The sequence below is a fragment of the Lactuca sativa genome, chromosome 4 (genome assembly GCF_002870075.4).
Source record: "Lactuca sativa cultivar Salinas chromosome 4, Lsat_Salinas_v11, whole genome shotgun sequence".
In the NCBI taxonomy this organism is placed as follows: domain Eukaryota; kingdom Viridiplantae; phylum Streptophyta; class Magnoliopsida; order Asterales; family Asteraceae; genus Lactuca; species Lactuca sativa.
The window spans coordinates 47233453-47305541 of NC_056626.2; the positions used below are offsets into that span (position 1 = coordinate 47233453).

The following is a 72089-nucleotide window of genomic DNA, read 5'->3' on the forward strand; positions in this document are numbered from 1 at the left end:
ATATAATACAAATTAATTTATGTTTTAGATAAGCTCTCTTTTACTTATTTACGTTGAAAATTGACAAATAGTTTTTTTTCCACAAAAACGGACAAACTATCTACAATGAGTTTCTTGCCCTTTTCCACTATTTAATCACCTTACCTTAGTTTTACACCCAAAAGCCAATAATGAAATAATGCATTGAACATTACATGTTTGCAAATAAGATACACATTAGCAAAAAATGGTCTTAGCACTAACTTTCACCCACCCACCCACCCGATAACAAAAGAAAATATAATATGCCCACTCAGTTTCACTTTATTTGCAAGTAAGTATAAACAATAATATTGCAGGGTTTTTTTTTCAGTATGAATGAGTATTCAGTCACTATTCATCCATACCTCTTTAAGTAGTTGATACCAAATGCTACCATTATTCAATCTCCATCTAGGGGTAGGGCTAGGTGTTGGTGTTGTTGGAGCAGAAGAAGCATCAATGATATTGATAACAATGAAAGGGGAACTCAAATCATCAAGTTCATCATCACTTGTGTTTGACTTTCTCAACACTGATGATCCAGTGCGACCCAAGTGTTTTATACATACAGCCACTCCCTCTCCTCCAACCAAAATGGTTTTTATTATTGATGATGCTGATGGCGGATCATAAACAACCGAACCAGCTACACATGGGACACTGCTCACACAGTCTTCGCCACCCTCTGTAGAATATAAAGCCAAAAGAAACCTGTGTTTGTTTACTACTCAAAATGAAGACATAAAAGAAGAAAGGAATATGCATTGTATTGGAAAAATGAAGACTAAAAACCTCTTATATTATCCATATCAATAAAGCTATATTTATAGCTTCTTAGACACCCACGATGAAGTATGAAAACAATCCATGCTCTTGACTCCACCTAATTAGCTTAAGAATTAACTATTATATAAAACATAAAACACAAAACAATAATAATTATCAAATCTAAAGTTTCAGCCATGCACGTGAGCTATGACTAACAAACCGATTAACCCAACACCTTCCACCCCCAAATCCTTAGCATATATAAACAAACACCCTCTAAATGCATGTTATTAGACATACCAAAATATCTTTAATTGGTTGGCTTGTGTGTCCTTCACATCAACATAATTACTTAATTAATTAATTATACTGAACTCACCTCTGAGTCTAAGGCTTCAAGCACAACTTCAGGAATAGCATCTGGACAAAACTCATCTGGAACAAAACTATCTAGTATCCCTTTTATTAATGCTACACCAAAACTCAAACATACCTTCAAAAAATTTTAAATAACTTTAGCTTTGTGGATAACTACACTACTATAAAAGAAAAAGAGCCCAATTTTAGAGACCTCTTTTCTGATTGTGCTATCTAACAACATATCCTTAGGAAGCATCATCAGGTCACTTAATGCATTCAGGAGATGAAAAGATTTGAATGATGAATCATCAGCATCTATATCAAATAAATCAGTCAGCCACCTCGACCAATTTTCAATTTGCACATTGCCAAATGAACATCATTTTAGAGTTTTGGTTGACAATATATATATATATATATATATATATATATATATATATATATATATATATATATAAAGGATCACTTGCCATGGGAATTGGTCGCCTATGATTCAGATCAGAGGCCTGGAATCGTCAAGGTAGAAAACACAAGTCAAGAAAAAAAATAAAATAAGAGACTTTTAGGCATAAATGGTATATACCCTGTAATAGGGATAACAAACTCCTTGAGTGCTTTTTCACTTGTTACTCCAATTAATTCGCCAAGACCTTGAGCATCCTGTTCTCTCAATTCTGCAGACCTGCTTATTAGGCCCTGAAGATATATGGGAAGCAATGGTTGAAGAGCCTTTGGGAGACATAACCTGGGTATAACAATTGGTCCACCCTATATGTCCATCAACAAATATTTAAATAAGATAAACCTTAATCACTACTAAATGCTGATTAAAATACACATAGTTGCCCCTCGAGTTCCAAAACATTAAAACAACTCTATTTTGTGCTTAGATTCCAAAATAGGACCAAAACAAAATTCATACGCAAGTGCTCAATGGATGAAAAAACTCATATGTACAAATTCTAAGCCAAAATACAAGAATACATTAGTTCTACATAAACCCTATCAACTCGAAAATAAAATTTTCTCGTATAATAATTACATAACCAAATTATGTAGTGAAATCACACATTAAAGCAAATGTCTTTGTTATTGTGAATTTTGATACATCATATATTATTATATTTTTACCTTTATTATAGATTGGTTACCCAACTTTACATGCATTTGTTGAGTTTATTTCTGGATTTGACATGCCTTCTGACATTCACTCAAAGAAGAAAGACAACATTCTTCTAGAAACTGGGAAACCTTTTCGATGGCTCTCTTCCATGATGAGTTATCGTTGCCACTAGCTCATATCTTCGACCGTATTTATTATAATTTTTTTTATAAATTAATAAAAAGATGAAAATGATATATATATATATATATATATATATATATATATATATTATATAAATACATACCTCTGGTGATGATAAAAAAAGGAAATCACGATTCAGAGTAAGGTGAAGAGGAATGTGGATTGGTTTGAGTAATTTTGTGCTTCCTTGACTTACATAGCTAAACCTCATTAAGTGTAGTATTATTATCTCTGGAAGCTCTAATATTTCACTGATTTACTTGCACATACTAATTCACATAATAATAAAAAGAAGTATACATTTCCTGCTGATGAAGCACGATACCCTTCAAGTGTCTCTGGAGCTGAAAAAAGATGAAGTGCATCTTCTATTGTATGCATAGGATCTGGACATATATTCAAATGGAGCAAAAGAAATGGCTGAATAGTTGCAGATGCTTTGTTACCTATTTTTGTTTTACATTAAAAATATATAAATGATGAATTAATGATATCATGTTATTGAGATGAGTGAAAAATGTTAAAAGATTAAAAAAAAATACCTCTTGCTTTCATTACACTTTTTATTTGGCCTTCGAAGATCTGACTTAATTTTGAAGGAATAAAACTTTGTGTTCTTGTGATTGTAGTTTTGTTCTTTGGTCCAACTGTTTCCCAAATATCATCATCATCTTCATCACTTAAAGATGAAACCAGTGAAACTTTTCCACCATTAAAATTACAAACTTCTCCTTCAAGTTTAAGAAGTTCATCATGCATTTGGTGCATTACAAAGCTTAAAAACACCTGAGCATCTTCTTGCCTTTTTAAAAAACAAACTTCAACTCAGCATCCGAAATTCCAAACATAACATATATAAAATTTGTTGATTAATTTTATAACATTAACACAAACCTTGGTCTTCCAGAGAAGCTATTTGGCATATCTGGAGAGAAATTGTTGAGAACAGATTCAAACATGATAGGTCGAAAAGGTTTCCCAGTTTCTAGAAGAATGTTGTATTTCTTCTTTGAGTGAATGTCAGAAGGCATGTCAAATCCAGAAATAAACTCAACAAATGCATGTAAAGTTGGGTAACCAATTTGTAATATAGGTAAAAATATAATAATGTATGATGTATCACAATTCACGATAACAAAGACAATTGAGTCCAACTCCATCGGCGTTTGCTTTTGAATGAATTCCTTGGGATAAACCTTCCATATACGCTCTGCTCCCTTTCCTTTTGGAACAAAACACCATAGCAAGACTCCAAATATGTAATAATAATCGATCGATAAAGTTTCTACATAAGTTGCAGGTGATCAAAAATGGCGGAAATCAGGAAATGTAAATTGTACCTTTAGCGAGATTAGGGTAAAGCCATCACAAGTTAGAGCCATCATCACCTGTGGGAGACCTAGGGGAAGTTGATCGCCTCTATCCACCTGCCAAAAAAGTGAATCGTCTTCCCATAAGTTTTCGTCACTTTCTCTCGATCTTGCCGCTCAACCGGACCAAGGACGCCGGGAAGGAAAAGGACGTCCCTCTTCACCTCATACTCGTGGATGTGCCACATTGGCTTTTCTGAATCCGGCAAGGTGAAGAACAATTTTTATGTTACGATGTTTTCAACTCCGATTAAAAAAGCCCTAGAAATTATCCCAGTGATTTTGTGATATATGAGTTGTTGAGGTATACAGCAGAGGTGGTATCGTGATTAGGGTTTGCAGAGAAAAGGGGGAAGAAGAGAATGAAGGGGATCAAGCGGGGTATTAAAAAATTTAAGATTTTTGAGAGGATTTCATTTCCCCCTTTCAAGAAGGCGCGTTTTAGTAAAAATTATAAAGCGACAATCACAGAGGACGCATATTTTAGATAAAGTGCCCTCCGTGTTTTTATTTTTTTTACATTCGACACTAATTTAAGGGCATGCAATAATGCGTGACCTAAATCCTCAAATTTTTTGAAGAGACGACACTTTTTTATTGTCACTCTCGTTTGCGTAACATAAATCAATAAGTGTCGTGATTTGCACATCGTAAAAGGGTCTTTTTCTTGTAGTGAGGAGTTGTATGATTAGATGATTGTCTTTGTGATATCATCTAGGTTGCTGCTACCTGATATGTTATATGCTGGTATGATATGTTATTTGTGATAGTAGTAGAGTTCGGTTGTTTGGACCGAAGGGTAGGTCAGACACCCCAGATATGTCTGACAGTATGTGATGATATGTTTATATGCTGGCATGATACGTTATATGGGATAGTGGTAGTAGGAGGGGAACAATCTCCAAGTTCGGTTGTTAGAGCCGAAGGGTAGTTCGGACACCCTAGATATGTCTGATAGTATGTTTATGTTATGATATATGTGATAGTAGTGGTAGGGGTGGAATAGTCCAAGAGGGTCGGTTTTTAGGACTGACGGGTAGGTCAGCACCCCAGAAAGGCTTGACACGGGTAGGACGATACCCCAGAATGGCCGCATGGGTAGGTCGGCACCCTAGAATGGCCGCACGGGTACCTAGAATGGCCGCACGGGTAGGTCGGCACCCCAGAATGGCCGTACCGGGTAGGTCAGGCACCCCAGAATTGCCTGGCAGTATGTATGCTATGTGATTGTATGTTATGTGGCACGATGGGGGAACTCACTAAGCTTCGTGCTTGCAGTTTACAGTTTTTGTTTCAGGTACCTCTTCAGCAAAGGGGATGGAGCTGGCGCGGTAGTGGCACATCATGAATGGTTTTCCGCACTAGTGTTTCTTGGTATTGTACTATGACATTATTCTTATTTTTGTGAATGGTTTTCAGACATGAGATGTGGTTTTATGAAAAGTTATGATTAGATGGTGTTTTCTTATAAATGTTTTTACAAGTCAATTTTAAAAATGAAATTTTTGGACTTGTAAATTGGGTCGTTACATTCCTTCCATGGTAAGACTTTAAGCAAAACCAAATCTCCAACTTCGAATGCCATCAGTCGTCTTTTCTTGTCAGCATAGCTCTTTTTACAATCCTGAGCTGCTAACATCCTTTCCCTAATCACTCTTAACTTTTCAACAGTCTGATGGACTATCTCGGGGCCCATAAACTGCCTTTGTTCAACTTCAAGCCAACATGACGGCGTACGACACTTTTTTCCGTACAAAGCTTAATAAGGTGCCATCTTGATGCTTAAGTGGAAACTATTATTGTAGGAAAACTCTACCAGAGGTAAGTGTTCATCCCAGTTACCTTGGAATTCTAGGGTACACACTCTTAGCATTACTATAGTGTTTGAATCGTCCTTTTTCTCTAACCATCGGTCTGTAGATGGTAGGCTATACTTAAACACAGCTTCGTACCCAATTCTTCTTGTAGACTCCTCCAAAACCTTGACGTGAAACGGCTATCATGGTGTAACGCCCATGTTTCTAGGCTAGGCATTAATGATAATGTAATAGTCTAGGTTAACCTTTGTAACCCGTCTTGAAATAATAAAAATGTATTATTTGAGTATTATGTGTTTTGTGCTTAATTGTGTGACTTAAATGAATTAAGGATAAAAATAAGCATCAAAATGAAATGTTAGATAAACTCGATATCTATGAAGGATGTGGTAGTGGTCGTGGCAAGGTTTCCAAATATATAAAGAATGCCAAAATCTGAGTTATAACGAAAAAGTTATGATCTGTCGAAGTTTCGTTACAGAACCGGCACGGCACTGCGTGACGTAAATAGTGAATTTACGATAGAGCGATATTTAGTCTTAGTGATCTAAACAGAAGTTGTAGAATAAGTTTAACCGAGAGCGTGCATAAGAAGAACGTCTAAATTTGACTTCGTATGAGGAAGTTATGATTTTTCGAAGTTTCGATTTAGCAGTATGCAACCCAAATCTCGAATTACAGATCGAGTGATACTTGGCCGAAACAATCTAAACGGGAATCGAAGATCTCGTCGATAGTAGTCCAAAAGTGAAAAGACATACGAAAACGGACGTCGGATGAAGAAGTTATGAATTTCTAACGGAGTTTTCCTGTCCGACCTGCTAAAAATAATATAATAAAAATAAGTTCAAAATTAGCCGACGCAGTCTAAACGAAAGTTGTAGAGCATAGTCTCACCTATGTGTGGATATAAAGAACATAAAAAATGGAGCTCGTATGAGGAAGATATGATATTATGAAGTTTTTAAATAATTAAAATATATAAATTTTATTATATATTCGGATAATATCCGAATCCATGACTCAGCCGATCTGATCCGAAGATTACGCCCAACGTACTGCTTGTAGAGGCATTACGCCCAGCATAATCAGGATTTACGCCCAACGTAAATCGAGGTTTCATCCCCTATAAATAGAAGTCGTGGGCAGCCGAGTTTTGTTGCTCATTTCTTCCTCTCTCTCCCGTTTTACCTCGTTTTACGTGCAAGCTTTACCCCCGAAGCCGCGGTATCATTCCCGAGACCCGAAGCCCCGGGGATCCCGAGAAGTAAAGTTTCTGAGCCGAAACTCTGCCCGTGTAAAGCCCGGTTTTGGAGAAAACGTCCTGGTTTTATCGGAAAATATTATTTTAATATATGAGGTGATGTCCGATCATCTTCTTATCAAGTGAGTGTATATTCCCTTTCTTCTAACACATAGATATGAAGTATCTACTTTAGAATATGTGTTACATGTGTATAAATATACGTGTATATATATGTTATCTGTTTATTTGGAATGAGTATCTTATTAGTTTTTAAGTTACATATGAATGCATATGTATGTTGTTATCTACAAAATGTTGGGTAGAACTTGTGTAGATAGTTGATGTGTGATAAACTGATGAGATGCCTCGATGTGATTGTGATCTAGTCATTCAACAGAATATGGGTGACGACCACGGACTCTTTCTAGACTGTCCCGTGGAATGCTGGCAGGCTCATAACCTGTAGGTGTTGGTGAACTTGGGTGTTCATTTGTTGTATTCTATCCCCCTCATGGTTGCCTTAGGACATTCATTGTTGAGAAAACCCCTCTGCAGTAGTGTCCGTCCTGATGAAAATCCTAGATTAGGTCCCTTGTAATAGTTATTGTCATAGTGACGTAAAGTGAGGATAACAGGAATGGGTAATCAGGTTATTGTTGGTTGGTGAAATTAAATATAATTAGTTATTGTGGGTTGAAAACCCTATATGCTCACCAGGCTCCCAAGCTTGACCCACTCAGTTTTTTTGTATTACAGGTAGTGGTGCGAGGGCATAAGTTGGAGAACTTATGAAGATGTTTTTGTTTATAGACCAGTAGTTGTATATAACAGTGTAAGGTCTATGTTTTACTGTTTATGCTTTTGTGTCTGTATCGGAACATGACATCCTGAGTTTTGATATATAATGAAAATACATTTCTTTAAGAAATGTTTTGATAAACTTTATTTTATCATGTTTTGTTTTAGGGACAAATTCTGCAACTCTTTTAAATCAATGGATTTACTCTGAAATTATTTTAAAAACATAAATGAAACCGGCCTTTTCTGGCCGTGATTTTGGGGATTTCACACATGGTCTGATACTATCTTTAAAGGAACACCATGAAGTCTTACTACCTCCTTCACGTAAGCATTTGCAAGCTTATCTGTAGACCATCTTGTTGGATTAGTGTCTAAGTCCATAACTATTTTGGTATGTACTTGACCCGATGGTGCATGGTCCTTTTGGGTTGCCTTCACCAAAGCAACTTGATTGGAGAAATAAATAGAGAGAGAGAGGTTATTATGATTTATTAATATGTTATAAGAATAATATATTAAAGGAGAAATCATATTTGTTTAATTAATATTGGTCAATAATTAATTAAGAATTAATTTGTGATCAAGTGTAATTAATTAAATTAGAGGGGTTGAATTGTAATTATGTGATAGTTACAAAATAAGGTAAGGATTATCTTAAATATAGGGTGAACGAATTTAAGGAGATAATGCCTTAGAATTCGACTAGGATAAGGGTTTCTAAGACTTATCTTATGGTTGCTTGGTGGGCAAGCAACTAGATAAGGATAAGGACTAAAACCCTAATCTTTACACCTATATAAACCCCCTAAGGCTCATGAATTCGTCTAAGCCTTACCAAGAAGTCCTAAGGACGAATTCCTACCTCTATCCTCTCTCTTTATACCTTCTCCATTTGCTCTTGGTGTTTGTGAGCCATTAGAGGAGTGACACTTGTGACTCTAAGCCTTCCAAAGTCAATTCATGGAGAATTGGGATTGTTATTACTACATAACAATCAAGGTAACATCTTAAACCTAATTATATGTTAATATCGATTTCCATATGCTAGAATTAGGGTTTATAGTCTTGGATTCAAAGCATGTACAATAGAGAAACCTAGATCCAAGCATTAGGGTTTGTATGAGCACATAGGATGTCTTATGACCAAAACCCATCAGTGGTATCAGAGCCTTGATTGGTTTCTATTGTATTGATGCTTGAGATGTTTGAAAAAATTCGATTTTTGGTGTTCTGCTTGATGGACTCGGCGAGTCCCACTGTGGACTCGGCGAGTTGTCCCTACTCGGCGAGTTCCAGAGGGTGACTCAGCGAGTCGATGCGTCAGACAGAGGTATATTCGGGATTTCTTGCTGTTTTTGATTATGGATGGTTACCTTATCATGTTAGATCAATATTAATCCGATTATATGATATATTTGACTATATTTTTGATATAATTGAAGATATTTATCAATTAATAAGATAATTGTTTCCTTATGTGATAATTGTTTAAATTATTTTGATTAAATTGATAAATTGTTTTGCAAGAAATCATTAAATAAATCAAATATGGATAATTATGTGATTAAATGTTAATTTGAATTATTTTTTATTTGATCCTTGTTGTTATGAAAGGTTTCATATTTTGCCCTTAAGGTTTTATAGTTTAAATTTGAACCCAAAAGTTTTGTTATTTTGAAATTTAAATAGTTAAAACCCTAATGTTTTGAAAAAGGTTCCAAAACTTGCCCTCAAGTTTTGGAATTTAAATTTTGATTAAATGGTTTAATTTTGATGTATATTTAAATTCTAAACCCTAATGTGTTGAAATGTTTCAAAACTTGCCCTCAAGTTTTGGAATCTAAAAGTTGATTAAAAGTTTAATTAGGAATGTTAAATTCTAAAACTCTAGTATAGTTTTGAAAAAGTTTAAATCACATCCTTATGGTTTTATTAATTAATTAAGGTGTATAATTAAAGGAGGTTTAATAAATCCATAAAAGATTAGGTTTACAATTGAATTAAAAGTATAATTGTTAAATTAGATCACCTAGTATTTTGAAAGTATAAAATACACCCTATACTATATATAACATTAAAAGTCTAACATTATATATATGTATGAGTAAAAGTCAGTCTTACCGTTAGTAGGCCTCATTCACGAAGCTGGTCTATAAGGGGTGTTTAAGGAAATTGCCTATAAAATGGCGATTGAATGGGTATCCACTCTTACCCACCGCACTCTTGACTAGTGGAGAGTCGTTAGCCGAACGGGTAGGATAGGACGAAACCTTTCATTATAAGTATAATGAATTATTAAAGTAACTAAATGTTTTATAAAATTCCCAATCTTAGTTACTTAGGCAAAAGTGAATTGATGCAATTCCATGAAATTACACTTTGTGCCCTTGTGAAGACGTTAGTGGAGCGTGTGTGGTTTACCGGCACACTAAATGGTTCTAAGCAAAGGTAGCAAAGGGTGACTCAATGTTTGTCATAGTTCGGTGGAGCGTGTGTGGTTTACCGGCACATCGAATAGGTGACTGTAACATGTGAGGGCACCATGTAAGTTTGCATGGTTATTCACACCCGCTTTGTGATCCTCGGCATCCCAGTCACAAACAAGAGGGGCATATCGAGATTTAAACATGCCATTGAAAGTTCAATGAATCTCAAAGGATCTAGGAGTTTTCATAGATTTAAAACTTAAATTTCTTTTTTGTTTTTCGTGGTGGAAATTAGTGAATCGTCATTCACTTACCTTCAAATATTCTGCAATTAGGGTTACGACATCCCTCTCCCGAGTTGTAGAATATTGTGTTGGGTCCTAGCCTTAGTATCTCATTTGGGTGATTTGCTAAGGACTCAATCAATCAACTAACTTGAATTCATTTTCTCCCGTATTGTAGATGTCAAAGTTCGACAACTATGGTCTTCCCAAATCCCGTGGAACAAGCATTCCACATGAAGATGATATTCTACGATTCGATCAAGGAACAAGAAATCATGCTTCACTCCCTCCTCCTCCTCCAATTATTCTCCCTAACCCACAAGTTCAAAGGCTTGAAAAGTTCAATATCACTCAAGCCCTTTTGGCAAGTAAACATAAAGAAGGAAAGCCGGTGTGTGCACACGTCCTAGGGATGAAGTCACACATTGATAGGTTAAGAATGCCGGGATCCATTGTCTGTGAGGAAATGGCTGTTGATTGGGTTCTTCAGTCACTTCCTAACTCATATAGCGAGTTCGTAAGAGAGTACTATATGATGAACTGCGACGTGACCCTTAGAGATCTCACATATATGCTTATTGCTGCTGAATCAGCAATGGTTTGGCGCAATAGAAAAGCAATGTTGATTGGTGAATCTGCCTTCGAGAGCTCTATGGATGTAGATAATGGCGACGAAAGACATGCAATGATCGAAAAGTTTGATCATAAGAGAAAGGCGATGTCTGAAGTAGTTCCATGTGTTGTTCCAAAAGAGTCAATTTGCTTTTATTGCCAAGAGAGGGGGCATTGGAGATGAAACTGCCCTATTTACCTAAGAGATCTAAGAGATGGGAGAGTCAAAACGTATGGCTCTGCTTTAGGTAATATCCATTAATTGACTCTTTTAAGTTTCTATTCTAGATTCTTAAAACATAATGTGATAAGATTACAATTGATGTTTTGTAGGACCGAAGAAAAGAAAGGAAGCTTAAGGGAAGAAGTGAGCAAAATCTAACCGTGAAGGAATGGATTTCGATCGCATTTCTCGAAGATTAGATTCTTGAGCTACTACTTAGAGTTAGAATTAGATTGCTAAGAAAGATGTATTAGCATAGTTTTTCAATGAATTGCATTGTAAGGACAAATTTTTTTCCGCAATAAAATAAATTTTGATTTTAAATTTTATTTATTTATCCTTGCAATGGCGTATATGAAAAATTGATGTTTGAATTATTAGCAATAATTGATTTGGTTCTTATTATGTTATTTATGGAAAGTCGAGAGTTTACCAAATAGGGAGAGTTTCTCATCGCCCAAGTTTTAATTGGACAGAAACTTGGAATCATGCAACTTGGTTGCACGATGAATAAGAAATTTTATATTTGGAAATTAGACTAATTCATTGACAAGGTGTCAAGTGAAAGGACTAGGAGATCGAGCACACAAAGTTGCGTGTTGATCGAGTCCACCATAAGAGTAACAATGATATTCGTCATGATTTACTAAAGGTTTAGTAAATATGATTATACTCACAAGATTAAGTGTAATTATGAATTGATTGAAAAAAGTTTAAATCAATAGTAGAACGAATAAGAAGAATCAAGTAGGCAGAAAGATAAAAGTTTCTCCATTCTAAGAAGAAGCGAGAGTAGCTTTTATGCTTTATGATAGGTCTTAATGATTAAGAACCATATCTCAATTGATCCTCTAAGTAAATCTTAGCACAATTGTATGTTTAAAAAGAGGAATCAAGGATTGAAGAAATGGTTAAATCAACAAGTCTATCATACTTCGTTCCAATGACAAGTCTTAAAGTTAAGAATGTGACAATGAGTTAAAAGTATTAAAGGTTTATAACATTCATCAAATGAGGAAAGTTGTGATGTCTTGGATAAGACAAAGACCAACTAGGATCAATTTATGAAGTGTTTGATAAAAGCTACACTAACTCTTGAATATTTGTTTGTCAAAAAATGTTTATTGACAAGAGAATCTTATACGACAAGGAGTAAGTGGGAGTCTTAATGGTCTTGAAAGGTTTCAAGAACAAATCGAATAAACCTTATTGATCATCACTAGCACACGAGTTGAGGTTTACAATCTATCGTGTTGACATTATTTTGTTTCTGTGCTGTTCCAATTGAGTTAATTATGCATGTGAGTTCTATGAGTTCTCATTTTGAACGCATAAAAGGCAAAGCACCTTAATCAATGAAAGGTACATTGATAGGAAAGGGTGAGCTGCTTAACTGCTTGGAAGACATGGTGGGAAGCTGTGCTACCATAAAGGCAAGAAATCGAGATCAAGAAAGTTCGATCCATATGAGTTTGAATTTGTCGTAAACTTTGGTTTTGACAAATTCACATGGAAAGGAACAAATACACCGTTAAATCTAAGTGTCATAAGATTTCCTCCTTCATGAAAATGATTGTGAGGAAATGCTTTCACTAAGAAAGATTTTAAGAGGATAATGATTGTAAAATTGCATTCTCGAATTCGATTATGGTTACGGTATCCCTTTCCATAATTTGAATTGTGAGGTTTGGCAATTAGTCTTAATTGTTTAGACACACATATGAACTATCAAAGGCAAAGGTGTATAAGTTCAAGAGGCCTTGATAAAGGATTATCAAAGCACTAAGTATTAGAAACATGAACTTAAGAAATTCAATAAGAATTGTTTTCTGAAAGTTAAGATGTTTTGAATACATGTCGAAGCTAGTGGGAGCATAAGTGTTATGTTTTATAATAATCATCATGATAGTGGGAGCATAAATGTTATGATTGTATGATTATTAAGGAAAGTGTTGCAAGTTGGCAATATTAATTATAGAAAACAAGAGTTATACCTTGCAAAGTCGTAAGGGTTGTAAAGTTGTTTTGTTATAATTAAGGGAGAGAATATTATGCTTCATTTCAAATCTAAAGGATTAGGTTGAGAAATGTTAATAAATTTAGCCAAAGGTACAAAGTGTGTTCTTAAAATTTCAATTATGATTACGGCATTCCTCTTCATAATTCGAATTTTGAGAACATAGCAAATAAAACATTATACGTCGTGTCCTATACGCTTCGGGTATAGGATCGATTGCAAATGCTTTAATGTTTGACCATTCTAAAATTTTCCAAATGTCTAGCGCATTTAGAGGGAAAAAAAGGACAAGAATTGGTTTTGGCTAAAATAATTAAACAACTATCAAAGGACAATCCAAAGTTCGACGAGGATTGGTTGCTTGTGAGTAGTTGGAAGCATGGTATTGGATGGACAATATCGACATTATTATGAATAGAAAAGATTCTATTAAGAATGAGTTGTCATATGGAAAATATGGAAACGTGTCCATATGGGGAATTGAATATTGAAAATCTATGTCTAGATTAGAAACTTTTATGCAAAAGGATGTTCGAAGGAATGTACTTTGAGTGAGAAACATCATATCTAAGGAATTGTCTTGCAACAATCTCCGATAGAAGACTTTGTAATATCATTGGCAATAGTCTTTGTGACTTTGGTGTAGTGACATTACGAAAGGATAAGTTGCATAGAACGTTAGAATCTAGCATATTCTATAAGTAGCAAGAATTTGATATTCTTTCACTTATGGAAAAAGGATTTGGAGTTGTGAAATGAGAATGATTGGAAATGTGTTCAATGTGATCTATTTCACAAAGTAAGAACCATAGGTAAACATTGTGTGCATGCTAACAGCATGGGACAAGTGTAATAATTCAAGTAAGAAGTTGATTACCCGAAACGACAAATAATGAGTAATCGATATGGTGATAAATAAAATGAGTTTTATTTATACTCAAAGGTTTGAGGCCATATGGGATTAGTATTATTCTTGTGTTTCACATTTGCATGTTTTGACTTCCAGAATAATTGAGTTTATTAAGAATAATCGAATTATTCAAACGGGCCACAGTCGTTCATATGTTCGAAGTAGATATGAATGAAGATTGTCGTGAATTGGTGTGTGGATTGTCTAAAAGAGTATTAGACATAAGCAAATGTTTGCTGCAACGTTCATGAGTGCTTATGAATATGATTTGAGCATAGGATTAAACCCACGCTCACTTGGATCACTCCATGGATTGTATCACGAGTGATTGGTGAGACGATAACATCTTATATTCTTGAAACCGAGATGTGTGAGTTGCATCTTGCAAATCGGTTGCACGTTGATAATATGTAAACGCACTAGTAACTTGGTGTTATAAAACATATTGTTGTGTGTGATTTGGTTAGTAAGTGCAAGCAAGCATTGTATCAAAGTTTATCCGTTCCTTTTATCCAAAGTAGGATAAAAGTGATATCTTTGGGCCCCTCGATGGTTTAGTGATGACAAACGTAAATGTTCGGCCGGGCTAGGGCTAATTTGATTTGTTCAATTAGTCTGTCGTCATAAATCAGAAATCGAAAAGTAGTACAATGAGAATGATTTGAAATCATATCTCATATGATATCTAGAATGGAGGAATATATGATCCCTTATCTAAGGACACGCGTATTTAATATGATCAGAGTTGACAGCGGCTTTGGAAAGCTACGATTGCAGATCGGGATCCGAAGTCATATGCAGAATAGTTGTTAGACTTATCCAAGTGGGAGACTGTTGGATTAGTGTCTAAGTCCATAACTATTTTGGTATGTACTTGACCCGATGGTGCATGGTCCTTTTGGGTTGCCTTCACCAAAGCAACTTGATTGGAGAAATAAATAGAGAGAGAGAGAGGTTATTATGATTTATTAATATGTTATAAGAATAATATATTAAAGGAGAAATCATATTTGTTTAATTAATATTGGTCAATAATTAATTAAGAATTAATTTGTGATCAAGTGTAATTAATTAAACTAGAGGGGTTGAATTGTAATTATGTGATAGTTACAAAATAAGGTAAGGATTATCTTAAATATAGGGTGAACGAATTTAAGGAGATAATGCCTTAGAATTCGACTAGGATAAGGGTTTCTAAGACTTATCTTATGGTTGCTTGGTGGGCAAGCAACTAGATAAGGATAAGGACTAAAACCCTAATCTTTACACCTATATAAACCCCCTAAGGCTCATGAATTCGTCTAAGCCTTACCAAGAAGTCCTAAGGACGAATTCCTACCTCTATCCTCTCTCTTTATACCTTCTCCATTTGCTCTTGGTGTTTGTGAGCCATTAGAGGAGTGACACTTGTGACTCTAAGCCTTCCAAAGTCAATTCATGGAGAATTGGGATTGTTATTACTACATAACAATCAAGGTAACATCTTAAACCTAATTATATGTTAATATCGATTTCCATATGCTAGAATTAGGGTTTATAGTCTTGGATTCAAAGCATGTACAATAGAGAAACCTAGATCCAAGCATTAGGGTTTGTATGAGCACATAGGATGTCTTATGACCAAAACCCATCACATCTTTCATTGGCTACTATGAAGTGTGCACTCTTAGTAAACCGATCAACGACCACCCAAATCATGTCGTGACCGTCCTTCGTTCTGGGCAGTTTAGTGACAAAATCCATGGTAATGTCTTACCACTTATCCATGGTTACACATAAAGGTTCTAAAATCCTATATGGTTTCTGATGTTGTGCCTTAACTCTCACATAGGTCACACACTTGGCCACATACTTTGCAATGTTGAGCTTCATCTTCGGCCACTAGTAGTAGGGTTTCAGATCCCTATACATTTTTGTGCTGCCGAGATGAATCGAGTACATGGTCTTGTGAGCTTCTTCCATCAGAAGATCTCTTACTTCGCCCATCTTGGAATACCTTTAATCCTTGATTATTTGTACCGAAAACCAAGTTTTTGCTTAAACATTCTTCCTTTTGGTCATTCTCCTCTAAAACTTCCTCCCAAGCTTTGTTGATGCTTTCCACAATCATTGTGACAACCTCTATTGATTGTTTTGATTATATTTCTCTTCAATCTTCTGTCCTAACTCAGATGCTACATGAAACTTGGTTCTCTGAACCATGTAACATACTCATCTTAGTTGGACTCGATATGATACGACCACTAGGGTCAGAATCAGAATCATCTTCTTAGTCATTACCAAAACGATGGTAATGAAGAACTTGAACAAAACAGAATCAATTACTAGCTTCTTAGTAACCTTGCGACTTTCACTGATCCAAGTGCAAGTCCTGTGCTTCCGGTAGTATAGGCCTCTACTACCATTCACACCTACTCATACTCGTTCAAGGTGCTATCTCACAGTTTTCCAAGTCATCATTCAAGAGTTTCACATAATCATTTAACACATCAGATAACAAAATCAAGGTTTTATATTATTTCTTGAAATGATTACATAAATGTTCAACTTCGTCCTATACTATGCCTCTAATAAGTTGCGCTACATGATGCTATCCACATGGCCACTTCATAACTTGATCTTCGGATATCAGTCCTCACTCCTGCTTCCTTGCATTGTCAGCTGCTTCGTTAAGGATCATTTGGAATGCCCTTGGCTGGGGCGGTGCGTTTGGCCTTGCCGCTTTATTCTTCCTTGGGCGGTTCTTCAAAATATGCCATCCTTCATTGCATTCATAGCACACCCTCTTGCGGGATGTACACTCATTGGCGTAGTGCCCAGGATTTTCACACTTAAAACAAGTGACCTCCCGTCACATTTCCCATGGTGCTTCTTTTTGTACTTTTCACACCATTTCGCTTCAACTCCTCCTCCTCTCGAACCAGACTTCGAGAAATTACTTTTCTTGTTGGATTTCGAAGATCCATCAAACTTCCTTTTCTTACCAACCTCTGCCCTCTCCAGACCCTTCTCCCTTATCCGTGTCTCAACAATCTTCATAGCTCTAACGACTGCCTTCAACGTGCTTGCCATTTTGACTATTGGGCCAAAGTCTGATGGCAATCCGTTAGCAAATTTCTCTATCTTGGCGAGTTCAGTCGACACCAAGTATGGAAATAACTTCATCTTCTCAGTGAATGCAGTAGCATAATAATCAATGCTTATTCTCCGTTCTTCAATTTCTGGAACTCATTGTTTAGATCTATCATATCTATTTCGGAGCAGTACTGCATTTTCAACTGCATTATGAACTCTTCCTTAGACATTTTCAGAGCTTTTCCTCGTGGCATCGTATCCGTTAATAACTTCGACCAGCTTAAAACTTTGGTCTTTACTTGTTTGACCGCAAAGACAATTTTTTGTTTGTCGCTATAGTTGCAGCTTTCAAATACCATCTCTATTTCGACATGATCTTCATTGTGATTTGACGAAACATATTTGGACGGTTATGCTTTTCATGGCCAATTTTCGAAGAAGTACTTCTTTTAAATTGACGAGTGTGACATCCACCATTTTCACGGTCAGAAAAGACTGATTTTGTTTATGCTTTATAATAAAATCAGAGTAACCTTTTTAAAGAAAAGTGTTGTGGAATTTGTTCCTAAAATAAAATATGATAAAGATTTATCAAAACATTTCCAAAGAAATGTATTTCATTGTATTAAAACCTTGGGATGTCATTATTAATACAAATCAGAAACATAAGCAGTACAACATAGGCGTTACAACATTTATTTAAATCTACTAGCCTATAAACCATAATCCTCTCGTCAAGTCATCCAACTATGCTCTTGCCACTACCTATAATACAAGAAACTGAGCCGGTCAGGCTTGGGAGCCTGGTGAGCACATAGGGTTTTCAACCCACAATAAATAATTTTGTTAATTTCAACAAATGAAATAAACCAGATTACCCGTTTCTATTTATCCTCACATTACGTCCCTAAAACATCTAATATAAGGGACATAGCCTAAGGATTATTGTAGCACCTGGTTCCTAGTACGTAATCCTTGTAATTAATATTTCTTAATTTTGCATTTTTGCCTTGGACTTGGCGAGTTGAAGAACCGACTCGTCGAGTAGAAGCGGGATGAGAAGCGGGGTCTGAGCTTTGGACTCGGCGAGTAGACCCTGTTTGGGCAAAAACCCTAACCAAAGTGTTTGCACCCTATTTAAACGCTCTAACTTGGCCTCCTTTGTCCCGAACACTCCCAGAGAGCTGAAGAGCGAAACCCTAGCCCCCATTTTGTTCTTGAGAGTGATTTTTGGCTTTGTGAAGAAGGTTTGGAGCTTAGAAGAAGAAGAAATAGGTTGTAGTGTGCAAAGAGGGGAAGTAGATCCGGAATCTACACTACAAGAGGCTTCCATTCAGCCGGAGGATTACCGATTCAGCAGTCAGGCGCTTAGCAAGCAGATTTTCAGCAGCTACTTTTCGAGGTGAGTTACCTTCCAGTAGCGGTGGGTCTAAGGCCACAATGTCGGCCCACCAGTAGGAGACGTATGATAGATGAGTGTCTTTGTGATATCATCTAGGTTTGTTACTACCTGATATGTTATATGCTAGCTTGATGTGTTATAGTAGTAGAGTTCGGTTGTTAGGACCGAAGGGTAGTCAGATACCCCAGATACGTCTGACAGTATGTGATGATATGTTTGCATGTTGGCTTGTTATGTTATATGCGATAGAGGTAGTAGGGGGTGAAATAGTCCCCGAGGTTCGGTTGTTAGGACCGACGGGTAGTCAGCACCCCAGAATGGCTTGACATAGGTAGGTCGGCACCCCAGAATGGCCGTACAGGTAGGTCGGCACCCCAGAAATGCCTAGCAGTATGTATGTGATATGATTGTATGGTATGTGGTACGATGGGGGGGACTCACTAAGCTTTGTGCTTACAGTTTTCAGTTCTGGTGTCAGGTACCTCTTCAGCGAAGGGGAAGGAGCTGGCGCGGTAGCGGTACATCATACACACACATTGGATTTCCGCATTATGAGATGTCCTGGGATTGTACTCTGACATTATTATTATTTTCATGTTTTGGGTTTTCAGACACGAGATTTGTTTTATGACATGATATGATCGGATGATGTTTTACTGCAAATGTTTTACAAACCACTTATTTTAAGTGAAATTTTTGGGCGTGAAAATTGGGTCGTTGCAATTATCATCGGGGTAACAACATTGCTTAGGGGATACTGTGACATCCCCAAAATCTTGGCCAGAAAAGACCGATTTTCATTTATGCTTTTAAAATATTTTCAGAGTAAATCCTTTTGATTTGAAAGAGTTGCGGAATTTGTTCCCAAAAACAAAACATGATAAAACAATGTTTACCAAAGCATTTCATAAAAGAAATGTATTTTCATTATATATTCAAAACTCGGGGTGTCATGTTCCGATACAGACCAATAAGCATAAACGATAACATTACAAGTCATTCAACAATATATATACATATACGGACTTATAAACAAAATAAGTTGATGGTTCATCCATCTTATGCCCTCGCGCCACTTCCTGTAATACAATTAAAACTGAGTGGGTCAGGCTTGGGAGCCTGGTGAGCATATAGGGTTTTCAACCCACAATAAATAATCATATTTAATTTTCACCAACCAACAATAACCCAATTACCCATTCCCGTTATTCTCACTTTATGTCCCTAAAACAACTAACACAAGGGACCTAGTCTAAGAATATTTCATCGGGGCGACAACACATGCTTCGGGGGTTCCTCAGCAATATAAGTCAAATAAGGCAACCATGAGGGGGATGGAGTACAGCGAATGAACACCCAAGTTTATTAACACCTACAGGTGGCGAACCTGCTAATGTTTCCACAAGACTATCTAGAAAAGTCCGTGGTCGTCATCTAAACTCCGCTAGATGACTAAATCAAACAACAACGAGGCCTCTCATCTGTTTATTACACACCAACTATCTACCCATGTTCTACCCAACATATTAGTAGATAAAATATACATTTTTATACATAGTTTAAAAACCTGTATAGCATGCTTTAATCAATACATATTCCACATAACAGATGAGGCACACACACATAACACATATTTCATAGAGAATGAATCATAACTATGAGATAAAAGAAAGTGAATACACATTCACACACATAACCACAAAATTATACACATAACACGTATTTCGTATAAAATACTTCATAATTATGCGTTAGAAGAAAGTAACCACACACTCACTTGATCAGAAGATGATCGGACAGCACTACGACTTGCAGAAGTAGTAATCCTCAGCAGATCTGGAAGATCTTCACAAAAATCGAACTTCTCGCGGACAGAGCTTCGGCTCGGGAACCGCACTTCTTGGGATCTTCGGGATCTCGGGACTTGCCTCGGGGCTTGAGAATAATACCGGGGCTTCGGGGTATTTCTGGCATGCAAAACGATGCAAAACGGGAGAGAGAAGAGAGAAAATGAACAAAAGAATCGGCTGCCTTCGGATCCTATTTATAGGAGGCTGAAGCCTCGGAGTACGCGAGGTGTACTGGTCCGAAAAACGTCACTGCTTACGTATCCGAAGACTCGAGTGCGAATGTCGACATCCCTCGGTGTACGCGGGGCGTACTTCGGATCGGATTGCTGACTCCCCTTCGGATAATACCGGATTTTCTAATAAAAATTAAATACAAATTATTTAATAAACTTCGGAAATTCATATCTTCTTCATACGAACTCCGTTTTCGACGTTCTTTATATCCACGCGAAGGTGAGACTACGCTCTACAACTTTCGTTTAGACTCCATCGGCTAATTTTAACTTTATTTTTATTATTTATTTTTAATAGGCCGGGACAGAAAAACTTCGTTATAAATTCATAACTTCTTCGTTTGACGTCCGTTCTCGCCTAACTTTTTATCGCTTCGAGACCAACAACGAGACCTTCGATCCTCGTTTAGGTTGCTTCGGCTCAAAACCGCTCGATCTCAAATCGAGTATTTCGGGCTGCACACCGCTAAACCGAAACTTCGATAAATCATAACTTCCTCATACGAAGTCAGATTTGGGCGTTCTATATATACATTCGTAAACCTCGTTTCAACTACTACATCATCAACCAAAGATATCAAGTTTATTTTACACTTTAATTTTGACGCTTATTTTTATTCTTAATTAATCAAACCACATAATTAAGCAATTAAGCACAAAACACATAATACTCAAATAATACAATCATATTATTTCAAAACGGGTTACAAAGGTTAACTTAGACTATTACATTGCTAAAAATGGCAAGCCCGGAAACACAGGCGTTACAGATACCTCAACATTTTATGTCAAATAAGGCAACCATGAGGGGGATGGAGTACACCTGGTGAACACTGAGTCCAAATAAACACCTACAGGTTGCGAGCCTGCTAGCGTCCCATTGGACTGTCTAGAAAAGTCTATGGTCGTCATCTATACTCCGCTAGATGACTAGATCATCGTCAATATCGAGGCCTCTCATCATTTTATTTCATCACACGCCAACTATTTCATCTACCCACGTTTTACCCAACATATTTGTAGACATAAATTACATATACAATTCAGATCTAAAAAACAAAATTTAAATCTTTCATACAACATAGATCTCAAAGTATTATATATATATATATATATATATATATATATATATATATATATATATATATATATATAGTTTAGATCTGAAAAGAAAAGTCTAGATCTGAAATGAGAAAGTTTGGATTTGAAGGAAACAGTTCAGATCTGAAAGAAAGAGTTTAGATTTGAAAGAAAAGTTCATATCTAAAAAGAAAAAGGTTTAGATCTTTCTTCCAACATAGATCTCAGGTAAACAGATAATATATATACACATAACACGTAATTTATATAAAATATTTCATATTTATGTGTAAGAAGAAAGTAAATACACACTCACATGATAAGGTGGCGATTCGGACAACGTTTTGCTTCTTAAAATAATCTCCATTGATGAAACCGGGAAGTTTGGTTGAAAACCGGGCTCTGCGGGGGGGCAAAGTTTCTAAACCGAAAAACTCTTTTTCTCGGAGACTTCGGGCGCTCCGGGGCTTTCTTCTAGTGCTAAGGAGGTCCCCTAGGCTTCGGGGGTGTTTAGGGTGGATAGAGAGAGAAAGAGAGAGAGAGAGAGAGAGAGAGAGAGAGTAGAGTAGAGAGTGAAAGAAGTGTGAAATATGTGAGAAAACATGGCTAGCCTCGCATCCTATTTATAGTCAGGAGGTCTCGCATTACGTTGGGCGTTCCTCGGTCTACATGGGGTGTTCCTCGGTACGCAGGGCGTACCCTCGTACGCGGTACGGTTTGCGAGGTTCGGATTTGTCACCCTTCAGATGGAGCTATGTGGCCAATTCCGGACCTAGCCTTTGCGAACGCGGGGTGTTCTCTTCGGATAGCCTCGAAATATGTACCTCTTACTTCAAAAATTCATATATTTTGCATACGAGCTCCGTTTTCGACGTTATTTATATCCACGCGTAGGCAGGACCGTACTCTACAACTTTTGTTTAGACTCAGTTGGCTAAATTTGACTTTATTTTTAAAGTTATATTTTTAACAGGCCGGGACAGGAAAAGTCTATTAAAAATTCATAACTTCTTCATCCGACGTCCGTTTTCGTTTTTCTTTTAACCGTTGAACTACTATTGACGAGATCTTCGATTCTTGTTTAGGTTGTGTCGGATAAAAATCCCTCGATTATAATTCGAGCTACGGGCTGCACACTGCTATGCTAAATCTTAGAAAATTCATAACTTCCTCGTACCAAGTCAGATTTGGACCTTCTTTTTATGCACGCTCTTGATTTAACGTATACTAGGATTTTCATTTAGATCGCTAAGGCTAAAATGCACTTTATCGTAAACTCACTTTTTACGTCACGCAATATCGTGCTAGTTTTGTCGTGAAACTTTAACAGGTCATAACTTTTTTGTGATAACTTGGATTTCGGCATTCTTTATATGTCCGAAATCCTTGTCACGACCACTACAACTTTCTTCATAGATATCAGATTTATATAACATTTTATTTTTGATGCTTATTTTCATTCTTAATTTATTATATCATTATAAATAAGTATATAATCACATAAAATCACGTAATTCACATAATATTCAAGTAATTCATCTTTATTACTTTAAAATAGGTTACAATAGTTGACCTTGACTATTACATCATCATACTAATGTTTAGCCCAGAAACAAGGGCATTAGAACGAGTATGTTACTAGGGAGAAGAGAAAGAAAAAGAGAAACGGAAAACATGAAGGTTTCACGAGAACTTCTCACTGATATCACTATTCCCGTCGGTAACGTCATGGACATTGCCGGTGATAAGGTTACCTCGTTACCAGAGGCATTTTCGGTGAAAAACGACATGAGTGAAGCTTTTCATCGGAGTTGATAGAGAGAAAAAGAGTAACACGGAAGAGGGAAGAATGAAGTCGCTAAGGGTATTATTCGTGTCACACTTTAGCAACGATACCATTTAGTGGTGTCGAAAGACATTTGTGGCAACTCGAAACGTAATAGTCGCGACACACTTTTGAGGGAATAATTGGCAGAGGGTTCGAGTATTAGCGGTGACACCGTTGCTGGTATTAGTTAGTGGTGTGTATGGGGCGGTTTGGTTCGGTTATTGGTTAAAACCGAACCATAACGATTATGATTGGTTAATGCATTTTGGTAGCCATTGGGTATGGTTAATATTGGTTATGGTTAGTAGTTTTTATCGGTTAACGGTTTTGGTTAATGGTTAATATTGGTTAACCATAATGTTCAAAATAATATAAACGACGAAAGTATTTTGGCATGAAAAATGAAAATAAAATACCAAAAAGTCCTCGACGCCGATGTTTGTAACCTAACTTATAGTAATATAATAAAATGTGTATCTGTAATACTTAGAGTGAGATAACACATAGTCACATTTAAAATCAAAAATATTTAATAAAAATATAAAACATTAAAAAAATTGACATTAATAATTTCATATATTGATAATTGATATTAATATTAAAATAAAGTCAAACATTCATACACGTTCAATACGATTAAATTAAAACTATTAAATAAAAAAGCCAAACATTCATATTCTGTGTTATTAGATATAAAAAAAAAAAAAAGTCAATCACTCATCTACATTCAATGTGATTAAGTCAAAAACACTAAAAAAATTCAAAAAATTAAAAAAAAATACATTCTTAATATATCACATAGTTAAAAAGAACCAAAAACTTAACTTACCTAGAAGTCTTGAGTATAAAGTCAAAAAAATCCTTCGAATAGGACTATAAAGTCCAAACAATCTTTGATTATGATTAACGGTGTGAGAAGCCTTCGATTAGGATTATGAGTGTGAAGATTAAACTAATTGTGAATAATGTTTACAAATTGTAGAATTAGCCGATTATGAATTACAACATTAATTAATAATCTAACTCAATGTATGATTGGAAGATTATGTGTGTCTGAGTGATCAGTCTTTGATGATTTGATTGCTCGTTCGTCTCCTGGTAAGTGAAGATTAATAGATTATATTTTCAAAATTTTAATGGATCTTAAATAAGTTTGACTATATTATTTTATATATAATTTATATTATATATATATATATATATATATATATATATATATATATATATATATATATATATTAAAATATAAAGTTAGCGGTTCGGTTAATAATGGTTCGGTTAACCTATAAAACCATAACCGAACCGTTAGTTATTGGTTAACAAAAATTAGAAACCGAACCAACGGTTTTTAAAATGGTTCGGTTATAACGGTTAATTTGGTTTTGGTTCGGCTTTTCGGTTATTATGCTCACCCCTAGTATTAGTTTCGCCGTTATTGTTATGTACGAAATCATTTTTCAAGTGTTGGATTATGACAAAATCGACGAATAGGGTTTAACCTCAGATTTTGACGCGGATCGGGGTTGATGAGTTTCGCCTTTAGCGGTGACAACCACCATTACAACGAGACCTAATCTAAATGTTGGGTATCGCTTGTAATGGTGGTTGTCGCAACTAAAGGATTCGCCACTGAAGTCCTATATTGTTGTAGTGATAAATGTTAAACCTAAACACCAATTTAAACACACCAACCACTAGAAATTGGTGGCGACAAGTTCATGGCATTAAGAGCGATAACAAATGGTGTATAAATCCATTATGATCTTCGTTGCGATTTAACAGAACATATTTGGACGGTTAATGATTTTGAAGCTCAATTTTGGAACAATTTTTTTTTTGATCCATCATGTTATTAAGTTTTAAGTTTTTAATTTTTTGAGTTGTTATGGTTTAGTTTCTTGTTGTGTAATTTTTATTTTGATTTAATATAAAATTTAGTTTTTAAAAAATTAATTGCTAAAAAAAGTACTGATGTTAAAAAAATGATGTTAATCCGCCTAACCTAAATGTAAATGGTATGTTGAAGACGGTGTGTAGCAAAATCAAATATAAGCTGCTGGTTGATGCATCGGGTATTGTATTACGTGAGGTTGATAGTTTGATTTGTTGAAATTATCTTTTGTGTGTTTGAGAATTCTTTTATGGAAGTCCCTATAAAAAGGAGTTCAAACTCAAATGTTGGTTGAAATATTGCGAGTACACTTCACTTAATTTGATTGCGGTTAGGAAGCAATTTAATTTCTCAAAAGATTAAATGCCACTAATAAATTAAAAAAATAAACTAAAAATCAACACCAAATTAATGCCAAAGCTTTAAACCATATATTACTAAATTAATTCACATACGCCATCAAAAAAAAATTCATGTCACAAACCCATACTCATAAAACTCACTTTCCAGGTACAAAGTTTGTAGCATATGACCATGCATTGTTTGCAACAGGGTCAGCAAGGTGGTCAGCGAGGTTCTCCAATGGTCCCTTTCCGGTAACAATGGCTTGAACAAAGAATCCAAACATAGAGAACATGGCTAGTCTACCGTTCTTGAGCTCCTTCACTTTCAGCTCAGCAAATGCCTCTGGGTCATCAGCCAGACCCAATGGGTCGAAGCTACCACCAGGGTAAAGTGGGTCAACTACCTCACCAAGAGGTCCACCAGCAATTCTGTAACCTTCAACTGCACCCATCAAGATCACTTGGGTAGCCCAGATGGCTAAAATGCTTTGTGCATGGATCAAACTTGGGTTCCCCAAGTAGTCAAGACCACCCTCACTAAAGATCTGGGATCCAGCCTTGAACCATACAGCCTCACCAAACTTGACACCATTACGCGCCAAGAGTTCGGGGAAGACGCACCCAAGAGCTCCGAGCATGGCCCATCTGCTGTGGATGACCTCAAGCTCACGGTTCTTGGCGAATGTTTCAGGATCAGCAGAGAGCCCAGCAGTGTCCCAACCGTAGTCACCGGGGAACTCACCGGTCAGGTAAGATGGGGCTTCGCCGGAGAATGGGCCAAGGTACTTAACACGGTCGGGGCCGTACCATGGACTTCCTGATGGTGCGACTTTCTTGACTGCTGTCTTCCTCATGGAAACCCTTCCATTTCCGGTGATTTCTGAACCAGATGGTGTTATTTTCACTGCTTGTCCGATGAATGAAGAAGATACAGACATAGTGGAAGCTGCCATTCTGTTAAATTTGGTTGAAAGATGTTGTGGAGATAGGAGAGTTTGAGTTATGAAGATGGGGAGATCTGCAAGTTTATTTATAAGGTGGTTTTTTGGTCAGATAGATATGATCGATGCTTATCTAGATACAATCTTCACCTTCATTTTGATTGGCAAACAACATTCTAGTTTTATCTAAGGGTCAGTAATCTGCGTGCTGTGAGTTCTCTGGTCCACCAGAGATTTTTGAAGGGGCTGCGGTATATTCATGGCTCTGGTTTATTGAGGGAATGTAATGGCTCCCATTCTCAGCCACAAGCTGTTCTTGGTGGGGTTTTTCATCTTTAACCATTTTACATTTTCACAAAGTTACATAAATAGTCATCATGCTTTACAAAGTCACCGGTTCAGCAACAAACTTTTTTTCCATGATTAAAAATTCAAAACGGTCCGTATGGTTTTAATATTATTAGTAATCATCTTAACATTTCTAATTTTTAAAGACAAATATTCATATAAATGGTTATGTGATTTTCCAGAATATCAAGTGGAGCACATCATTTTTTCGGTCTTATGGAATGACTATTTGGTTTCAATTCCTATCATAATTGATCTTAGAGCATCCACAATAGGGGAGTTTAATGGAAGAGTTGAATGAGGTGTCATGCCTACTTGTCATTCAATGGATACAACTCCACCATTGTGAAATGCCACCTTGGCATTCAATGAATTTGGAGTTCAATGGTCATTGAACTCTTCAATGGGAAAAAGGAAAATCTTTAAATCTTTAAATAAATATTTTTTAATATATTCCATTGAACTTGTAGAGTTTAATGCATTGTGGGATAAAAATGAAAAGAGTTGTATGGAATAATGAATGATGACGTGACACTCCATTGAACTCTATAGAGTTCAATGCATTGTAGATGCCCTTAGTCCCACATAAATAAACTTTTATACCCTTCTATATTATAATTAGTTTATTTAATATATAAATAGCTATGTTTTATAGTTAACAATAAATTGGGCTCATCATCTCCGATCATCCATTACTTAATTCTAGACCCCCCCCCCCCCCCTCCCCACCTCTTTTTTTTTCTTCTAGAAATCCTCTCTCTCTCTCTCTCTCTCTCTCTCTCTCTCTCTCCCATCACACCCTCCTAATCTTTATTTCTTTCACTCGATCGGTCAACCTCTTTTCTTTCTACATAAAAATTAATCCAAAATGCAGCCTTTTCCCATACTCTGTGCTTGCACCGCCACTTTACCTTCTTGAAACCAAATTACTAACCATACACAAGTCTACAAATCTACTAATGTGTCTTCCATTTCTCAAAATCGAAAAATAGAGAAGGTGTAGAACATTGAGCTCACTTCTGTGCATCTCCCACCTCTTTTACACAAATATGAAATTAAAATTGAAGAACAACTTTGTGAAGAACCTAGATTGTGGAGATGATGATGAATAAAGTCGATAGTTGGTGGTGCTCGGTGATGTTTGATGTTAGCGGCAGTACACTAGTGTTGTGGTGATCGCCTGTTCAGTTGGTTATATTCTGGTAGGGTGGACGATGGTGACCGTAGAACAGTTCATATATATATATATATATATATATATATATATATATATATATATATATATATATATATATATATATATATGTGTGTGTGTGTGTGTGTGTGTGTGTGTGTGTGTGTGCGCGCGCACACTACAAGAAATTTAGGTGTTTATCCACACACGTTATATGTGGCTAAAAGACCTTTATGTGTAGTTATCTTTAGCTACACACAGATTAAGTGTCATAATGTATTGACTCATGCCTATAGATATATATCATTAACTATACATTCATTATGTGGAAGTATAGTGCAATTAGTACACACATACATGTGTGGTTAAAACTAGTAAGTATGTGCATATAGAAAGGGAGCTGATCCGTTCACAACAATTTTTCTCCATACACAATAATTGATGCTTTAAAATGTTGTATTATACAACTATATAATGCATGAATTGTTGTGTATGGCAAAAAACTGTTGTGTACGAATCACTTCCCATATAGAAGTACTAAAAATTGTTTGAGTTGTCAACGATGTGGCTGATGACATGTCAAATTATGTGGCAAGCCCACACAAAGTGTTGGTGATATGTGTTATTCGATATGTGTGGGTAATAATTGTTATATGTGTAGGTTAAGATAAGATATATGAAATATATAAAACACAATAAATGAAATATAAAATTTAACAACACAAATTGTTATTACTTTTAATAAGGAGTTAACGATATATAAAACTTCTTTTGGAATGGAAGTATGTAGCACCCAAAGTCAGAAAGGCCAAGAAAGGAAAGGAAACCCTAAGTTTAAGGGACGACTCAGCAAGTCCAAGGAGGTACTCGGCGAGTCCGAGCGGGATCCGGGTCGAGGAGTAAATGACCGACTCGGCGAGTCGGCCAAGGAGACTCGGTGAGTCTGGTCTGTACGAGGAAATCCCTAAATTCGGGACTTGGAGCCTATTTAAGCGCCTCATTCTCTTCTCTAGGGTTCCTCTACTGCCTCTCTAACCCAGAACACCAAACCCTAGCCGCCATATCCATTGTTGAGCCAATTATTGCTTTGAAGAGTGCATTAAAGCTTGGAGAAGGAAGAAGGACCTTGGAGGTGCAAGAAGGAGCTATAGATCTGGGCTTGGGAAGATATTTCTGAACATTTGGAGGTAATAAACTAGTTCTTGGACTCCTTTGCACCTAGATCTATGTGTGAGTTTTGGGGCTTTTGGCCATGATTGGTACCCATTTAAGTTAGAAGCCAGATCTAAAGTTGCTACTTCGGATCTAAGCATATTTTGGCCTTGTGAAGCATAAAGTATCAGCCCTTGAGTTGATTATGGAGCCTCTTTGCATTAAACCCTATTTTATGGTGTGTTTAGCCTAGATCTCCTTCTCTACACGTAAAGTTTGCAACTTTACGTGAGGAATAGGCTTGGGAAGGGTAGATCTACAGTTTGGGGTCCATGCATGACTCAAAAGTCCTCTACATGTATGTAGATCTGAATGGACTCGGCGAGTCCTTTGAGTGGACTCGGGGAGTAGCATGAAGATTAGGAGGAACTCAACGAGTGGGATGAACAGCTCATCGAGTCGGATGAAGTTGGGCAGGAACTCGGCGAGTTGGAAGAACAACTCGGAGAGTCGGTTGAAGATTGCCTTGGACTAGGTGAGTCTGTTCTTGGACTCGGCGAGTCAGGTCGCGAAACCCTAAACCCTTCGACTTGAGACTCGAATCAGTGAGTCGAGTGGAGACTCGGTAAGTTGGACAGGTCAGGACTCGGAAATCGGTAGACTCGGCGAGTCATGGACTGACTCGGTGAGTCGAGTCGCGATTGGAAGGACTTAGAGCATATGAACTCGGCGAGTCAATAGGTAGACTCGGCGAGTAGGGTTGACCTGGAAGATTGACTTTGAACAGGACTTTGACTTTGACCAGAGTTGACTTAGTTGACTGTTGGGGGTCAGTTAGTCTAAGTGTTTCATTGATATTGGTAGCTCGGGGAGCTAGTGGAGCAGGAGTTCAGAGAGTTTCCGGGCAGCATCCAGAAGGTTATCAGCATGTTCAGCAAGTGCATATGAGTTTCCCTTTGTGTCAATGGGTCTACGGTCACAATGTCGGCCCATGTAGTTATGAGTAGAAGACCCGGGGGTTAGCCCTAGGCACAGTATGCTAGTATGATATTCAGGACGAGGTCCAATGATAGCGGGCGGGTGCCCAAGGAATGGTTTATGTGATAGTTTATACTTGTTGTCTGTGTGATACTTGTATGTGTCTGGTAGGGAGGTGAGTGTGGGCGAGGTCCCGTATCTCATCAATAACAGAGTGTGGATGGTGTTCCACATCTCATTAGCAGCAGATCAGGGGCGAGGCCCAAGTTAGGGAAAGAGTGAGTGTGGGCTGGGCCCGTATCTCACTATCAGTAGGAGCATGGACGAGGTTCCATGACTCATCAGTAGCAGGACAAGGGCGAGGCCCAAGACAGGCGAGGCCTTGGGACAGGATTTGTTAGTATGTGTTTAGCTTATGTGTTGTGATATGTTTATGTGCTATTATATGTTAGCGGGCGAGGCCCTGTGGCAGGCGAGGCCTAAGTGAAACAGATTTGTATCCGAGCGCGGCTCGAAGCCAGGCGGGGCCTGGAACGGTGAGGCCGTTGTAGCGGGCGAGGCCCAAGGTAGGGGCGAGGCCCAGGTTAGCGGGCGTGGCCCAGTATGTGCAGTATATGGTTATGCATGGTATGTGGTAGGGTGGGGAACTCACTAAGCTTCGTGCTTACGGTTTTCAGTTTTGGTTTCAGGTACTTCCGGTAGCGGAGGGAAGAGCTCGGGGGTGATCGCATGGCACACACCATAGATTAGACAGTCTGGGAATGTTTTACTCTGACAATGAACATGTGTTTTGGAAAATTAATACTCTGATTATGTTTTGAATTGGTGACCTTGCTTAAAGAAATCTTTTATTAAAAGAAATTTTTAGTCATGAATTTTGGGACGTTACAAGTTGGTATCAGAGCCTTGGTTTGAGGGATTCGGGCATACTCTCGGGTGTGCCTGAACTCAAACTAAGGGGTCGGATAAAAAGTTTTCAAAATGAAAAGACAGTTTTCTAAAAAGAGAGTTTTGGGAAAGAAAACAGTTTTAGAAAAGCAAAAAGAATTCAGAAAGAAAAGAACTTTGAAAAGAAAAAAATGGTGTGGTGCATGCAATCAGCTGGTCTTAAGTAAGTACCCCAAATTACCCATACAAGTTTATGTTATGATTATCAGTTAGTAGAACAGCATGCTAGATTAGGACTAAGGATCTAGGGAGGATGCCTTATGTGCCTATTATATGTGCTTTGAGTTGCATGATAGTGTTGATTAGACAGTGGTAGGATAGCCTGTTTAGGTTATGCCTGAGTATATGAGTTTGTGTTGCATGCTAGTTCAGATTCTTGCTATGTGGATATGATTGCTTATGTATGTTATGGTTAGATTTTCCCCTTGTCTGAATGCTGCCTGCTTTGTGCAATATGGGATTCCGAGTGATGGGAGTAACCATTAGGTGGATACGTCACGTCACATGTGATCAGGGTTGAATAATCTCAGAGTGCTAAATTTGGCCCTATTTCGCAGCTCTCGTTTGAGTCCAACCATTGTAGGGATGAGTCTTTTACTCGAAGAATTATCTGAGCCTTGTCACATGTGATGGTGTCCAGTTGATGGCCAATTGGCATCACAAGGAGTCCTTCAGCAGCTGAGGCCTGGTTTGGTGTGAGTCAGAGGTTTCCTTAGGGTAAGCCTAGGATGAGATAGTGTTGGGAGCAGTAGTAGTGGATAAGGGACCTGGTGGAGTCGAAGCAATTCCTGAGGAAAGTACGGATAGATATGGATGGTAGTATGGGCCCGTACTACTGAAAGCAGAGGATCCGTACTCGATTCGGGAAAGGCTGAGACAAGACCGAGAACCTAGTAGGGTGAGTGTGTGTCTGGTCTCACAGCAGTGATAAGTATTCTGATAGAGGATGTATTATATATTCAGCATGGTGACATTGCGAGAGAGACCAGTGGGTGGACCAGGCGCCGGAGAGGGATCAGGCTCGGGTTCAGGAGCCAAGCAGCTCGAGGAGCGGATGAGGGAGTTGATATCAGCTGAGGTTACGCGCAGTATTCTAGATCAGACTCCTGTGATCTTTGGCACGGTCAAGGAGGGTATATTGGAGATTTTGGATGAGAGGCTGGGAGCCTTCCGTACCGAGATGATGGCATTGATGGGAGCACGTACCTTGACATTTCGAGAGTTCAGGGCTTGCGGGGCACCAGATTATCATGGGGCTAGGGACCCCATCGCTAGCAGCAGATGGTTGGTTGATGTTGCCAATGCATTCCGTACGAGCCGGTGTCCTGAGGGGGACAAGGTTAGGCTCGCTTCTTGTCTTCTGAAGAACAGAGCAAGGGATTGGTGGGAGGAGATTAGTCATGCCTTGGGGGATGATGTCGCGTTGGATGCGATGACTTTGAGCGATTTCTCGTCCAGGTTCAGGGCGGAGTTTTCGCCGATTATTGAGGTGCAGCAGTTGCCACAGGAGTTTCAGGATTTGACGCAGACCACTGAGACTGTGGCGGAGATCACCGCCAAGTTCAGGGAGAGGGCTCTTCTTGTACCGCAGTGTGTCGCGGATGAGGAGATGAAGAAGGCCCGATACCATGAGATGTTGAGGGATGATATCAGGGTGTTCGTGATCAGGTCCAGCTGTAAGACGCTAGAAGATATGATTTCTCGAGCTAGAGAGAGGGAAATTGATTTGGAGCAGATCCGGAAGAGGAAGCCGGATGAGGTTTAGGTAGCCACAGGTTCGGGCAAAAGGCCTAAGGGATCAGATTCGAGATCGAGGGATTATCAGGACCGCAGTCGGTGCGGGAAGTGTGGCAGGGCGCACAGGGGTGCGTGTAGGAGTGGTAGCGGTGGTGATTCTGGCTGCTTCAAGTGCGGTCGGACTGGTCATTTCAGTAGAGATTATACTGTTACCACCACACAGGGATCAGACTTGATATGTTTTCACTGCAATCAGCGGGGCCACAAGAAGGCCCAGTGCCCCAGTTTGTTTTCAATAGGACGGGTGATGACACTTGCCCCTGCAACTTTGAGGATCACAGACGGCCGTCAGGGCCGTGCAGAGGCGCCTGCGGTAGGAGGCAGGTCTTTTCAGATGACTACCTTGGAGGCGCGAGCAGCACCGGACGTTGTAGGTATGCGATTTTGTTTTCAGTTCTTTTATTTGTGCATGATTATATTGTTATGGTTCTGGATCATCATTGGTTTGAGTATTTTATTTTTTGAGCGGTTGATTGTGATCGAGTTATATGCCATCTTAATACCTTGGATATTTGAATGGTAGTTAGGAGATGTGCTCTATTAGAGAAGGTTTCATAGGATGCAGTAATTGTAGCATGCCTGGGAGGGACTTGGTATGTCTCGCTAGATCGGAGTTGTATAATGTTAGAGATGGATTGGTTAGATCCCTAGCTATGGTGAGCTTGGGTTCCTCAGCAGCTTGATTATGGAATGGTAGCAAGGATTGGGATTCTTTTGAGTATTGAGCAGCAAGGGGTAAGCAGGATCGAAGTGGGGGAGAATCCTCCGAGTGTGCAAAGGTAGGATCACGCAGACCCAAAATGAGTGCGCGACCTCCGAGAAGGAAAAGAAGTAGTTCAGCGTTTGATGGATTGAGGATTTCAGGGTTGGGATTTTGAGAAACTCCCCATCAGCTAGTGCGTGTGATGGTGATGGTTAGTATGTGGTTGGGAATTCAGGTTGTGGATCGCCCGTAGGACTCGAGGGAGTCGGAATGAGGATCTTGAGAGCTAATGGCACATGGGTGCCTTCGTATTAGCAGTCAGTGGTAGAAAGTGATGTAAGACTACGGGGCAGCCGTAGCATTCACTAACAGTTAGTGGTAGAAAGTGATGTAAGACTACGGGGCAACTATAACACTCACTAGTAGTCAGTGGTGGAAGTGTTGTAAGACTACGGGGCAACCATAGCATTCACTAGCAGTCAGTGATGGATGGTGATGTAAGACTACTAGTAAGCCGTAGCATTCCTTAGTAGCTTCGTTAGCGGAGTTGGGGCGAGGCCCTTATCTCCTAGCGATCAGATAGGGATCAGGAATGGGTAGTGGATGAAAGTGATAGGAAGTTTGCTTGTATAGCCCTAGAGAGGTGAGACCTTGGGAGAGGCCGCTCCAGGATATAGTTGGGTGAGGCCTGTGGGCGAGGCCCGTATGAGAGTAGCGGTATAGGTGAGACCTGAGAGTAGGGTTGCTCAGTAGTATGGCCGGGTGAGACCCGTAGGCGAGGCCCGAGAGAGAGTGGTTAGACAAGTAGGACTAGAAGGATAGAGGCGGGTGGGACCCGTGGGCGAGGCCCGTGTGTTTTAGCGGCATAGGGGGGACCTGGTAAGGACCTTAGTGTCAAGATAAGGGATCGGGGATCCATGGATTGTAGTGACTGAATGGCAGAATAGATTGCGCAGTTATAGGTGGTCAAAGTTCCTTCGAAAGTCGCTGGGAGCGACTAGGAGTAGTGTTGGGACTAGCGACCGGTGGGATCCGGTAATCCAGATATTGGTAGGACGGTAGGGATTAGGGTGGTCTCAGTTCATCCGGAAGGCAGATAAGGAATAGCAGAATTTTCAGTCAGTAGTAGTGCGGGTAAGCAGTGTATGGTGGAATTCAGTTAGTTGTATCGAGGGGTGCTCGACACCAAGTTTTGACAGAGAGGAGTGTCAGTGGTTACTGGCGGTGATGACCTGTACTGGAAGTAGCGGGGGTGATGGAGTTGGCGAAGGATATGACCTTCACAGTGACAGAGGAAATAGTTGGTTATGGAGCATTGCCTTGGGAAGGCAAGGAATTCGCACAAGGAAAGAAGGGGTGAACCCCTATAGGTTCAGTACAGTACTCGGTGAGTACCGGAAGGATTGTCGGTTGAGTAAGTTGTGTTTCCAGGATGTTCAGGGTCAGGGTGACCTGAGTCTATTATCCGCAAGGAATGATGTTAGTCAGAATGACCGGGCGGAAGACCAGCGAAGGTAGGCAGCTGGTGTTGGAATGATTAGTTGGGTATTGAAAGCATATCGCAGGCAGTGGCCCATAGCAAACTTCGAGGATGAAGTTTAGTTTAAGTGGGGGAGAGTTGTAACACCCAAAGTCAGAAAGGCCAAGAAAGGAAAGGAAACCCTAAGTCTAAGGGATGACTCAGTAAGTCCAAGGAGGAACTCGGCGAGTCCGAGCGGGATCCGGGTCGAGGAATAAGTGAACGACTCGGCGAGTCGGCCAAGGAGACTCGGTGAGTCTGGTCTGTACGAGGAAATCCCTAAATTTGGGACTTGGAGCCTATTTAAGCGCCTCATTCTCTTCCCTAGGGTTCCTCTACTGCCTCTCTAACCCAGAACACCAAACCCTAGCCGCCATATCCGTTGTTGAGCCAATTATTGCTTTGAAGAGTGCATTAAAGCTTGGAGAAGGAAGAAGGGCCTTGGAGGTGCAAGAAGGAGCTATAGATCTGGGCTTGGGAAGATATTTCTGAACATTTAAAGGTAATAAACTAGTTCTTGGAATCCTTTGCACCAAGATCTATGTTGAGTTTTGGGGCTTTTGGCCATGATTGGTATCCATTTGAGTTAGAAGCCAGATCTAAAGTTGGAACTTCGGATCTAAGCATATTTTGGCCTTGTGAAGCATAAAGTATCAGCCCTTGAGTTGATTATGGAGCCTCTTTGCATTAAACCCTATTTTATGGTGTGTTTAGCCTAGATCTCCTTCTCTACACGTAAAGTTTGCAACTTTACGTGAGGAATAGGCTTGGGAAGGGTAGATCTATAGTTTGGGGTCCATGCATGACTCAAAAGTCCTCTACATGTATGTAGATCTGAATGGACTCGACGATTCCTTTGAGTGGACTCGGCGAGTAGCATGAAGATTAGGAGGAATTTGACGAGTGGGATAAACAGCTCGTCGAGTCAGATGAAGTTGGGCAGGAACTCGGCGAGTTGGAAGAACAACTCGGCGAGTCAGTTGAAGATTGCCTTGGACTTGGCGAGTCTGTTCTTGGACTCGGCGATTCAGGTCACGAAACCCCAAACCCTTCGAGTTGAGACTCGAATCAGTGAGTCGAGTGGAGACTCGGTGAGTTGGACAGGTCAGGACTCGGAAATCGGTAGACTCGGCGAGTCGAGTCGCGATTGGAAGGACTTTGAGCATATGAACTCGGCGAGTCAATAGGTAGACTCGGCGAGTAGGGTTGACCTAGAAGATTGACTTTGACCAGGACTTTGACTTTGACCAGAGTTGACTTAGTTGACTGTTGGGGGTCAGTTAGTCTAAGTGTTTCATTGATATTGGTAGCTCGGGGAGCTAGTGGAGCAGGAGTTCAGAGAGTTTCTGGGCAGCATCCAGAAGGTTATCAGCATGTTCAGCAAGTGCATGTGAGTTTCCCTTTGTGCCAATGGGTCTACGGTCACAATGTCGGCCCATGTAGTTATGAGTAGAAGACCCGGGGGTTAGCCCTAGGCACAGTATGCTAGTATGATATTCAGGACGAGGTCCAATGATAGCGGGCGGGTGCCCAAGGAATGGTTTATGTGATAGTTTATACTTGTTGTATGTGTGATACTTGTATGTGTCTGGTAGGGAGGTGAGTGTGGGCGAGGTCCCGTATCTCATCAATAGCAGAGTGTGGATGGTGTTCCACATCTCATTAGCAGCAGATCAGGGGTGAGGCCCAAGGTAGGGAAAGAGTGAGTGTGGGTTGGGCCCGTATCTCACTATCAGTAGGAGCATGGACGAGGTTCCATGACTCATCAGTAGCAGGACAAGGGCGAGGCCCAAGACAGGCGAGGCCTTGGGACAGGATTTGTTAGTATGTGTTTAGCTTATGTGTTGTGATATGTTTATGTGCTATTATATGTTAGCGGGCGAGGCCCTGTGGCAGGCGAGGCCTAAGTGAAACAGATCTGTATCCGAGCGGGGCTCAAAGCCAGGCGGGGCCTGGAACGGTGAGGCCGTTATAGCGGGCGAGGCCCGAGGTAGGGGCGAGGCCCAGGTTAGCGGGCGTGGCCCAGTATGTGCAGTATATGGTTATGCATGGTATGTGGTAGGGTGGGGAACTCACTAAGCTTCGTGCTTACGGTTTTCAGTTTTGGTTTCAGGTACTTCCGGTAGCGGAGGGAAGAGCTCGGGGGTGATCGCATGACACACACCATAGATTAGACAACCTGGGAATGTTTTACTCTGATAATGAACATGTGTTTTGGAAAATTAATACTCTGATTATGTTTTGAATTGGTGACCTTGCTTAAAGAAATGTTTTATTAAAAGAAATTTTTAGTCATGAATTTTGGGACGTTACAAAGTACATTAATCCTTGGTACAAATATTACATCAACAAAAGTTATCTCTAAGCTTTCATGAAATTGAAGACCTTATGCCTAACACAACCATTGTATCTAGATAAGATTTTCCTACTTATTTACTTTGTTGTGTGCAAATATTAATACACTTGACTTAAGCATCACCAACATTTGGACATAATTGTTGACGTTGAGGTGGTTGGTTAGAGCATTAGTCAACTTTAATATTCAAGTGAAGACGTATCAAATACAAGTGATTGTAGTTCACTCCTATAGCAACAAGAGGAGCAGAGGCTTTAAGTAGTTTATCCATTTCAACATGAAACTCTTTTCACACATGAACGATCTTATGACACCTGTCAAATGCCTCTTAAAATATACAATCAACACTTGGTCAGTAGCTTTCTTCTCTGTGGCCAGAACCATGACCTCTTCATTTCCCTATATTAATGATGACAGGTTCATAAACTAAAAGGACTGTAAAGTCAAAATAGTTGACATTATGTTGACATACCTAGTGGTGTGAAGAGAAGAATAAATAGAATGTTTGTAATAAACCCGCTTTCTTGGGTGAGGAAACCATGACACTTGTTCAGAAATGAAACATCCCAACTAGCACCTAACGACTTTTGCTACATTGAGATATACTAGCAAACAACATAAGCAAATCACATGGAAAATTATTACAATTAATAAAACTCATAAATAAAGTGGTAAAAACAGCCTTGCACACACTCTTGATTAAAAAAATAGTTTATATTAGTGTAACATCCCGATTTCTCGATATCAGTTTAAAGTTCTAGAGTCATGTTTCAAAGACAACTCGACGAGTTGATAGGCCAACTCGTTGAGTAGTGACCAAATCAGCCATGTGGATTTTAGACCCTACTCGTCGAGTTGGAGGACCCGACTCGACGAGTAGGTGCTGGAAAGTGAAAACCATAATTTTTAGGGTTTGCACCCTATTTAAAGGTCCTTAACTTTCCTCCTCAGCCTCCCTTGTCACCTTCACGTCCAAAAAAACCAACTAGTCTCTATTCTTGAGTGTGTGAGACCAAAAGAGAGTGTATTGGAGCATTCTTAAGGAGTTAAGAGCTTTGAACAAGGGATAGCTTGTAGATCCAACTTTTCCAGTGTTGTGACAACAATATTGAGTTATAAAGCTACCACCTTTATATTTCATTGCTTAGATCTTCCTTTTTGGTAAAGTAATTGTCATGTCTAGGGCATGATGGGGTCACACTCGGATTTAAGCTTGCCACAAGGGCATAGTTTTAGAACTTGACTTCTTAAGGCCTTATGAACATAAATCCTTAAGCTTTATGAAGCCCTAGCCCTCCTTCATGTCCAAAACCTTCTCCTAATGCTAATTATGAGTGTTTTAGCTTCATAGAACCATGCATGCATGTAAAGTTAGCAACTTTATGTGATAACAACACCCTAGGAGCATAGATCTACTGTTTGGAGCTTTGGAGCAGCTTAAAATAGTCTGAATGAGTGATGGACTGAAGGAGACTCGACGAGTTTCATGGTTGAATCGAAGAGTCGGTTGAAGATTGCCCATAATGGTTTTGCATGGACTCGGCAAGTCAGTAAGAAGACTCGACGAGTCAGTTAGGGTTCTTCCTGACATTTAGACACGCGTAGACTCGCCGAGTTGGTGGGGAAACTCTGCGAGTTGGCCCAGGGATTTCACGGTTTTCTGAGTTTTGGAGGAACTCGATAGGTCAGTAGTTGGACTCGACGAGTTGGGTCAACATGGACTGTTGACCTTGACTGTTGACTTGGAGTTTGACCAGGGTTAACCATGTTTGACTTTGGAGGGTATTTGGTAAATGGGTATTTAAGGAAATGGATCATGGGTGGATATAGGTAATGGAGTTTGGGGCAGTATTTTGAGAGCGTGATTTCGTGGTTTAGTTCGGCATTGCAAGGTGAGTTATCCTCACTATATCAACAGGGTCTAAGGCACCAAGGTCAGCCCTTTATCTGATTTGTATTCGGGTATTTGCTTGATATGTTTTTTGATCTGCTAGATCTGCATCCTGGTAGTTAGGATGGTATTATGTTTAGTGACCTGGTTTAGGTCAGTATCCTGGTATATGGGATGATGTTATGTTAGTGACCGGTTAGGTCGGTATCCTGGTTATAGGACGGTTGTTGTGTTAGTAATCAGTTAGTTTGGTATGATTATCTGTTGTATACATGCTCGCGTATAATATTTATGTGCACATGATTGTTTGATTGTTATGGGGGTTGGGTTGAGGCGGGTCCTGCTTCGTGTTGTAGGCCAACATACCCATGGCGGACCGGAAAGACTACAGGCCCAGGAAGGCACATTGTCCAACCAATGGCCCAACGAGCGGTCCGGATAGGCTGAAGGCCCCGAGAGGGTGGTCCAAACGTGCCGAGGCTCGGAGAGTGGGCCAGGTGGACTGAAGGCCCGGTGCGGGCGGTCCAGTCATACTGTAGACTCAAAGAGTGGACCAGGTGGACTGAAGACCCAGTGCGGGTGGACCAGTCACACAGTAGACTCGGGATGCATGGCTGTTCAGTGTTTGTTATATGATATGATTATGGATTGTATGAGGTTGGTATTTTGGGGGTAACTCACTAAGCCTTCGAGCTTACGTTTATCAATTTATGTTTCAGGTACAACGAATTAACCCAGGAAGACGAATGTGTGATCGTACACTTCCCCATAATATGTTTTGGATTTTCTGGGATACTCTGATGTGAAACTATTTTGGAAACCTTTTTGTAATAACTATTGGCATTTGAAATGTTTTTAAAAGTTTAAATTTGGCTTGGATTTTATGGGTGTTACAATTATTTCAATTATCCAAGACGATTTTATGTCGAGATTTTAAGTTAACATTAAATCTCAATTATTTGTTTGAATGATTTTTTTCTTTTATCTTAGAGATTTGTTTGAAATTTATTAATTTTTTTTATAAATTTGAATTAATCAAAGACACATATAAAAATATCTCATCAAATCAAATAAATTTAATATATAAAAAAGATAGTATCCGATTAAGTCAATCTAAAAATACCAACATATAAATATAACTCACAAATCTTGATGGGAATAAGAATCAAACTCAAAATCAATCAAATAAAAAAACCTTTGATTTGTGTTATAAGTATAAAATAAATCAGGATTCCAAATAAATATTACAATGAAAAAAAACCTAAAATGTTTGAAACAAAATATGAAATTCGCCATCACTGTCAATTTAAAAAAAAAACCTTTATTAATACTAATGGGCTATTTGGTAGCATCCTGATGAATCATATCTGAATGATCTAGATGCCTGGATGATCTAGATGCTCTTTAGGAATTTCTATCGGAATGATAAAATAATGTTTGGTTAGGCATCTAAATATCTGCCTCTTAATGAGGAAAATAACCATTTTAGCCCTCTAAATTATTTTTTGAATACAAAATAAACATTATACAATATCCAACAAATCGGTTAAAACAAATTGGCTTTTGATATTCAGATTCATGTGTTTCTTCATCAACAATCTCTTTGAAGAGGACTCGTTTTGTTTCTGTTTTTAGATCATTAGGCTTTCTTGCTTCTGGAACATTGATGGGCCTATTTTCTTGCTGAATATCTTCCATCACTAGCAACTTCATCTTGCTCCTAGATCACATATCAACTAAACAAGTTGAAAAATAACCAAACACATATTTTCATATAGAACATTTCAAGCAAACACAAACACATTTTCAAAAAAAAAAAAACAAATCAATTGTTATTTTCAGATTTCCAAAGGACAAAAACAACATCAACTGAACACATATATAGAGCAAGAAGAACAAAGCACAAAAATCGATTTCATACAAAATCGAGCAGCAAGAACACGATTGACACCAATTTCATGCAAAATTGCTCAACAATAACACGATTGAAGCAACAGATTCGAGAAAAAAAACCATACCTGAAAACTTACCGACGACGAGTAGGCGGAGAAGTAGGAGCGTTGTCGAAGGCATGCAAGGGGAGGCGGCGACGGAGCCAATAATTGGAAGTTGTCAACGCTTAATGAAGATAAAGAATGAGGGATGAAAGGTCGATCTCTAGAAAGAAGGAGAAGAAAAAAGAGTCGGCCGCAATTTGTTGTTAGGGCAATGGTAGAAGATGAAAATTTTTTTATTCAGACTTCTCCTCATATCTTAACGAATCAGATTAGTTTTAGCTACATCTGACCGATTAAGAGCGTAAAAATGTTTCAACCAAACACTCTGAATCTTAATGATCCAAATGCAACCTCTTAATGAGACCATTAAGAGGCAAAACAAACAGCCCCTAAATAAAAAAAACAATATAGTTTCCATAAAAATCGATTTAAATATTAAAGAAGAGAAGAAATCAGCATTTATACGACGTAATAGTTTTTTAAAATTAAAAAAAAAAAATTATTCATATTATAAGTATAAAATACATTTTATTCTTAACTCTCATTTGTAATTTGCCATATGTTTTCATAAGAGTTTATGGTAATAACTTAAATTTTTATTTTTCCATATACCATTTTTCATTTACAAAATTGTTTGTGCCTATTTTTTTTTGTTATATTAAAATTTATTATATTTTATTATATAATATATATCATAATTTTTTTCATTAATTTACATATATCTTATTTTTACGTGTTTATTTGAAACAATCGTTATAATGCAAAATAAATACCACTTCTCCATATTAATTATTAATTTTTATTAAAATACTTTATTAATTATTATAATTTTTATCTATTGATATTCGTTTAATTTTGTAAGTTTTATTTTCACAAAGTATAACCTAATTAATTTCTCATCATCTATAGTAAATGAAAGTTTTTTTTTTCACATGCAATCACTAATTAATTTTGACACTTGTCATTTTATAATATTTTTTAAATAAATAATATCCACATATCAATTTATGATTTTTTTTTAATTTTTAAAATTAAAAAACCATATAATCTTTTATATATATATATATATATATATATATATATATATATATATATATATATATATATATATAAAAGATCAAATGTAATAAATATTATTTTAAAATTTCATTTTAAAAAATATTTATTATTACATTTTAATATTTTATATTCTTTAATCAACCGTGTAATACATTTTAATACATAGATTTTCCATCTAATAAATAAATAAAATGTAACCATTTTAATCACTAAATAATTAATCAACCAAAGATTAAAACCCACTGATAAAAAGGAAACTAAATCAACACCAAATTGAAAATTAAACCATATATTACTAAATTAATTCACAGAGAGTTCGACATCAATCAAATATTATCTCGCACTCAAATTCACAAAACTCACTTTCCAGGTACAAAGTTTGTAGCATATGACCATGCATTGTTTGCAACAGGGTCAGCAAGGTGGTCAGCGAGGTTCTCCAATGGTCCCTTTCCGGTAACAATGGCTTGAACAAAGAATCCAAACATAGAGAACATGGCTAGTCTACCGTTCTTGAGCTCCTTCACTTTCAGCTCAGCAAATGCCTCTGGGTCATCAGCCAGACCCAATGGGTCGAAGCTACCACCAGGGTAAAGTGGGTCAACTACCTCACCAAGAGGTCCACCAGCAATTCTGTAACCTTCAACTGCACCCATCAAGATCACTTGGGTAGCCCAGATGGCTAAAATGCTTTGTGCATGGATCAAACTTGGGTTCCCCAAGTAGTCAAGACCACCCTCACTAAAGATCTGGGATCCAGCCTTGAACCATACAGCCTCACCAAACTTGACACCATTACGCGCCAAGAGTTCGGGGAAGACGCACCCAAGAGCTCCGAGCATGGCCCATCTGCTGTGGATGACCTCAAGCTCACGGTTCTTGGCGAATGTTTCAGGATCAGCAGAGAGCCCAGCAGTGTCCCAACCGTAGTCACCGGGGAACTCACCGGTCAGGTAAGATGGGGCTTCGCCGGAGAATGGGCCAAGGTACTTAACACGGTCGGGGCCGTACCATGGACTTCCTGATGGTGCGACTTTCTTGACTGCTGTCTTCCTCATGGAAACCCTTCCATTTCCGATTATTTCTGAACCAGATGGTGCTGCTTTCACTGCCTGTCCGACGAAAGAAGAAGATAGAGCCATGGTGGAAGCTGCCATTTTTGTGAGATTTATTTTGAAGATGTTGTGATGGTTATACTTATGAAGATGGGTAGAACTGGAAGTAGATTTATAGGGTAGTTTTTGGATCAGATAGGTGATCAATGCTTATCTTGATACAATCTTTAGCTTCAATTTGATTGGCTACAGAGATTCTTGTGGGTCCGTAATCTGTGGTGTGAGTTCTCTGGCCCCCCTGAGATATTTTGAAGGGGCAGGATATTCGTGGCTCTGGTTTATTGAGCCAATGACTGGCTTTCACTCACTACTCTTAGTGGTGGTTTTTTATAATATGCTGTAAGCTTGTAACCATCCAATCGTCTAAGTTTATAACTGACCTATTATTACAAATATATACTAACCAGGCAAAACTTTTGGTTATAAAAGTTAATGTGACCGAGAGACTAACACAAAAAATTATAACAGGAGTAGTTAATAATCCGCGATTTACCGCTATGCCGAGAGCCGTAGGGAGGATCCACCATTTACCCCTAAGTGTGCAGAATGCCTTTTTTTTTTTAGTATTAAAATATCAAGATCGGACACGCGTTGTAAAATTCTTGTTCGAATTGTTTGCAAACTCTTCGTCACAATAAGGGGAGTTTAAATATGCGTTTTAATATAATAACATTGGCATTGATTAAATGTTAATATTCAATTATCATCCCACATGAGAATGAAATATATTAATGATTTATTAATCTAAAAACATTATCATCCCACATGAGAATGAAATATATTAATGATTTATTAATCTAAAAACAATTTTTTTATGTCATTATTTTTTGGGGTTACAGTCGAGCTTGGAGGATCTCGACTTTAGGTATGCCCATTTTATTGAGAGGAATTACTAATAAATTTCGGAAAGAGGAAAAAAATATGATCGTGGACATATGGTTTAGGAATATTTTCATGTTCGTTTGACACAAGTAAAGTTCTTGAAATGGGTGCTTCAGTTTGTACGAGCGGCTAACTTGATAAAGTTCAAAGACATAAAGGCAATTTTCAAAAACTCACATGATCAGTTATCGAACAAGCATGTCGTACTAGTGTGCCCACTACACATGTTAGTTAGCGGTTTCAATAGGAAAAGAGCATCATTAGCTGTCAATGATAATATTCTTTCTCTAGTACTCGATCCTTACGACTTTTATATTTATATCATGTAATTTAGAATTTAATTTAATTTCTATTAATCTTCGATTACAGTTTATGTGATCTAATTCATGGATGTTTTGGCACTACATATCTCAATGGAGTATGCCAGGGAAATTTTGGTCATAACAACAGCCTCCATGGGTTTATATATATTTTTAAGGTACATATAACATCCTATTTTTAGGCTTAGAAATTTTGGTCATTTATAGTGAAAATAATTTTTTTTAATAAAAAAATAAAAAAGGAAAAATAAAAATAAAAAGAATGACTGAATGAATACATGAGCTAATAAAAGGTTTAGATCAAATGTTTAAAGAAAATAGCGAATTTATACTTAAAATAGGAAATAAATAAGGAAGGGTCAGTGGTGGCAACTTTGGAAAACTTGTTTAATTTAGATCTAACTAGACAATTTATTTGTAAAGAGTTAAAAATGTAACGAAATGATACTTATAAGCTTAAGAGGGAGTTTTTCAGTTGGAAATGTTGTTAGAAACCCTTATTGGAAAAAATTAGGACAAAAGGACTAAAATTGTCAAGTTGATGAAACTTGTGTTAACCTTAATGTAACGACCCTAAAATCTTAAATTATGTGTTTAATTACTTTGTATCATTTTGTTGAAAAATGAACATTAATGATGCAATAATCAATTTGTTAGTAAATTTCATTGTATATCCTTACATTTATCATGTTATAATCGAAAATATAGGACATTTCAGCAAAAAATAACCCTGTAGGAAAGTCGCATTACACCTCGATATATTCGTGTGGATATAAATTCTATGAAAATCCAAATTTGTATGACGAAGTTATAGTCAATATAAGTTGGAAGTACAAATTTTAATGTTTAAATGTGTATGTTTGACAATTACACGATTGTGTAATAAGTTTTATATATATATATATATATATATATATATATATATATATATATATATATATATATATATATATATATATATATATATAACATCTCAAAACCATAGTAACCATAACATAAAATCAGAGTTTCAAAACATATTATCTCTCTAAACCATAACAATCACTGGATGATGTGTAGAGTCACGTGTAACATCTCGTTTAAAATTAGATAAATAAAATAAAATAAGTAAATAAATTAGATAAAATAAGTAAATAAATAATAAACCCTAAAACCTCAAGATGAATTTTATATTTTTATGTTAGCCTTAAATCCATAATAATTATCAGAGTATTAGCGCAATAAGTTAAATGTTATTAATTCTGGAAATAGGGGTTTAAAATGTAAATTTCGAACTAGTTAAGAATAGATTTGTGGAAGCTGGGGATTGTTTGGTAATTTGGACTTGAATTGAAAGGATTATTGGAAACAGGTATAGAGTAAATTACAGATTTAATTTGTAAAGGAATTGAGATGGAGGGACTGAAAATATAAGAAAGGGACTAATGTTTGAAGAGATAGGCATGACTTAAACCCATTCCCCCTCCACCCTCTTGCTACTCGGTTGCACCCATATAAACCCTAACCCTAATATCTTCTCAGCCGCCACCTTATCCCTCCATATCTCCAGTCGCTTCCATCACCTGTGTCGCCGTCATGAACCACTGAGCACCACTGCCGCTGCTCCCACTGCCGATGAAAACGAAGATCAACGTTTGGACACCGTGACAGTGGGGAAGTAGGAAGAAAGGAAGCTCGTGGTTGTTATTGCTGTTATTCTCGGTTAGGGGTCGCAAAACCTTTCTCTTCTCCGTTTCCTTTTGTTGCTACGTTGTCATCGTCATCGCTCCATGTGAGGGTGGTTGTGTTTGTGTTTTGTGAGTGTAGGTGTGTGTTGCTGCTGTGGCAAGTTGGAGAGGTGTGTGTGTCTTTTGTTGGCCAGAAAAACGAAGAGAATCACCATGGCAACCAACCATGGTGGTTTTCACCGTTCTGGAGCCACTAGCCACCACCCTAGGTGGCTGTGTGTGTTGGATTGACATTTCTTCTGTACCAGGATGCTTTTGATAGTGTTTGGCCTAAAATTATAACTACCACCATTAAAAAGTGGTGGCTGTCGCCTCCTACCGCCATGGACCGCCGCCGACCACCAATGCCCGAGGTGGCAGTGGGTGGTGTCTGACTTACTAAACATTAAATAACCTAAACATCTAACCTTAGACCGAGTGGTACGTGTTTGGGTTGGAAACTCTTACTAGGCTTTAGAAAATCCTAAGGTCAAGAAAACCCTAGTTTTGGAGTTTTGTCGGGACCCGCGTTGAAGTGTTAATTGAACTTTAATTATACTCGATAAGGCCCTACGATTAACTTAATGCAGTATTGAACTTAATGAATTAAGTCCTTAAGGGGTTATGTGTGGAGCACTAACCCTAGTTATCATTTTATGTGGAAACCCTAAAAATCAAGAAGCCTTATTTTCGGCAATGATCAGGGCACATATTTGGGATATTCCTTGGATTATTATTATACCCGAGAATGAATATGTCAAACCTTAATCACTCCTACTTTTATTTGATTAAGTCCTTAATGGGTTAAGTGTCCTTACTTAACCCTAATCGTCATTTTATGTGGAACCCTAATCACTATTTCATGTGAGGTAGTCACTGCTGCAATTGACGATGACTTGTGATCGAGTATTGAATCAAGTATCTTCCTGTAGGTGATTGGAAGTGAGTTGAAGCTGGTAGAGTTCTTCGTTACTACGGTGGTTACCTACTAGCATATCGAGCTGAGTTTCACCTCACTGTGTTAGATCTATATGCACAAGAATCATTATTCAGTGACATTGCTAATAACATATGATCCTATAAGGTCACACTTTAATCAAGTTGGTACTTATTGAATATTTATTAAGTATTTTATAATTAATAATAAAAGTTCAACTCATGTATTTAATTAAAGAAAATTTATTGTTTTGTGAAAATAATAATAAATGAAAGACTAACCAGCTTACACACACACACACACACACACACACATATATATATATATATATATATATATATATATATATATATATATATATATATATATATATATAAGTCATGTACAAAGTTTTGGACACTTTCACCAAATATTGACAAACTAGCTAGTTAATTAAGTGACTAAACAATAAACTAGAAAATCCAATGGACCATTTTAGTCCTTAAAACCATGGGTTATCAAGGCGAGGAGGTTGAAAGTCAACCTCCAACATTCTTGTCCCCCATGTTTGTTCATTACCTTGCATGTAATACACACCATGATCATATTATATAAGGCTAGTTGTTTTATCACTATATGACTAGAAGAAAAAAATCATTTACACTTTCATCCATAGAATTGTAGGTTCTCTTGGCTTCTCCCTATCTCTCACTTGAAGTTAGTTCTTGGTTTTTTAGAGTTCGTCTTTTGTGTCTTCCTTTTACACTTATTATCTATGTGCTTAAGGCTTAAAGAGAAAAATATTATACAAGAAGAAATCTAGCAATTTTGGTACCTTATTCTTGTTGGTGGATTACTTGTAGAGAAGATCAGACTTGTTGTTCTTGCCATCTACTTCAACACCCCAAATCTAAGAGGGTCCAAAGTCTACGAAGGTTGTATTTTCTAAACTCCCTATGGTTGTTATAATATCATTCTAAGCACTTTAAAAGGATCCTTGATGGTTTGTTTTGTTTTCAAATTTATAAGAAATTTTTAAAGCTTCCGTTGCCAGTTTTTGTGAAAAACTATTTATTTTATGCAACAAACCCCTTCAGTTGTAACACTATAAATTTTCAAACAAAATTTCCATTTTTAAAACACACAAATCTTAAAATCACATTTCTCAAAAATCACAAATGTATCAATTGTAAGAATATCCCAGAACCCTCAAACATAATCTCGAACAGGTGTGTACAATCAAGTCGGCGCCTTACCGTGATTCTGAGAAGTACCTGAAACACATAACACACAACATAGTAAAAACGAAGCTTAGTGAGTTCCCCAAAATACCACATACACAAATAATAAGCCACTCATAGCTATAGCTCGGCATGGACCTTCCAGTCATGCGTCTCGGTGAGGACCCTCCGGTCTCACGGCTCGGTGTGGACCCTCCGGTCATGTGTCTCAGTGAAGACCCTCAGGTTTCACAGCTCGAGTTGGACCCTCCAGTCCTGTATCTTAGTGAAGACCCTCCAGTCTCACAACTCGGTTTGGACCCTCCGGTCCTAACTCAGTAAGGCACAAAATAATATAGCATATATGACAAAGACAAAATGCATAATATCACATAACTCAGTATAAGCACATAGGACCATCCGGTCGATAACTCAAATAAGACCCTCTGTTCACATAGTATTACCACTCAGGTAAGTATAGTGATAAGACTCGTCTCGGAAGTAAGCAAATAGATCTAGTACCCCACGAACAGTTTAGACTCCGCCTACATAATATAATTATCTCTAATAAGCAATTTGTAATAACCATTCCGAGATGTTAAGCTAGCTCCCCCACTAAATCTCAAAAATGGTGAAAATACCATTTTACCCCTCCATGGTCTCTAAGGTCCACAGTTGACCAAACCCTAAAACTCAACGTAAGTCAACGCTCAAGTCAACAGTCCATGTTGACTAAACTCGTCGAATGCATCCATGCGACTCGTTGAGTACCGTCGTTTTCTCTGAAGTATCGGGAAAATCCAACTCAACTCGTCGAGTTGTCTCATCAACTCGCTGAGTTGTAACGCATTTAGACTATCAGGGAAAACCCTAGCTGACTAGTCGAGTTGTCTCATGCACTCGTCGAGTCCCTCTATACAAATTCTCATTTAGACTATTCTAAGCAGGAATAAGGTCCCAAACTCTAGATCTAGCCTCCCAAGGCTGAAATACCATGTAAAGCTGCAAGCTTTACGTCTATGCATGGAATCTAGCGCTCAAAATGCTAAAACAAGCTCTATATAGGGTTTAATGCATAAAATCTTGCCACTAGCTTGATAAAGCTTGGACCTTTGGGCTCAAGGGACCTCATATTGTCCATATCTGAAGTCTCAAATTCATGGCAGGCTCAAACAACTCAAGTACTCAAAGAAGGATGGAAAAAGGCCCTAAAACTCCTTAGAAAAGAGATCTAACCAAATAATGATCAAGGTGGTAACTTTTTACCTTCAAACAGAAGCTAGAAATGAATAAGCACCAGATCCAAGAGCTCCCTCTCGTCCCAAGCCTTTTGTTCCTCAATCTTTCTCCAAAAATGCACCAAAATACACAATATTATCCTCTCCTTCTCTCACACATAGATATAGCTCGATTAGGGTTTCTCTCAGAGTTTTAGGATGATAAGGGAGGATGAAATGAAGGCTTAAGGTCCTTTAAATAGGACACAAACCCTGAAAATTGGGGTTTTCTCACTCTGCTCCTACTCGTCGAGTTGGGGTCCTCCAACTCGTCGAGTAGACTCTAAAAATCACGCAACCTTTAACTCCTCTACTCGGCGAGTTGGGGCATCCAACTCGTCGAGTTGCTCTGACATCATAAATGCAAATTTATTAAATGTTATATATGGGAGCAGGATGGTACATGTAACGACCCAATTTTCATGACCAAAAATTTTGTTTTAAAAACATTACTTTAGAAAATATTAAAAGCTAAAAACATTGTCGGATCAAATCATAACACAAGTGAACCATGTCTAAAAGCCAATTCATACATTCAATCAAAATATCAGAGTACAAATCCCAGTGAAGCTCGTAAATGCGGAAACCGGAGAGTGTGTGTGTGACATGCTGCTACCGCGCCGACTCCTTTCCCCTAGCTGAGGAGGTACCTGAAACCAAAACTGAAGACTGTAAGCACAAAGCTTAGTGAGTTCCCCCGTCGTACCACATACCATACAAACACGTAACATACATACTGTCAGGCTATTCTGGGGTGCCTGACTACCCGGTACGGCCGTTCTGGGGTGCCGTCCTACCCGTGTCAAGCCATTCTGGGGTGCTGACTACCCATGTCAAGCCATTCTGGGGCGCTGACTACCCATGTCAAGCCATTCTGGGGTGCTGACTACCCGTCGGTCCTAACAACCGACCACAGGGACTGGTCCCCTCATACTACCTCTATCGCATAACAAGCCAGCATGCAAACATATCATCATATACTGTCAGACGTATCTGGGGTGTCTGACTACCCGTCGGTCCTAACAACCGAACTCGACTACTATCACATACAACGTATCATGCTAGCATATAACATATCAGGTAGTAGTAAACCTAGATGATATCACAAAGACAATCATCTACCATACGTCTCCTATTGGTGGGTCGGCGTTGTGGCCTTAGACCCATCGCTACTGGAAGGTAACTCACCTCGAAGTAGCTGCTGATCTGATCGGGAACTGACTGCCTACTGCTGCTGCTGCTGCTCCGGAAATCCTCCGGCTGCAATTCCGACAATATACCCAATCAAACACTACGCACTGACCTTTGGGTAAAAAGACCATTTTACCCCTGACCATGCCCTAAGTCAAAGTCAGAGTCAACTTTCAGTTGACCCGACTCGCCGAGTTGGCTTTCCAACTCGCCGAGTCCCTATCCAAACGACTGCCCTGAATCCCGATCCTACCCGTCGAGTTAGGCGACGACTCGACGGGTTTACCTTCTTAACCAATATTCAAGTCCTTCATCCTACTCGCCGAGTTGTATGAACAACTCGTCGAGTTCATCTTCATCCGATGAACACTGATGCTAAGACTCGCCGAGTTGTATGAACAACTCGTCGAGTCCATCTTCATCCGAAGAACACTTATGCTGAGACTCGCCGAGTTGTATGAACAACTCGCCGAGTCTGTTCTTGATCTAAGGAGATTGCCTTGAACTCGCCGAGTCAGGGAATTGACTCGCCGAGTACCTCCATAGATGAGTTAAGCTTCCGACTCACTGAGTCACACCCCGTGACTCACTGCTCACTCGACACTACGACAAGGGGACAAACTCGGAGACTCGCGAACAGACTCGCCGATTCATATGAACGACTCGCCGAGTCGTTGCCATGCATCCACTAAATACACAGATTTGCTCGATTCCAGTCCATGCCATTCATAGATCTGGGCTTCTAGGACACGAATCACACGTAAAGTTTCCAACTTTACGTGTGGATATTCACCAATATGGATTTTAGGGCTCAAAATGTCTCAAAAGGGTAGATCTAGGGCTAACAAGCAACATGGGGCCATAAAGCTAACAGATCTGAGCTCCTGGAGCTCAATCTTGCCTAGATCCAGAGGCCAAACATCTTATTACGACATACAATGCACATACAAGCTTGGGGATTTGACCAAGAAGGACCCAAATGAAGTTTTAAGCATAGAGTCAAGGGGAAAACGGGTTATACCTCAAAGGAATTGCTGGAAGAACACAAATAATGCCTGGATGGCTTCCCTTCTTCTGGATCTACCTCCTTCCTCCTTCCAAACCTTCAAAAACACACACACTAACCTCAAACTCTCAAGGAATAGCTTAGAACGAGAGATACAGGGCTTTAAGGGTCAATGGGGGCCGGCTTGGGGCTGATAAGTCCTTTAAATAGGGTGCAAACCCCTGAAACTTAGGGTTTCATCCAACAGCTATGACTCGCCGAGTCCAGGATATGGACTCGCCGAGTCGCCAACTTAAACGTGTCCCGGGTCCCGCATCCACTCGGCGAGTCGGACCTATGACTCGCCGAGTCCAAGGCTAAAAGAAAGGAAATACTCAAATAACATTTACGTACCAGGAACCGGGTGCTACAGTACATCAGTTGTATCAAAACCATCTTTTAAATGTTAGAATGATTTTTATGTTATGATAATCTTTGGTTTTTGGGAAACAAGCATGGATTTCTTTTTAGCTTGCATCATGTTAATGATTCGACCGAAGTGGCTTGCATCATGCTTGCAACTATGACTCCTGAACTTCAAAAAACTTTTGAGTTTCATGAAGCATTTGAAATGATTGAACAACTGAGTCATGTTTCAAGTTCAGGCTAAGCAAGATAGGTTTGAGACCTTGAATGCTTTCATTGGTTGCAAGATGGACAAAGGATCTTTTGTGAGGTCACATGTACTAAAAATAAAAGCTTATGTTGACCAACTTTCCTGCCTCAGATTCTAATTTGGGGATGAGCTAAAGACCAATGTGATCCTGGCCTCACTGCCTAAGTCATTCAACCAATTTTTGATGAACTTCACAATGAATTATTAGGAGATGAGCATTAATGAGCTTCATAACTTGCTCAAAATTGTTGTGAAAAACGTCAAGAAGTCTGGGAACAATCAAGTGCTGATGATTCATGAGGGTCTAATCTCTAAGAAGAAAACTAGTACTAATATCGGTTAGGGGAAAGGAAAAGCTGCCAAGAAAGGCAAGGGCAAGGGAAAGGGTAAAGGGAAGCCTCCTTCCACTAACCCAACTCCTAAACCCAAGCCTACTGCTAATGTTGATTGCTTTAAATGTAATGAAAATGAACATTGGAAGCGCAACTGTCCCAAATACCTATAGGAACTTAAGAAGATCAAAGCCAACTAGTTTGGCACCTCAGGTAATATGTGATTGAATTACATGCATTCCGTACTAATTCTTGGGTATTCTATACTGGAAGTGGTACTAACATCTGGAATGATTTGCAGGGACTAAGGAATGTTAGAGAACTAAGAGATGGCGATTTGGAACTTCATGTTGGCAATGGCAATCGAGTAGCTATCAAAGCCATAGGACAATATCATCTTTTTCTTCCAAATGTCCTTAATCTTATTTTTAACAATTGTTGTTATGTACCTAGTATAACTAGGAATATTATATCTACTTCTCGCTTGTATGAACAAGGTTGTCGTTATAAGTTTGACTTTGATTTTGAAAACATTTTCGTGTTTAAGGATAATGTGTTCTATTTTGAGACTAGTCCCACAAATGGAATATACGAAATCGATTTAAATGGTTCATACACAAAGGATAATTCAATATTCAACTTAAATAAGAAAACAAAGTTAGACTCAAATAAAACTTTTTTTTGGCATTGTCGACTTGGGCACATAAGTAAAACTAGCATTACTAAGCTCCAAAAGGATGTGATATTAGAGTCAACAGGCTCAAAGTCTTTTGATGTATGTGAATCATGTATATGTGGCAAGATGACCAAAGCTTTGTTTACCGGTGTTGGTGAAAGAGCTTCGGATCTATTAGGACTCATACATACTGATTTATGTGGACCTTTTAGAACAATGACCATAAGCGGTGAAAGATACTTCATTACACTTATTGATGATTACAGTAGATTTGGATATGTGTATCTCATGAAACACAAATATGAACATTCAATGTCTTCAAGGTTTTCCAAACTGAAGTACATAATCAACTTGGTAAAAATATTAAACCCATACGATCAGATCGTGGTGGTGAATATCTGAGATATGAGTTTGATGAACATCTGAAGAATTGCGACATAGTGTCACAACTCACTCCACCGGGAACACCTCAGCATAATGGTGTCTCAGAAATAAGAAATCATACTCTACTTGATATGGTGCGATCAATGATGAGTGATACTTCCCTTCCTCATTTATTTTGGGGTTATGCCCTTGAAACCGCAGTTCGAACTGTAAACATGGTCCCAACTAAAAAGGTTAGTAAGACTCCCTACATGTTATGGCATGGAAAGGATCCATCAGTGTCTTTCTAAAATATATGGGGTTGTGAAGCATATGTTAAAAGAGAAACTTCTGACAAGCTTGACCCTAGATTTCATAAGTGTATCTTTGTTGGATACCCAAAAGAAACCGGGTGTTCATAGCTCGTAAAACAATGTTTCATGTAACTGAATTTATCTTGCATAAAGTAAGTGGGAGCCCCCTTGACCTCGAAGAAATTCGAGAGAAACAACCTTTAGTTGAAAACGATAATCAACAAAGCATTTTTGAACATGAACTTATTATTCAGATGCCGGAAACCACACCAATTGTACGATGTTCCAGTAGAACTCCTCATGAACCTGACAAATTTGGATTTGTCATTCCTGAATAGGAAGTCTTCTTGATGGATCAATATGAGCCCATCAACTAAAAGGATGCTACTGCAGACCCAAAGTCTAACAAATGGCTTGAAGCCATGAGAACTAAAATCCAATCCATGAATGACAATCAAGTATGGGACTTGGTTGATTTACCTCCTAACAGTAGAGCTGTTGGAAGCAAGTGGATCTTCAAGAAGAAGATCTACATGGACGGAAATGTACTCAAATTCAAGGTGTTGACTATGAAGATACCTTCTCGCCATTTGCTAAGATTGAATCTATTAGAATTATCATGGCAATAGCTGCATATTATGACTATGAGATTTGGCAAATGGATGTCAAAACCACGTTCCTTAACGGATATCTTGAGGAAGATGTTTTTATGGAACAATCTGAAGGTATTGTCAAGCCGGATAACCTAAAGAAGGTACGTAAACTAAAGAAGTCCATTTATGGATTAAAACAAGCATCTGGGGTGTGGTATCATCGTTTTGATGAAAAGTGTTGGGTTTTGAGCATTCTAACACTCCTATGGTGTACATGCAACCCTAAATACCTTGGATCTATGTTTTCTCTATTATACATGAAATATCAATTTCCAAGGTATTTATCCTAACTAGCATATTATGAAGTACAAGTAATATAGAAACTAGTAGAAATACATACCTCTTTGTTGGTGCTTGATTCCATGGAGCTCAAGAGCCTAGTGCCCCAAATGTGACACCTCAAATGGTTCACACAACATCATATGCACGTGGAATAACTTAGACAGAAATCATCACTTCATGAAATCGACTTGCCCTCCATATACACACATAGTGGCCGATTTTTCACAAGAATATGATGCTTATATAGTTGTTACAATTAGGGTAAACCCTAATTGTCATGGCTTTCCATTTCCTTAGATCCATGGGTTCAAATACACCATGGAGCATCCATGGAGTATCCTATGGGTTTTAGCCTAACTTAACAATCCATGGAGTCTTAGCCCACTATACAGGTATGTATGATATACACAACCAACCCATATATTTAATTAGTCTTCTTTTGATCACTTAATTAATTCTAGATTAATTCTTGATCAATATTAATTAAATAATCTTATTAATATATTATAACTTATAATATATTAATAAACCTTAAGTGTTATTTCTCTCATTTTATTCTATCCAAATGCATGATGCCATGCAACCCAAATGGACTATGTCGGGTCGGGTCAAGTATATACCAATTATAGTTATGGACTTAGACACTAATCCAACAATCTCCCACTTGGATAAGTCTAATAACTATCATTGCAAGTACGGCTTCACAACCCGACCAGCAATCATAGCTCTTAAAAGTTGTTGCCGATCTCTGAACAAATCAATGACGCGTCCATTAGATAAATGATCATATATTCCTCCATTCTAGACATCATATGGACTGAGACATGGATTATAATCATTCTCTCTGCCATTTGTTATTTCCCGATGTCTGATTTAAGATGATCAACTAATTGAACAAATCAAATCAGTCCAGGCTTAGCCAAGCACTTAGGGGTGCCATCACTAAATCATCTAGGGGCCCACAGATATCTCTTTTATCCCATTAAGGGTAAAAGGAATGGAGAAACTCCAACTCATATGCTTGTACTGACTACTATTTGAATCATACATAAATTCACGTTTATAACATCGAGTTACCAATGCGTTTTCGTGCAATCAATGTATAACCAACTCGTAGTCAACAACTGATATCTCTAGGTTTGAAGAATATAAGATATTATGTGGTGTAAGTGTTCTTATCCATGTGAATTTGTCATCACCATAATCACAAGACAAGGTGTCACACCCCAAAACCGAGAACGGCGGAAACGTTCTGGGGCGGAGGACGTCATGTAATGTATCACAATAAATGTAAAGTAGTAAACAAGCAACAACATCGTCCATTCATTAATAGTAAAAGTTTAATATATGTGTGTTCTTTCATAGTAATAAGACATTACAACAAGTAATCAAAATAAAAGACGAGTCTTGACTGCTCTGTCTTCGCAAAACCTGGTCATCGTACCTGTCTACTGGTGACCTGAGAATACAAGTTATTTTGAAAGTGTAGGTCAGCATTTAAGCTGGTGAGTTCATAAGTATTTAATGTCATCGTTTGTATAAGTATGAAGAAAACATTTGGAATTATTCAATGTAATTGTTTGTATAAGTTTGAAGAAAACGTTTGGAATGAATCAATGTAATTTTTCATATAAGTTTGAAGAAAACGTTTGGAATTAATCAACGTAATTGTTTGTATAAGTTTGAAGAAAACGTTTGGAATGAATCAATGTAATTGTTTGTATAAGTTTGAAGAAAACGTTTGGAATTAATCAACGTAATTGTTCGTATAAGTTTGAAGAAAACGTTTGGAATTAATCAATGTAATTGTTTGTATAAGTTTGAAGAAAACGTTTGGAATTAATCAATGTAATTGTTCGTATATGTTTGAAGAAAACGTTTGGAATTAATCAATGTAATTTTTCTTATAAGTTTGAAGAAAACGTTTAAAATTGTTCTACATTTGTATAAAACTGAATAAAATAGTTTGTACATGTTTGAAAGTTTCTAGAAAATCTGATATTTTCTACTAGTATAACCATACTAAGGCATTTGATAATCCCGTAAACCAGTGTGTTTCTAATACTCCATGTGAGTTTTATAACCATACTAATGACCCAGACTTCCTGTAACAACGTTCTTCAGGCGTTGAAATGTTATGACATTTGTCACCCCAGGCCTGCGGGCCTAGCTGTAGCTAACAACTTAGGTGCGGGATTGTCAATCCCGTATAGATCTATACACAAGTATCACGCTCCCCCTACAATGGATTATGGTATGTAATACAGGACTTAAAATGCATACTCGAAAGTACGTGAAATGTCTCACAAAACTTAGTATCAAACAGATTTACGTATGAAAATGTCCATTTGTTCTTGAATATGAAAGTATTTCTTTGATATAGTATTTCTAGTATGTAAATGTTCATGATTTCCTCGTAAACTATACCTATTATAGTCATTCAAAGTGTGTGTTTCGTTCGTATAGCAAATCCTAGTGTAATGTTCACTTGTTATGTAAAGTATAACATCTAAAATGACATAAATGATCACATATACTTAAAGTATAAATAAAGGGTTTGATTCGCATATCTAACTACTTTATAATACATACATCTTGGTGGGGACCACAAAATTTAAGACAAAGTCTTAAAAACAAGGGGAATCAATTTTGACCTTAGATTTTTTTTGAACGGTGGAGATTATATTATTGTTGGTGATCCAAGTAAACATCTTTAAACCAATCACAAACAAGTATTCTAGATTTTCAATTCTTTAAAGTTTATGTCTTCCATATTTAAATTTACAGGGAACGGGAAAGAAATCACCTTTCATTTAAAATCACATTTCTCATCTTCTCGAATTGCCGTCTCTCTAGAACCTCCTCACTATCTTCATCTTCTCCATTAACGACTCTGGAGATCAATGTCATCATTACCTTTACTTACAGCTAATCCGTTCACCATTACCTTACTTCCATCAAACCCCCACACCAACAATAGAGTTTCTCATGACATTCTCCCTCTCTCTTTCTTCAACGCCACCTCCATTCTCAAACACGGGTAGGATAAAATTTTTTCAAATCTTTATGTGTAGATCCATTTGTGTGTGTGTTTTACAGAAAGAGACTAAGGCCACAGGTAGGATAAAACATTTAAAATCTTTATGTGTGTGTTTTAGGGATCTATATGTATGTAAACCTATTTATATGTATAAATTTGTGTATTTATGTTTAATATATTTTCGATTTTGATGTTCTAAGAGTTTTATATTTCATATTTTCAGATTTGAATCTGCAAATTCTACACAAAAAGACAAAAAGTTGGATCTCTTATAATCTGTTGTAGATATTTGTAGGTCTTACTTACTCAATGCAGTGTAGATATGTGTTTTAGATGTGTTTTTTGTTGTATTTTGTAAGTATCTATATTTTGTTTAAAGATAAATGAATTAATTAGTTCTATGTTTTTTATTATTATTATTTAGATATGTATAATGGATTTCAATGATTTGGAATAAGAACTAGGAACTGTATGTCACAGATTAAGATTTGTATTGCATAAATTACGTTTGATTTTTTACATCTAGATTTTTAATAATTTTATATTTTGATGCATGAGTGAAGGACATAAAAACACAACAAAACTAATTTCCGGTTTTTGTTTTTCTCTTTAGATGTAAGGTTTTGATGGTAAAACCTAAAGGTGCAAAATTTGTTGTTCCATGATTTAGTGTGATTTGTATATTCTATCTATTTGTATTAGTATTGAATGAGTTATTTGTTTATTTTTATTAATAAACGAGAAAAATATTTCCCTTTTTTTGTGTAGAATAGTCTTTCTATTTTTAAATATTTGGAGTTATACTTTTTATATAAAAAAACTTGAATGAGATATTGTAACTATTCTATTTACAAATAAAAAAATATTTTGCTAGACAAAAAATAAATAACAATTGAAATATTTTGAAGAGGTTGTAAATTTTGTTTATAGATAAAAATATTATGTTTGAGTATATAATATTAAATAAGGAAAACTGTTTTCTTATAAGAAACGATTAACTTAATTAATAAATGACTTTTGTAAACAAAATTATAAGGAAAAAAATCAAAGATAAAAATGGCGTTGCAAAAAAATAGAAAGAGTTAAGATTCTTTCAAATATGCTGATTATCATAAATGTTGCGATTGGTACAAAGTGCTTTGGGTATTCTAACAGTTTAAAAAAAAAAAAACTTTTAGGTTTGTGAAAAGAAATGTGGCGATATCATGGGTTTGTAAAATACGTCTTTTCGTTAAAAAAATGATTTTTTTATATTTAATACTAATATTCATTTTACATTTATATTTAATTATAAAACTTTTTGATTAATATAACAAAATAGACGTCATTTCATTTTAAAAAATGAAATCAATTATGTATAAGGTATATCCAAATTTATAAATAGTTGTTTTTTATACAAACAACAGTTTAGGATGATTAACAGTCTAGGATGATTAGAAAAAAATTTGTCTATAAGTTAATATGCTAACATAAAAGATGTTATATAAACAAGTTAAAATAACAAATATTACTGCATAATATTTTAAATTTTTTTGAATCTCTAGATATATGATTATGTTGTTTTAATGGGTTTTGTTTTGCAAAATTTACTATGAATTAAGAAACCACAAAAATATAAACACTTGAAAGATTAATACAAGTGAAAAACAATAAGTGAGTTTCCTTAAAAAAAATGATATGTACAAAGAAAAAAAGTGATTAAATGTATATAACTTTGTACATATTTTTTATTATCTTTCATATTTAAATAATGGGTTAATAACTTTTTTTGGACGGGAGTTTTAGTTTTTTCAATATCTCTGAATAAAATATAAATGATTTTGAACTATTACTTTTATCCAAAAATCTAACACACTTAATTTTTTGTTAATTTTTGGTAACAAAAGAACGAATTAAAAAAAAAATTCTAATTTATTGAATTTTAACATGCTAAAAAAATTGACAACTTTAAGTGTATTTAATTATATCTTATAATAATCATATAATACTATTTTATTAAACTTATAATTATTATATAAATATATATACTAAACGAAGCCTTAAACCAGATCCTCCCGTTTTTACTATTTCGTTTATTAGAAGTATTTAAGAATTTTATTTGTTGCTTATTAGCTTATTACTTATTTGCTTATTGTGGTGAGAATAAATATTTTTTTAAAATGTGTTTGGATTAGCATATTGCGGTGGGAATAAACAATAAGTAATAAACATTTAAGTGTTTGACAAAATAAAACAACTTATATGAGTAAAATGACCAATAAACAATAAATAATAAGCAATAAGCATTCCCCCTCTTGCTTATTAAAATCAGTTTATTTTGTTTATTCCTACCGCAATAAGTTGATTTTTAAAGATTACTATCCAAACACTTAAATTTGCTTATTGCGGTTGGGTTTAGCAATAAGCAATAATCAACTTATTTTTTCCCTATCAAAACACCCACGTAATATTAATTCCAAAGCCAACTACACGATTTATATTTGGATTTGGATTACAAGCACAAAGGTAACACATCATCAAATATGAAATTTATTAATTTATCATTGTGGTCCCATTTTTTCAACTATTTGTATTACCCTCATTTTAAGTATATTTTAAAAACTAAAAAACACATCTTTATTTAAAACCAAAACAAGAATGCATGTAAAATAATTGCACACAAAGAATATATTCTAGAAATAAATTTCTGAATCAAAACAAATTGCGGAAAAAACTTTTTTCGCTATAATTTGTAATCCATTTAATATTTTGTCCAAGTTAGCGATATAGTTTTTTTTTTTTTTTTTTTTTTTTTTTTTTTTTTTTTTTTTTTTTTTTTCTAAAAATAATAAGACTTTTCTGTTAAAAAAAATTAAGACTTTGATTTCTGATAAAAAAAAAAGACGAGTCAAGAAAAAGACCTGTACGAAAAACGAACGGTCGAGACAACCCGTAATACATCGAAAGCAAATTATTCGTTGTTCGGGAAAAATTTACTAATCTCCGGAATGAAATTAATCGTCGTCCGCTGCATCGCGCGGGTAGCCTACTAGTATATATATATATATATATATATATATATATATATATATATATATATATATATATATATATATATATATATATATATATAAACATGTTTTATTTCCAAAAGACAAGATGTTATCGTGAATATATATTGCATACGAAAGTTCCTATGAAGTAGTTATGAATCACATATGATTCACTCGATAAAAACAGTATATGGTGAAACTTTATGTTACACACGATAATAACCATGTGTTTACTTGTATTCCCCCCCCCCCCCCCCCCCCCCCCCCCCCTCCTCTTTAAAAGTGTATACAACGATTTAAAAGTAGTTTGTTTGATAAGACAATGTAAAGTAAAAGAAATCCCTTGTTTGAAAACACAGTTATAAATCACATATGATTGATTATATAACAAAGAGTATAACAACAAATTTATGTTTTTTCACACGATGATAATCGTGTGTTTACTTGTATCCCCCCCTTTAAAGTGTATAAAATGCATTTATAAAACATTTGAAAGTGTTGTTTGTAGGGGTATGAACTCACTTGATTGAAGTGGTTGATTTGAAGTAGTCGAGAAAAGAATCGAGCAGAACTTCGACAGGAAGAGTTGAAAACGCGGGAAATCTCGGGATTCTAGGGAAACTCAGGAATCTCGGGAACACAAAACCTTCCTTCGGGACTTGAAGGTCAAAGCCGGGGCTTTGGGAGGGTCTCGGGGGCTTAAACGCAGAGTTTCGGCGCGAGAAAGAAGGGAACTGAGCAATGGAACTCGGAGCCCTTGAAATATATTTATAGGGGCATTTTTGAGGTGTGCCACGTCATGGCAAGGGATGGACACGTCGTGGGGAGTCAAACTTATCCTCTTCCATTGATTGGACGCCCTCAGTCACTTGTCGGGTCGCGGCAAGCTTGTGCCACGTCGTAGCAAGCCTGACAGCCTCGGATTTCGAACGTCGAATTTGTAAAACCCATAACTTTTGCGTACGAGCTTCGTTTTGACGTTCTTTATATGCATGCGTAGCTGAAAATATGCTCTACAACTCTCGTTTAGACTTCATTGGCTAATTTTGACTTTATTTTTAATTATTTATTTTTAACAGGCCGGGACACGAAAATTACGTTAAAATTCCATAACTTCTTCATCCGATGTCCGTTTTCGTCAGACTTTTCGCCGTTGCGCTACTATTTTTGAGACCTTCGATTCTCATTTAGGTTGTTTCGGTCAAAAGTCTCTCGAGCTCTATTTCGAGTTTTTAGCTGTCTACTGTTATATCCGGATCTTGGAAAAATCATAACTTCCTCATACGAAGTCAGATTTGGACGTTCTTTTTATGTACGCTCACGGTTTAATGTTATCTACAACTTTCATTTAGATACTTAAGGCTAAAAACTATTGTATTGAAATTTCGTGTTTTTCGTTTAATCGGTGTTGCCGGTTTTGCCGCGAACTTTCGGTTGGTCATAACTTCTTCGTTATAACTCGGATTTTAGGGTTCTTTATATATACAAAAACCTTGATGCGATTTGTACTACTTTATTTAACCCAAATATGATTTTAGGAAAGTTATATTTTGACCTAAATTTGACTGGTTTTACATTACATTGTCTCTAAATATCGGGTTGTCACATCATCCCCCCGTTAGAGACTATTTCGTCCCGAAATTAGAGTTTTAAGCAGAATTGATAAATATGCTACGGATAAAAGTTTTATTTGCTCCTCGTGTTCTTAAGTGAACCCAGGTCCTCGCTTGGCATTCCAGCGAACCTTTCACTATCGGGATACAACTTTGCTTGTTTCGTTTGACTTCCCTGGTATGATAACTCCTCTTTGTCGAACGTGTGTTGAGTGTTTTTGTCGTCTGTGAGAGTATTACACCTTGTACCTTACAAGTAGTGTCTCCAGATCTTCAGAGCAATTACCATTTCTCCTGACTCAAGATCATGTGTTGTATAGTTAACTTCTTGCGTCTTAAGCTATCTTGAGGTATATGCAGTGACCTTTCCTCTTGCATAAGAACACAACCAAGCCGTTGGTTGGATGCATTGCATTACACCATGAAATATTCTATCCCTTTTGGGAGGGATAATATTGATGTGATGCGTCAGGCTTACTTTAGCGTTTGGAACGCTCTTTCTTGTTTATAGACAAGTCTGGTGCTCCTCCAAGTGAGAAACTTGGCCGAAGGAATCCTCTTTTGAGGAGTTCGTTAAGCTGTCTGGGAAGTTCTAGTATCTTAGTTAGAGTTAGACGATAAGGTGACTTGGCTACTGGGGTAGCCCTTGTAACTAAGTCAATTCTGAACTCGAATTGACGTTGTGGTGGTAATCCCGGTAGTTCTTCTGGAAAGGTGTTGGGAAAGTCGCGTACTTTTGGGATGTTCTGAATGTCCTTCGCTTCTTGGCTCGTATCGACGATGTGTGATATTCCCTTCGTAAGCGCTTTTGAGATTAAATACATGAAATGATGCGAAGGTTCGTACCTGATTTGTCTCCGTAAATAACAAGAGGTTCTGTGATAGGGAGGTTAAGATGAACTGCTTTATCAAAGCACCTGATTTCGGCTCGACGTAGACTTAACCAACTCCTACTGATTATGATGTCAAAACCTTGGGGTGGATTAGATGTCGTGAAGATCTAAAAGAAAGTATGACTACTCATGAATTAGGGAAAAGGATAGGTATTTCTAAGTTTATTCTCACGGAAGCACGATCACTCTCAGTCTTGGGCAGTCTCCGTCTAGAAGTTCATAGTAGAACTCATACCTGGTTCATTAATCACAATCTTGGGTATACGAGTCGTATATAATTAAGATTGAAACTGTGGGTCTTTGGATTGAACTTGACGTACTGCACGAGTGGTACTTCGGGGAGGTTTGCTGAGGTTTCTTTGGAAAGGGTAAGAAACATGACATACTCTACGCATGAGTACTTAGGAGTTCTGAAGTGATAGTTTCATTAGAAAGATGATTTTGGAGAAAGAGATTTACGCACGAAACTGGTATTGTGAGGATCAAATAGACTCTGATCGTATGATGAAATCGGAATCACTTGGAAATAAAGACACTAGATTCGATCATAAAGGCGTTACAGACAAAACACAACAGTGCAACTTTTTTAATAGAGTTACAGTACTTTAGAGTAACTACAGGAATACTGCTGCGAACGAAGTACACTATAAAAGGCAAGTATACGCAGCACGAGGGTCCCTTAACTGACGGGATCTCGCAAGAGATAATACTCGAGTTGCACTAGTTCTAAACATGTTTTAAAAACATACATAATACTGACGATTGGAAGTGAACCTATACTATAGTAGGGTCCTTCATTGCCTCTTTCCATTATGAGGTCAAACTCCTCCGGATTCGCCGTCGTTCTCCTCTATTGGACAGTCCCTCTTAAAGTGTCCCATTACGCCACATAGATGGCATATTCGAGAGATTTCGACATTGGTGGTTGAAGTAATGTGTTGGATCCGAGTCTTGCAATAATGGACGGTGTGTCCCTTTTTATTGCAATTTAAGCACTGCATTTTCCAACAAAGTCCATGATCGTGGTAGTTGCATTTGTTGCACTTTGGGAGATTGCCAGCATACTGTCTGGCCGGGTTGGGGATAACTGGGATACTAGAAGAAATGGTAGTAGGAGGTATAGAAGTCGTGGCTGTGAAGGTTGCCACAGGTTGTTGTCTTTTGCTTGCCCCTTGGGGTGATTTGCCTTTAGCCTTAGCCCAAAACTTTCGTTTGTTATTCTTGCGCTTGAGATTCGGGGTGTCGTGGTAGTTTGTTGTTCATCGAGGTACTTGATCGTTACTTGGATTGGAATTATTGTTAACAATCCCGCTAACATTCGCGTTGTTAGCATTAAGGTGGACCAGAATAGCTGACACGACAGCCGAGACTGCAGCTTGAAAGGTAGCCGCATTAATCTAAAGAGTTGGTGTTTGGTTGATGGGTTGATCATTTTTCTTCGGCGACATGATTCTGTTACACGGAAAGAAAAATGAATTTGTGAGCGAGTATGGTTGAACCTAGACGTAGTTCGATTGTTCATGTAAAGAATAGAAGTATGTTCTCTAAGGTTTGACCTATATCCCTATGATGTCGTCCTAGTATGGAGTAGAAGTAAGCTCGTAGAGTGGTCTCAAGACGTTTATCGTCCAATCCAGGGTATTATTGGTTGGTAAATAACATGATCCAACCTTTGAAAGAGACTTGGAAATGATTCCAGAGTTAAACTACCATAGTCCAATAACTTGACTAGATGGGGTTTCAGATAGACTCCAATGAAATCATGATGAAAGCATTTGAACAAAGATTGACACGGAAGTTAGACGACTGTCGATATCATTGATGTTTAAGATTTAATAGGTTTGGGGAAATTGACCTTGTTGTAAGTCTTACATCATATTCAGGGAAGAAAAGTCTTCGACAACATAAGGACTTAAATAAAAGTACTTACAGTACAAGGTAATTACATAGAAAGTACTACACAGATCATAGGCAAGAACATGGTTCTATAAAACAAAGAAGGAAGTAAGGTATCTCCCACTGGTGATGGTCACGCCTATGGTGAACCCTTAGTTCGGCTAGTTGACGTTCCATATCCAGCAGGTATCTTTCGTACACCCTCTGGCGTACTTGGAGTTCTATGACATCGGCTCGTGATTCAGCCAGTGCTTGAAGTAGTGCTTCATGGTCTCTCTCAGAGCTCTCACGAGCATCTTCCAGACGAATGGTGCGGAGGGTATGCATTCTCGCATTGGTATTAACCTCTTCGATACATTAGAGAGCCGTCCTGCCCTGAATTTCGTTTCGGGCAACTCTACGGATTAGGATTGGTAGAACTTTGTCTGCTGAGCTCCCTTCGTTTACGTTGTAGAAGCTTCGGTCTCCATTAAACGGCATAGGTTGATATTGCTCTTCGCTCCATGTTTCCATGCATTCTACCCAAGGAGGCGTCGGGCCATAAAAAGCGGGACGAGGTTTAGGATTTAGAAATGGAGCTACCGGGGGTAGGTTCTCAACCTCGGTTTCGGAGTTGTCAACATCTGAAAGGTTTTCAACATGGTGATCATTCAAAGGGATTGGATGATCATTCTCTGGTCCTTCTCCAACCCATCCAACAATGACTTCGTTCGGAAAGTACGGGTTGCCATGGGGATGGAGTCCAGCCATGTTATCTACGCGAGAATTGGGGTAAGGAAATAATTATTAGACGAACTATCTAGATAATTATTAGAAAATCTTCATTAGTTACATCGCTATTTGTAAAGTGCATACCAGTCATATGTAATCAACACAGGATAGGCTTTCGAATAAGTGACCTTAACTCCAAATTCACAAGGAATAGGGGTAAAGCAAAAATTTCACCGATTCTAAGTCTATAACATCCTAGTTACATATAGCCTTAGTGTATCCATTTAACAACTATCAACTTAGAAATGAAGATCCTTTTTAGTTCTCAATTAAGTAATTATGGTAACCCAAAACACCCCAATGGTATTTTAGACTTAGGTTCTGTTATAATGTTCTCATTGTGGTAATGTTGGTAAGTTTTTAGACGTGTTGTCATATCACAACCATTCTTGGGCATATGCTAATCACTCCTCGGACCAGCATAGTTGATCAGGCTATGCCACTCCCAAGACTGACTATACATCCCCAAGCTTACTTGTGATATTCAACAATCGTAATACTTTTGTTCTTGTCGTTGTGACACCGATTTTAGTATGAATGCAAGCACGTATACTCACTTAAATATTTTATTATTTAAAAGTATAAACTCTAAATCAGAGTATTTATAATCCCATTGTATTTATAGTTAGTATATCTTTTATGGGTTGATATACTCAATTCACTATAAACAATGCTCTGATACCAATCTGTCACACCCCAAAACCGAGAACGGCGGAAACGTTCTGGGGCAGAGGATGTCATGTAATGTATCACAATAAATGTAAAGTAGTAAACAACCAACAACATCGTCCATTGCATTAATAGTAAAAGTTTAATACATGTGTGTTCTTTCATAGTAATAAGACATTACAACAAGTAATCAAAATAAAAGACAAGTCTTGACTGCTCTGTCTTCGCAAAACCTGGTCATCGTACCTGTCTACTGGTGACCTGAGAATACAAGTTATTTTGAAAGTGTAGGTCAACATTTAAGCTGATGAGTTCATAAGTATTTAATGTCATCGTTTGTATAAGTATGAAGAAAACATTTGGAATTATTTAATGTAATTGTTTGTATAAGTTTGAAGAGAATGTTTGGAATTAATCAGTGTAATTTTTCATATAAGTTTGAAGAAAACGTTTGGAATTAATCAACGTAATTGTTCGTATAAGTTTGAAGAAAACGTTTGGAATTAATCAATGTAATTGTTTGTATAAGTTTGAAGAAAACGTTTGGAATTAATCAATGTAATTTTTCGTATAAGTTTGAAGAAAACGTTTGAAATTGTTCTACATTTGTATAAAACTGAATAAAATGGTTTGTACATGTTTGAAAGTTTCTAGAAAATTCGATATTTTCTACTAGTATAAAAGTATTCTTCTACCAAGACTCGACTATTTTGTATGCTTACCTTTAGAAGTCCAATATCTGTTCATAAGTGTGTGTGTGTGGTTTAAAAACTCCAAAACTATAACAAAATGATGTTTTTCATGCCTAAATAATAGTTATGTGTAAATATAAAATCACTAAGGCATTTGATAACCCCATAAACCAATGTGTTTCTAATACTCCATGTGAGTTTTATAACCATACTAATGACCCAGACTGCCTGTAACAACGTTCTTCAGGCGTTGAAATGTTATGACATTTGTCACCCCAAGCCTGCGGGCCTAGCTGTAGCTAACAACTTAGGTGCGGGATTGTCAATCCCGTATAGATCTATACACAAGTATCACGCTCCCCCTACAAGGGATTATGGTATGTAATACAGGACTTAAAATGCATACTCGAAAGTACGTGAAATGTCTCACAAAACTTAGTATAAAACATATTTACGTATGAAAATGTCCATTTGTTCTTGAATATGAAAGTATCTCTTTGATATAGTATTTCTAGTATGTAAATGTTCATGATTTCCTCGTAAACTATACCTATTATAGTTATTCAAAGTGTGTGTTTCGTTCGTATAGCAAATCCTAGTGTAATGTTCACTTGTTATGTAAAGTATAACATCTAAAATGACATAAATGATCACATATACTTAAAGTATAAATAAAGGGTTTGATTCGCATATATATATATATATATATATATATATATATATATATATATATATATATATATATATATATATATATATAAACATGTTTTATTTCCAAAAGACAAGATGTTATCGTGAATATATATATCATACGAAAGTTCCTATGAAGTAGTTATGAATCACATATGATTCACTCGATAAAAAGAGTATATGGTGAAACTTTATGTTACACACGATAACAACCGTGTGTTTACTTGTATTCCCCCCCTTTAAAAGTGTATACAACGATTTAAAAGTAGTTTGTTTGATAAGACAGTGTAAAGTAAAAGAAATCCCTTGTTTGAAAACACAGTTATAAATCACATATGATTGATTATATAACAAAGAGTATAACAACAGATTTATGTTTTTCACACGGTGATAATCGTGTGTTTACTTGTATTCCCCCCCCTTTAAAGTGTATAAAATGCATTTATAAAACATTTGAAAGTGTTGTTTGTAGGGGTAGGAACTCACTTGATTGAAGTGGTTGATTTGAAGTAGTCGAGAAAAGAATCAAGCAGAACTTCGACAGGAAGAGTTGAAAACGCGGGAAATCTCGGGATTCTTGGGAAACTTGGGAATCTCGGGAACACAAAACCTTCCTTCGGGACTTGAAGGTGAAAACCTGGGCTTTGGGAGGTCTCGGGGGCTTAAACGCAGAGTTTCGGCACGAGAAAGAAGGGAACTGAGCAATAGAACTCGGAGCCCTTGAAATCTATTTATAGGGGCATTTTTGAGGTGTGCCACATCGTGGCAAGGGATGGCCACGTCGTGGGGAGTCAAAATTATCCTCTTCCATTGATTAGACGCCCTCAGTCACTTGTCGGGTCGCGGCAAGCTTGTGCCACGTCGTGGCAATTCTGACAGCCTCGGATTTCGGACCTCGAACTTGTAAAACCCATAACTTTCGCGTACGAGCTCCATTTTGACGTTCTTTATATGCACGCGCAGCTGAAAATATGCTCTACAACTCTCGTTTAGATTTCATTGGCTAATTTTGACTTTATTTTTAATTATTTATTTTTAACGGGCCGGGACACGAAAATTACGTTAAAATTCCATAACTTCTTCATCCGATGTCCGTTTTCGTCAGACTTTTCGCCGCTGCGCTACTATTTTTGAGACCTTCGATTCTCATTTAGGTTGTTTCGGTCAAAAGTCTTTCGAGCTCTATTTCGAGTTTTTAGCTGTCTACTGCTATATCCGGATCTTGGAAAAATCATAACTTCCTCATACGAAGTCAGATTTGGACGTTCTTTTTATGTACGCTCACAGTTTAATGTTATCTAAAACTTTCATTTAGATACTTAAGGCTAAAAACTATTGTATTGAAACTTCGTGTTTTTCGTTTAATCGGTGTTGCCGGTTTTGCCGCGAACTTTCGGTTGGTGATAACTTCTTCGTTATAACTCGGATTTTAGGGTTCTTTATATATACAAAAACCTTGATACGATTTGTACTACTTTATTTAACCCAAATATGATTTTAGGAAAGTTATATTTTGACCTAAATTTGACTGGTTTTACATTACATTGTCTCTAAATATCGGGTTGTCACACAAGGTTAGTGGCAAATCTAAACACATATGGACTGAAGGTTGTAGGCTAGTGATTAAAAATACTCTTGATTAGTTCTTGAAATTATTTCAGGATCATTTAGACTCCCACTGTCCTCTTGACATATAAGACTCTCTTGTCAAGAACCATTCCTTGACAAAACAAATATTCAATAGTTAGTGTGGATTCTTATCAAGACAAACACTTCACACAATTGGCCTTAGTTGGTCTTTATTTTATCCAAAACATCACAACTTACCAATTTCAAATGTACCAGAGTAAGAAAACATTTTACTCTACATTTGACAAGTATTTTAAACCTTTCTTAAGATTATGTCACTCAAGGCTCTATCTTGGAGTATGACTCTAAGATTTGATTTGGAACGGACTATGATTTATCTTTTGATTTAACCATTTCAACAATTCATGATTCCTCTCCTTAGTCAAACAAATGCACTAAGGTGTCCTTAGAGAATCAATTGTGATATAGTTTCATAATCACTAAGATAGTCATAAAAAAGGATACTCAAGTACTCTCCCATCTCTTCAGATTGGAGAAACTTTTATCTTTCTACCTTATTTGATTCTTCTTATCCGTTCTGCCATACATTGAAACTTTTCTAATGTTTCAGAATTACACTTAAACTTGTAAGCATAACCATATTTACTAAACTTTTGTAAATCATAACGAATAATCTTATCAACCTTTGTGGTGGACCTGACCAGCACACAACCAAGTGTACCTAATCCTTTAGTCCTTCACTTGACTCACACATAAATGTGAACAAGGTCTTAGTCTTAATTTCCCAAAGATGAAATCATTCATCACACAATACAACTTGCATGATTCCAAGTTTCTATACGATTGAAACTTGGGTGATGAGAATCTTTCCTTATTTGGTAAATTACGATACTACCACAAATGAAAGAATCAAATCCATTTACCAATATTGCTTATCAATGGAAACATATAAATAACATTATTTTTTCATAAATGCCATTGTAAGGATACTTAAAATAAATAAAACAATTTTTTTATCTTAAAAACTTGCGGAAAAAAATATACTTACAATGCAAATACATATGAAAAACATTTTGTTGTCTATTCCTAAGCTATATATATCATAACTCTTATGCAGTAGCACAAAATTCTGATCATCGGACCATGCGATCGAAATCCACCGAAGCCAATAGATGGATCAAGAAGGATCCAGAAGAAGATTTCGAAGAGTACCAATAGATGAAATACGAGGAAGAAGATTTCCGAGAAGGGACCAGATAGAGAAAGAAGTTCGGGAGATACCATCAATAAACCTTACCCTATCAAGAGGAGTGTGAGAACCTCCACCTCTCATTTCAGGAAGCAACCCCCAATTAACTACCTAGCCACACATATAGACTGGAGAGGACAACCGATGATCCACAACCGACATAAACTCACTGCACCGTACTTCGGGCCATAACACCCATAGACCGGCAAGCAGATCAAAAGAACAATATGGATCACCTACACTCCTTAGAAAAGGAGATAGTCGTTATAGGACAAAGAACCCTTACAGCTACAACCTGGACAATCATCACAGAACTGAG

The 72089-nt window shown here is 37.4% G+C and overlaps 2 protein-coding genes and 1 long non-coding RNA gene across 3 annotated transcripts; 1 reads left to right on the forward strand and 2 right to left on the reverse strand.

Moving 5' to 3' along the window:
- Positions 1 to 25928: 25928 nt before the first annotated feature.
- LOC111914738 (chlorophyll a-b binding protein of LHCII type 1) lies at positions 25929 to 26870 on the reverse strand. The gene has a single exon (XM_023910451.3). It carries the CDS (start codon positions 26815 to 26817, stop codon positions 26020 to 26022), a length of 798 nt encoding a protein of 265 aa, XP_023766219.1. The 5' UTR covers positions 26818 to 26870; the 3' UTR covers positions 25929 to 26019.
- Positions 26871 to 43000: 16130 nt separating this feature from the next.
- Positions 43001 to 43938, reverse strand: LOC111914739 (chlorophyll a-b binding protein of LHCII type 1). The gene has a single exon (XM_023910452.3). The coding sequence runs from the start codon at positions 43882 to 43884 to the stop codon at positions 43087 to 43089; it is 798 nt and encodes a 265-aa protein (XP_023766220.1). The 5' UTR covers positions 43885 to 43938; the 3' UTR covers positions 43001 to 43086.
- Positions 43939 to 58327: 14389 nt separating this feature from the next.
- Positions 58328 to 59160, forward strand: LOC111914599 (uncharacterized). The gene is made up of 2 exons (XR_002857862.3): positions 58328 to 58753; positions 58899 to 59160. It is a non-coding gene; the product is annotated as an uncharacterized LOC111914599 (long non-coding RNA).
- Positions 59161 to 72089: the final 12929 nt, after the last annotated feature.

Bases quoted from the DNA above. Each gene is read 5' to 3' on its own strand.
- LOC111914738 (XM_023910451.3), bottom strand. From the start codon at position 26,817: ATGGCAGCTTCCACTATGTCTGTATCTTCTTCATTCATCGGACAAGCA.
- LOC111914739 (XM_023910452.3), bottom strand. From the start codon at position 43,884: ATGGCAGCTTCCACCATGGCTCTATCTTCTTCTTTCGTCGGACAGGCA.